Here is a 71,262-nt window from a genome sequence, read left to right on the forward strand (position 1 = left end):
CGTGACCGAACATTCATTTCGCTTTCTGTCGAAAGCGCTTAGAGTTGCATTGGTTTGCTTGCACTGCTTTCTTGCCTCGAATTCACCATGTTTCCATCGAGCTACAATGCTTTGACGTCTCTGTTTTTTCTTTTGTTGACGATGACATTTTACTTGTCTTCGCATACTGAATGTAGATGATACTGTGGGTAGAACCGATCGACTGTTAGGATCTCGATCGAAACTACTAGCAAAGTCCACATCATCACTTGCATGCTAACGTATGAAATTATGGAAACATCTGTACACAAACAAGTTTGAAAGTGCACAATGAGATAACATACATACAACATAATGAATTGGTTCCAAATGATCCTTGAATTAAGTAAATGTGGGTTGCATCAATATGTTGACACCGGATTTTGGTCAGTAAATCCAATATAATCTGAATTGCGAAGTAATGTATGGAATGTTGGTCTGTATCAGCAGGGATCATGATCCACATGCATGCAAGTATGTGAAGTCACGTGGGAAGAAAAAAAGAATAGCATTTGGATTATTTTATTTGATAATGAAGACGAGCCAAATGGAAAATGGAGTCTGAACGAGTATGTATCCATTGACTTGTGTTGCAGATGGCGAGGAGTTATTTGGCTTAGTTTCTCGATCCGTGATCAAAGATGTCTCCTACCTTAATCACAATGCTTTCTGGGAGGCCTTCTCCGACAGGTCGAGTTTGTTTTAATGTTGGATTAGTATTTCTTTTTTTAATAATTTTCTATCTTCTTTCGAATGAAGGAAACAAATAGCTATATAGCAGGCACCACATGTCAACTAGCGTATCATGTGACAGCAACTCTCGACTAACGGGAGAGGATCGGATCTAAAACAAGAATGATCGTATGGGAACAGAATATGCAAAAATGACCAAATCTCTCTCTCTGGACTCCAACCCCCCCTCCTCTCCCTAAGGATGGAATCGGATTAGATTCGCATATAACCGAATTCAGATAGCATCATTTATCACATTTTAAATCGAATACGAATACGGAATTGGATATTGTCGAATACGAATGCTAAATGGATACCTCGGATTCGGATATGTACTCGATATATAAGATAACGTTTAGCTATTTTCTTTATTGGTAATTTTAGAATACACGTTATACATATACAAACTAAAGTATAACAACATTTTGAAGATAGCTAGTCAAAAATAGATTATTCATCAACAAATATTTTATAAATAAATACATAAAAAATAAGACTAGAAATAAAAATGTGTACCAACCTTTTGAAGGTTAGGAAAAAGAGCATCAACGACCGAACTGAGGGGAGACGCCGGCAACTATCACTGGTGACAGTCAGAAAAAAAGTCATTGGAACAGAAGCCAAATGATTGGTGAGATGGCCCAAAAGTAACACAGAGCCTGCAATGTGTTTGTAACCCGTGACAGGCCACAGCGTAGCCTCATATGTGGTCCTGAATCCTGATAGGCCGCACAGATAATTTAATCATATTACAGATCCGGGTGCAATCGCGGCCAGCTCCACACAATTTTTTTAATAATAAAAGGAGTACTCGGCCTTGACCTCAAAAAAGGCTACAACCGTTTATTACAAAGCTTGCAAATCTTCCTTTCTGCGATCACCATGACAAAAAAATAAGCAAAAGGTAACAAAGGCATCCCAAAAGTTCGATGAAGATGCTTATTAAGGATTATTCCTATTACTAAACCTCCATCCATAGTTGGCAAATAGCTGCATGACCAAGACATCTAGCGTTTGACATGCCTTCTATAACGCCTCTTTATCTTCGTCACGCCTTTGTAGCTGTGCCCAGAATCCGAGCCAATGAGTTCCCCGATATAGTACCTGTAAATAGTGGCGGAGCCAGCCGTGAGACCTAGGAGGGGCCGGGCAAGCTACTAAGTGCCTAGATTTTTTTTCTCTGAACATCACCGTCGCCAGCCATGAAAATGTTCAAAACTAACCAATGCAGCAAAGTGTGCAAAATAAAAAAGGAGAGAGTTAAACCATGGTTTTTATAGATATTTAGGCTGTAATTGAGCTTCACAATCGACAGGGATTAACTAGCCTAGCAGAAACACATTCCATGGATCTTAATTTGGACTGTATTTCTTCCCCAAGATGATGCATTGTTGCCTGTGATTGTGTCTGCAGCCTACGACCTGAATGCTTTGCACAGAGGAAGGGGGGGGGGGCGTGGCCCATGTTGGCCTACATGTAGCTCCGCCTATGCCTGTAAATAAGTTTTAGTTGGAGATTTGTCAAAAACCACATCGTTCCTACTAAGCCAAATGGCACAATACAAAGCAGATGCTCCTACTAACAGTTATCTTTTTAATTTGGTTCCAACCCCTCTAAGCCAATTACCAAACAGATGAGTAATGCTACGAGGCTCCACACAAATATGTACCAAGCTTTTAGTTGTGACATGTTTCTTCGAGTTCAGAAAGGGCAAATATTTGTTCCCAATTCCCAAACAGACAAGAAATGAAAACGGGTGAGGTGCAGCGAACCGCATGCATGCAGTTGCTCTCAATCCGACTGTGATGATAGCACATTAAGGTTTGCAAGTGAACTCCCTTGCAAAAAGAAAGGGTTTGCAAGTGAACTATTATTATTCGTAGTCATTCACAGAATCTCAGAGCATGGACGCTGTGCAAGATTAGCTGATGAAGTGGGGTCTGTTACGACGTTCTCCTTCTGATTGTATTTACTTAGGTTCTGTTTGGATTTCAAATGCCAATAGATAGAGTGCTAAATTTTAAAACTAGTGTATACAAACAGGAGTGCTAATAGAGTAGGCTAAAGTTAGCTAAAATTCAAAAACTTTAGCAAAAATACGAGTGCTAATATGTGCTAAAGTTTAGCACTCAACTTTAGCACCTCCCAACAGACCCTTAAGCTTATATTCAGTGGATCAGACTGTAAAATTAGATCAATGGAGCAGCTCATCGACCCCAATCCTGTTCTGCTCTAGTGTCATCTTGTTGGGACGATCCGTATACTTATTGTGAGAATTTTGCCACAATCTTTTTGAGTGATAACTTACATATAACTCGGTTGATAGAAATAAAGATGAACAGACTAGACAAGTACATCATGAGGTGTGGTATGGTTAGAAATCTGGAAACAGATATCAGAAGATGCACATCAGCAGCCTGTAATCGGACCGACCAGGCAACCAAGAGAGTAGAACCAAAAACACACGGATCAGAGTGACATTGCTCGGCGTTGTGGCCGCTGCCTGATAAGCTACCCGCTATCTTATTGGCGGTGCGTGTGATGGCGCCCCTTGTGGTAGTTTTTTTTTATCAACCTACAAAACTACAAAAGCATTCTCCTATACTCCTACGAAGGCAAATATATTGTTTTTTTTTTCAGTGGAGGCAGTGTGTTTAGTTGGTGAAAAAAAATATTTCGTTGTTATTTGACAAATAATATTTAATTATGGACTAATTAGGCTTAAAAGATTCATCTCGTGCTAATCAGTTAGACTATGTAATTAGTTATTTTTTTCAACTGCATTTAATACTCCATACATATGTCTGAAGATTCGTGACGGATACTGTGCAAACTTTTTTTTAAAAACTAAACAGGGCCAGCCAGGTGCATTTCGTTACTGGACTGCCAGGTGAACTTTATTAGTAAGTGTGGGCCTTATCCTTAATTAATACTGCTGCATAACGAAGGAAGAGCCCAAACACTGCCCAAGTAAATTTGCACGCAGCAGGCCCAATCAGGCCCAGCATCTCTTCTCTTCCATTTCCTGTCGCCTCCGTCGTCTCGTCCGTCGGATGCAGGATCCGCAGCCGTAGCCGTCCGATCCAGCCACGCGCCGAAACCCTAGCCGGAGCAAAACCCTCGGCCTCCCATAAGTAGCCTCCTCCTGCCGCCCCGCCGCCACTTTCTCCCCTCCCCTCCCCTCCCACCCCCCGGCGGCGGCCTCCCCCTCCTCCATCCCAGGCGCACGCAGGTCAGCGAGGTAAGCACGCGCGTCCCGCCCGCCCCCCTCTCTCGAGCCCCCCCGCTCGCGCTGGATCTGAGGCCGGTGGCTCCCCGCGCAGATGTCGGCGGCGGAGGCGAAGGCGGCGCCGGTGCCGGAGTCGGTGCTGCGGAAGAGCAAGCGCGAGGAGAAGTGGGCGGCGGACAAGAAGGAGAAGGCGCTCGCCGACAGGAAGAAGGCGCTCGAGAGCCGCAAGATCATCTTCGCCCGCGCCAAGCAGTACGCGCAGGAGTACGACGCCCAGGTCTGTGACCCCAGCGGTTCCCCGTCTCCATCTGCCTGGATGTTTATGTACCTTGGTTTTTAGGATAGCTGTCTAGCGTCTGCCCGCGATCTTGTGTAAAAGCCGTTTGCACATCTAGGACTGTGCTCGTTGGAGTTTCTTGTGCGCATAACAGCTATTACATGTTCGTAGATTTTCTTTAATTTTTATGAGTTGGCGATTGTCTATTTGTGCTAGCTAGGACCTCACTAGTTTGAATGGTAAATGCTTCTTCGTCCTACATGTAATTCAGGGTAGTACGATTAAATGCTGATTCTTGATCGGTTCAGTTTTAGCATTGGGATAAGATAGCTGTTTGTTGCAATGGTTCTTGTGCTCATAATGGATTGATAACTGAAAACATGCTACTTTAGGTATATTACGTGTCTTTCTGCGTGGATTTTGGTACATAGGTAATCTGTTCTAATTGAATTTGTGCTTTGTGCAGGAGAAGGAGCTTGTGCAGCTCAAGCGTGAGGCCCGGTTGAAGGGCGGGTTCTATGTCAGCCCTGAGGCCAAGCTTCTGTTTGTTGTCCGCATCCGTGGGTAGGGCACTGTCTCGTTCTGCTTGCTGATTCTTTTTGGCATGCTGAAATGTTAATTGGTGTCAAATTTGTTGTGCAGTATCAACGCCATGCACCCCAAGACCCGCAAGATCTTGCAGCTTCTGCGTCTGAGGCAGATCTTCAATGGTGTTTTCCTCAAGGTTAACAAGGCCACCATTAACATGCTGCGCAGGGTCGAGCCATATGTTGCATATGGGTAAGCTTGCATTTGTTTAGCTATCATGTGTACATTTTGAATAAAATCCCACTTAGGAATGTGCTTAAGGCTGATGAAGCCCAATTATGTTGCTACCCTCACATACCAGAATTAATTCAGGGTCTTCTGCTAGATTGTCTGTGACTGCTGCACCCTGTTCGGCTAGGCGCTAGGCGGAATCTAGGCGGTGACCCACAGCCTAGAGCCTAGTCGGGAGTAAGCGGAGCCTAGGCGCTCCTAGGCGCTTCCCTAGGCGTTTTAAATCCATTCATATTTTACAGTAAAAGTGTATAAGAAAAAGAAAAACAGGACACATGTAGGCCAATAGTTGTATAGAAAGGCCCATAAACAGCCCAAGCCCATATCCTAACCTCATCCCCTCTCCTCATCCCCTGCTCACGCGCTCCAGCCGCCCGCCTCTCCTCCACCCGCTGCTCCCGCGCCGCCCGCCTCAACTCGCCCCCTGCTTCCGCGCCGCCCGACGCCCGCCACTCCTCGCCCTGCTCCCGTGTCGCCCGCCGCCCGCCTCTCCTCGCCCCCTGCTCACGCGCCGTCCGCCGCACGCCGCCATCTCTTTCTCTAGCCCGCCTGCTGCCGCCTGCTCCTCCCTCGCCGGTGACCCAGCCCGCCTAGGGTTCCGCCTACCCCCATAGGCGAGGCGGGGACCCTCCGCCTCGCGCTTAAGCGCGCCTAGGCGCCGCCTGGGCGCCGCCTAGCGGAACAGGGCTGCTGCATTGTATATGTGATGTATTATAAATTCTGGTTTGCTATAATTTCTATTGATTTTATCATTTCACACATTGTGTATTGGTTTCATAAGTATGCCTGTAGAAATGTTTTAGGTTTATTAAATAAATTCTGGAGGAAAAGTTTAAATATTTGTCATATCTTATTGTTGTGCTTATTTATTCAGTTGTTTCTAGATTCAAAGAATGGAACATATCATAGGTCAATTCTGTTTCTGTCTGTAACCTGCATATTTATGTGATCAACCCAATTGGACTCACATCTAATCCCAATTTGGTGTTCTTAATTTCTGAAGGCGGACATAATGCTTGAGTCCTATTATTGTGATGTTCTGAAGTCTGAAACATCTATTCTTTCTTCAGATACCCGAACCTGAAGAGTGTTAGGGAATTGATCTACAAGAGAGGTTATGGGAAGCTGAACAAGCAGAGGATTCCTCTGAGCAACAACAGTGTCATTGAGGAGGTTTGCCATCTACAACTATTGTGCTAATTCTGATTACAACACATTTCAATTTGAGTCTAGTTGCTGTCTACTTGCTGTTCATTAGGGCCTTGGGAAGCACAACATCATCTGCATTGAGGATCTTGTCCATGAGATCATGACTGTTGGCCCACACTTCAAGGAGGCCAACAACTTCCTCTGGCCATTCAAGCTGAAGGCACCGCTTGGTGGCCTGAAGAAGAAGAGGAACCACTATGTTGAGGGTGGTGATGCCGGGAACCGCGAGAACTACATCAACGAGCTCATCAAGAGGATGAACTAGGTTCTTGTATCCTGTGAGAATGATTTCAATGTCTGAGAAGTTATACTCTAGGGAGTTGATGCTGGATCGCGATGGATGTGCAATTTTGGCATTCCAAACAGAATGTAGACTTGTTCTTTCAGTTAAGACTTCCAATAGGATTTTGCTGTTCCAATCAGAATGTAGACTTGTACCAGTTTATGTTTCTGTTCTCTTTGTTGAGATGGTTGTGCATGCTGTCTTTTCTTCATGTTTCTTAGCTCAGCCCGTTGCAGTTTGTCGTACAGATCTGGCACATGTTTCGTTCACTGGGTGGTCGCAAATGTTGTTTTGCGTTGGACTGAGTTGTGACTAATTTTGGTACACCATCAATAATTTGACAGTCAAGAGTCCATTTTTTGGTACACGTCGTTTTTCGACTTGCTGAATTGCTTGCAACAAAGAAGTCAAAATATTCGGCAATTTCATCTCTGTATTTACTCTACGCCCCTATAATTCAGAATAATATCGCACTGGTTCCTGCTGTAGTGTATCAAATAAGATGGTGTTTGGGAGAGTCCTGCTCCACAAAATTTGGGTCCACCCCATGAAAAAAATACTCAAATACCTCAGCCAGCTCCATTCCACTCCACTAAGGGCCTGTTTGGCATGGCTCTAACTCTGCCTGGAGCAGCTCCACTCCAAAACTCCAGCTGGAGCTAGCTCTGGGTGGAGTTGGAGCTTGCTGGTTGGTGTGTTTGGCATGGAGGGTGCCCTCAGCTCCAGAAAAGAGGGTTGTGAAGGTGGATTGTCGTTTTTGCCCCTGGTTTGAGATTGTACCAATAATGAGATAAATTCTTAATAGCTACAATGTCCATACTATAACACCAATACGCTACAGAAGTCTACCAAATATTCCATAAATAATATAAATATATAGATCCAATGTCCACACTTAAATATTTCTTAATGACAGGTTCATAATAATAAAAACTATTACACTAGTTCCATGCAAGTGCAATAGATGTAGCCATACTATCACGGAATACGTCCATAGTCACAAAGCTTGGTTCATCTGTTGAGTCATCAGAGGCATGCGGGGACACAGCATATTTGTTGTATCTTTCTGGGATAGTAGGCACAAAGTTAGGATCTCGATCGAAATTAGCAAAATCCTCATCATCACTTGCATGCTCACGTATGAAATTATGAAGAACCATGGTAGCAGCGACAATCTTCTTCTGTGTTAGCATTGAGAAGCTAGGCATCTTATATAGCAGTTGCCATTTCATCTTCAATAGTCCAAATGAGCGCTCAATAACATTACGAACAGATGAATGTATCCGGTTGAACTTTTCTTTTGGAGAATTTGGTTCAATACCTCGATGCCACTCAGGTAAGTGATACCTCTCACCCTTGTATGGACAAAGGTAACCCGGACGATTAGGATAGCCCGCATCGACAACATAATATTTTCCTGCATATAGGTACACCGTCATAAGAATTGGATATAACAATACAAGCATCCATATGATTTTAGAAAGAATATACCTTGAGGAGGATGTGGGAAGACCTCTGCATCAGCTTCCAATGCATGATACAAGACGCTCGTGTCATGCAAAGCACCCGGTTGACCCGCAGCCACATAAGTGAATCGCATATCAAAATCACAAACTGCAAGCACATTTTGAGTCGCAATTCCTGTCATACCAATATACCTCACTTGTTCTTCAGGTGAAAGACTGACACGGATATGAGTTCCATCAAGTGCACCTATGCAATCCTTGAAGTGTGGATATGCTCTTTTATCATTTCGAATCCGCTTGTGCACTTTGCGAAAGTTAGGATCTGTTGGTCTCAAGACATGTTCAGCCATTGCAACTACACATTCTAGAACTTCATGAAATTTTCTACTAATAGTTTCACCGGAGTGTTTGAAATGTTCAGCCATTGCAACTACACATTCTCTTCTTCTTGATTTTCAGCAAGAAATGCATCATCTTGTGTCCCAAAAATCCCTGCCTCCTCTTGTGTTTCACCATCAATTGGAGGTGCTGCGCCATTACCTCCATGAGGAGACCAATGGTCAATACCAATATTAGTGATGCCCACAAAACACCTTGCCAATTCTTCTTCATTTGGAAGGGGTTGCTTCCTGAACTTTCCACATCCAGGAATATCCTGAAATTGCCAAAGACAACCACATATTAGTTCAAAGAAGAACAAAATCAGGTAAAAACAGTAGCAAAATAATAGGAAAACTGAAAACAAAACACACTTACAGCTCTAGCTTTCTTCCACCATTCATCATCCATATCAAATGTCCTCTTTACAGGATCCCAACCGGTTCCAGTTTCCCTCATCTGGAGTTTCTTCCATGCCCTGAAATCTTCTTTTAACTTGTCCCACTTGTTTTTCAGTTGACCCTTGCTGATCTCAAGCCCTGTCCTATCTTTGAACCCTTTCTCAACCTCAGCATAACCAAGTGCATTCAGGTAAGTGCTTGGTCGATTTCCTTTCTCAACTTGTTCGGCAAACAATTTACACACAATCCGGGTGTTCTCAGCGTTCCAATCAATTTCCGGCATCTATACCACCTCACAAATTAAGTTTTAGAAGGCATTACAGTGCTGCACAACCACATCCTAACAACAATAGTAGCATCTCACAGAACCGCAAAGACATTAAACCAATTTTTAAAGTGTATAGAGCCTCAAATTAAACTAATTTTACTACTGCATTACCACATCCTAACAAATGCAAGGAGAGAAAGAGAAAGCATGGTTGGACCTTGTCTGGTTCCTTGCTTCGCTTGACAGGTGCAGCGGCGTGGGGGGCTTCAGTTCCTGCACCAAGGGGGGGGACGACCTCAGGATCTGCAAGAGCCGGCATGGGATGAAATGAAGGAGGAGAAACAGAGGGCGCCATGGGCACCATCACTGCCGAATCTAGGGTCGAGCCCCCGAGCAACTCACCTGCAGATGGGTGGGGGGTGTGGCTCCAGCGCCCGGATCTGGCAGGAGGAAGGCGGAGTTGAAGGAGGACGGCGGCTTCGGCCTGCAGGCGGCGGTCCTCCCCGAGCTAGCAGGCGGCGGCGGCGTTGCAGGTGGCGACGACCCTAAGCGAGCAGCCGGCGGCGAGGTAGCCCAGCAGGCGGCGGCGGCGGCCTGGGAGAGGCGGAGGCGGCCGGCAGGGTCGGCGGGCAGCCACGGGCGGCGGGAGGTGGCCGAGAGCAGGCGGCGGCGGCGGCTAGGGTAGCGAGCGCGTGGGGGTCGCGAGGGGTGCTGGGATAAGGTTGCATTGGTGTGGGGGCGGGGGAGAATAGAAGAAAAATAATGATTCGGGGTTTGGGGTGTGTAATCGATGGCAAACGTGGGTAATTTTGGCCGAACTCCAAGTTGATGTCCATACGAGATGGTTTTGGAGTTGGAAAAGAGGTGCTCCATCGGCTCCATGAAACATGACCTACGAGCTCCACCCGCTCCAGGAGTTGGTCAGCTCTAGAGCTGGGGTGTTTGGCTCCCCTTTGCAAGCTCCAGCATGGAGCTGAGCTCTGGAGCCTTGCCAAACACCCCCCCTAAATATTGGCTCTACTCCACCATTTTTTGGGAGCTCCTCAAGAGGTGATCCAAAAAAAACTGGAGCGGGTGGAGTTGTAAATTATTACCCATCTGGCACTGTTTACACAGTTCCCATACCGGTTCGCACCCGAAAAAAAAGAAAAGTCTACAGCCTTCCTCTCCCACGCCGCTCCTTTCCCACCGAGAACTCGCCGCAGCCGAACTCCGGGCCCCCGCCGCCGCCGAGCTCCAGCCTCCCTGCCGCCGACCGGTCCTCCGCGAGATTCTATCTCCGCCTCCACGAGATCCCATCCTGCCAGCCCCTGCCCCCTTGCGCCACCATGGTGCTGCCATGGCCGCCGTCCGCTGGCCGCCATGGAGCCTCCGTTGGCCCAGCTAAGCCCCAAAATCGAATCCCCACACTCACACGTGCTCCCCCAGCGTTTCTTTTTTTTTTTGATAAAAGTATGCTAAACGCATATGAACCTGTATTATACCATGCCAAAGACGTACACAAGACTGTACAAATATAGGTACAAACCATACGTATACAGAGTGGATGACTGTGCACACCATTTTGCACAAAGAACCCTATGAGAAAAGCAAAATACATAGAAGATGCAGAGGGCATTTGTGCAGTACACCGCCGTCTTCAACCTCCTAACTCCTCTATGGATGACGGGGAAGCCTTCATCGAGGAAGAAGGAAGCCATCGAAGATGCCCAAGCCCAAGGGAGCCCCATCGCAGCAAGGCTTTTAAACGAGCCGCAAAAGAAAGGTCCAGTGAAAGTTCATCGGCCGGGGACGCACCCCGAACTCCCCTGAGCGTGAATCTGTGCAAGTCGCCGCCGGCGAACAACAAGGGAGAAGCACAGATCCACCCACCACGCAGCCACAACCCCAACAGCCATCACCCTGCAGCGCTTCACAGATGCTTGGAACATACCTCGCCAAAACATCAGGAAGCCGACTCCTACCTCAGAGTCTCCAAGAACCGGAAGAATCCTCACAACGGCGAGGTACCCAGCTCCATCGGACCCCGCCCTCACTGGCCCCTCGCCGACGCCGGAGAAAACGCCGCCGAGACGATGAAGGAGCCGGAGGGACTTATTCCACCGACGCGCCGCCGCCGTCACCGCCTCGCCGGCGCCGCAAGGGAACCTAAACCTAGATGACCTAGGACCTATTCTACACCGCCGGGCAAGGATCCACGGATCCCCAACGCATCCGAGGCCTATACGGCCGCCGGAGGCTGAGGGGACCGGCGGTCCCGCCGGCGGGAGCACGGGATCGCCCCCTTTCGCCGCTCTCAACTGTAGCGCTCGGGAGAGTTCGAGAGAGGACTCGGGGATGTGTCAACTAGTGCTCCCCCAGCGTTTCAATTGCATGCCAAATCGGCCCTTGGGAAAACCCCCAAATTGGCTTCTCTCTTTAACCAACTCCGGCCGCGAGGAGTCCTCGAGCTAGCCCCTATACGTAGCTCGCGGCCGGCGGCGGCCGCGCGCGTCACGGAGGTCGCCCCGCGCTTGGTGCTGGTTCAGCAAGAGGGAGGGGTGGTGCAGGGGCCTCCTTCCTGGCAGCTTCTTCTCTGGGGCGGTGAAGGGGCCTCCTTCCGCTCCCCTCTGTCAGTCCAAAACCAGGAGAGTTGGCCCAACCGGGCACACACCCGGGGGAAATCCTGCTACACCCCAAAAGCTAGCCCAAGAGGTGAGAGACCCCCCACTTTTATGTTGGTTCAACTCTCCCCCACAACCAACGTGGGACTAATCCCAACAATCTCCCCCGTCACATATTAGTGCCCCTTAGCACTGACCGGGCCCACACCACAGTCCACCAGAGACCGGCTCCACACACGAGCACATATGGGCCTCACACCCGCGGTTCACCACTGACCGGCTCGACACACGAGCACACACGGGCCTCACACCCACGGGTCCACTGGGCTTCGGGGCCTACACCACCCGAGTGTGCACGGGAACATGAGATTGCGGACCCAGCTTTGATACCAATTGTCAGCCCAAAACCAGGAGAGTTGGCCCAACCGGGCACACACCCGGGGGAAATCCTGCTACACCCCAAAAGCTAGCCCAAGAGGTGAGAGACTCCCCCCACTTTTATGTTGGTTCAACTCTCCCCCCACAACCAATGTGGGACTAATCCCAACACCCTCGCTGGCGGCTAGATGGCCGAGCAAGGCGCTGCGGCGGGAGGCCGTGGGGCAGAGCGAGCCACGTACGCCTGCGCCGGTCCCGGCGCTGGCGACGGAGGCTGTAGCCGCGACGTCATTTCTGGCGAAGATGTGTTTTGGGGGAGCAGGTTGCAGCACGCACACAGGAAGAGAACGAGGTCTCGGTGTCTATGACAATTTGGACCCACAAGAATTGCTAGAGTGGAGTGCAGCCAAACATGATGGGAAAAAAATGTTAGAGTAGAGCTGAAAGGTGGAGTGGAGTTTGTGGAGTGGAATTGGTTTTTCGGGAGTGGAGCTCTTTAATCGAAACTTAATCAACTTTTTTTAGATTAAGGAAAAGTTCCGGCCTTGAACATTCAGGATAAATGTTACGGCATAGGTCTTACAAAACCAGTATTTAAGCCGTCAACACACACTTAACAGCGGCAAGAGCGCCAACACTAAACGAGGCTGCCATAAGGTTCATTTTTTGCACCAGATAAGACCGACACAAGGAAAGAAAAGGAATGGAAAACTAAAGCACACTAGGAACTTCAATCCTGCTCCTGAAGTTCCAGCCGTGCTTGCTGTAAAACGCCATGATAGGGCTCTCAAAACTGCAGGCCCTCTTTTTTAATGACAGCTTCTCTTCCTCTTTAGACAGTTGTGACCAACACCTCGCCCAATATGTCCCTCTCAAAATTACCTACAAATAAGATCTAGGAATGGTCTTTTGGAATACCACAGCATTTCTACTCAACCAAACCAACATAGTTCCAACGCCCCCACAAGAATCTATTTTTGAATCTTTCTGGAAAAAATTTCAAGCCAAGAACCGAACAAAGATGACATACTTGTGGGTGGTTGAATATCAAACACGACCAAACCACATTCCAAACGAACCTAGCCACATGACAATCAAAAAAATAAATGCTGTATAGTCTCATTAGAGCTACAAAAGCAACATTTAGTGTCACCCTTCCAATTTCGCTTTGCAAGATTGTCTTTTGTTAGAATGACCCCCTTTTTTAAATACCACAAATAGTTCATGTAAAACATGCTGGATACATCCTATGATGTGAGATATCCTGGCCATGATTGTGCAAGAGGAGTCTTGATCGTAGTTGGAAAAGTATTTGTGAACTTCCTTCTTCAATTGGTATGCTACCATTTTTACAATTTCTAAACGTGAGGAAGACGCAGATCACAAGCCTTCCTAGCGAGATCACTTCACTTGAGACGCTGCAGATCTTTAGTGCTAGTAGAATGTAGAAAAATAAAAGATTCTTGTCACTACAGAAACAAACAATGCTCATATAATTCATAAGGTGCAACTATGCCTAAAGGTATCAATAGCATAGAAGAGTTAGAGGTTCTTTATGTTAAGGGCAGCACTCACTCAAAGATCAAAGATTTGGGGAAGTTATCTCGACTGAAGTACCTGGGATTGACTGGTCTTACCAAGAAAAACAGAAAAAAAAGTCTCTCATACCTGCAAAAGCTTTACCCTTCTTTGATTTATTAGGAGCATGTTGGAAGAATGGCCCACTCTGCTTCCTTCCCATTGACAGGATCGATCCAGTTCCCACACCTCGGGACCATAAAACTGGATGGTCACGTTGTAACAATGTCAGAATGGATTTCTCATTCATTGACACTGTCCGTGTAAAACTTTACAGGACTAATCCCCAGCAGAATAATATAAGGCCCCTGGAGGAATACACAGCCTGATCTCTCTTGTTATGTCAAAGAGAAGTTGGTTTTTTATTCTGGAACATTTGCAAGGCTCTAGTGGCTGGATCTTATATGATTACCCACGCATCTTGCAGGTTGTGAAATTTCGGGATAAAGCAGTACGCCGAGTTCAAGATGTAATAATTAATTAAGTCCTGCAAATTGAGTTTATTCAGAAAAGATAACCCAAAGAGACTGGAATCTATATATCTTATATAAGTGCAATCCACTAAAAATCATTAATAGCTATTTCTCTCACTTGTGGTGAAGCCACATCATCATTTTATTTCAACCATTGGATCTGAGTGAAAGCTCATATCTTGGCCTTCCACAACCCACTAAGATTTCTTACTTTTTTACTTGGTTTTATATTGCCATATGAACAATTTTTATGACAGAATTAGCAACAAAATGTTAAAAAAAATAATGTAAGTGCTAACATCCCTCATTTATTTTTGTCACATCCATTCCTAACATCCTATTATACTACAGTAATACAGATCACGATGGTGGAGAATCCATAACCAATTCAAAATATCTACATTGGTCCAATGAAACATAGGTACTAATAAAACTTCTAAACATCCTATATTCTTTCCGATTATCAACATTTCACACAATTGCGTTGCTCACACTTAATTTTTTTAAAAGAATTTGCAGAAACTTCACTTATCCAAGAGAGTCAATACAAAGTCCAATCTCTTGCTTCACAAAATGATGCGGATATTTCCATTTCCTCCCGAAATAAAATTTACGCATCCTTATCATAACTATTATGGTTCCTCTTTTTATAAGTTTATGCAACTAGAACTTCTTATATGTATATCGACTTCTGTATTTAAGCATTTCTTATATACAAACATGTCATATATCTACAATGCTAAAATTGGCTGCAACTTCATAACTCTATCTTTTCAACACACTTAACTTCAACATTTTTGCCTTGAAATCCCGCAGCAACGCGCGGAGTATTCAACTACTGTTCAGTTTGATAGTGGTGTCACAGCAGTGGTGGACTGAAAAGGGAACATTATCACTTCCTACTGGACTGAAAAGCATGCAAGTGATGAGACCTGAGACGAATGCTTGGAGTGGGATCAAGATATTCTGAAAATTAATAGTTTACCAGACGACGGAAAAATGAAGTCATCAAGTGAATTAATTTGCAACAAATCCACTGCAGTTTTTGGGTCCAGTAATTTTAACATGCCACATTGTTATAACACTTTAATACTGTTATAGTATATTAGGGATATCTCTGTATTAGGTAGATTAGAATTGTATCTGTATCCAATCATATCTGTAGGAGAGGCTCCTTGCTCTCCAAGTCATGTACCCATAAATGTTCAGCCCTAAGGCTCAAGCTAATACAATCATCCGTTACACCAATTCTATTATTCTACATGGTATCACGAGATTAGAATTTGGGATCCTAGGCTAAACCTTCCGCCGCCGCCACCCGCGCCCCTACCTTCCTCGCATCGCCGATTGTCCTCCACGGCACGCCTCTTGCGCGCCCCCTCGACGGCCACCTAGCGCGCCTCCGGGGATGTCGCCCATGACCTCCGCCGGGGGCAGCACCCTCCCTATCCATGCGGTCAATCGAATCGATCCGCCGCCGTTGTAGAAGGTCGTCCAGCAGCAATAGATCGTGGAGAACTCACCCGGTGTCGTCGTTGTTGACGCAAAAATTTACACACTGGAATCCGAGGGCAAGTGTTCGCCAAGCTCCGGAAAGTCAACCAAGCGGTGCCAGTCAATTTGACCTACAATTGACACGGGATAGACAAAAGTTAAATTCGAGAGCGTATCGACTATGATTCCGAATATCTCTCACACCATCGTATCGGCAGACTCTACTGATAGACCAAGCGGTGCCAGTCAATTTGACCTACAATTGACACGGGATAGACAAAAGTTAAATTCGAGAGCGTATCGACTATGATTCCGAATATCTCTCGCACCATCGTATCGGCAGACTCTACTGATAGTGAAAACAACAAAAGGATATTAAATATAAATGCAGAATAAACGAGCGTGTCGGCAGATTCAGCCAATGCGGAAAAAGACAGGATCAGCTTAGAACAGCCGATTGCACGTGTGTAACAAAATCTAAGCTACGAATGTGTAACTCAGATGATGTCGCTCGAAACAGATCTAAACCAACCTTTGTGATAACAAGATATTGTTGCGAATTCTATATCCGATCTAATATGTTTCTAAGTAGATAAGTGTGATAATGGCAAAAAAATATAGCAAAAACCTACAAATCAAGCCGATATCAATAAATTGTGAATAAATCTAGATGAGAAAACAGCGATACGCCCGAGATCAAAGCCTAGATGAACTTGATAACTTTTGAATAGATTTGAATGAAGCTACAGTGATACGCCCGGTAGCTGAAGCTCAAACTTACTCAGTAAAACGAAAACTCGCCAGCAAATCAAGTCGCTCGAATGTGAGACGTCCTTAATCGACTTGAAAGAACTCGCCGAAAAGAAAATAGCGAAGTCGCCGACAGAAAAGTAAATTGCAAGGAAATTATAAAGAGTTGTTGTATTGGATGTGTATCAACTTTTTCAGGTCCCGTACAACTTATATATATAGCCTACGCTAACAAGTCCTAGCCGATTACGGCAAACACATTACTTGATAAAAAAGAAAATACTTTCTAAAATAAACTATACTAAAAATTACAACCGAATCATCAGAATCCCCGTAAAGTTCGGACTCTTCCTTCCCTTTCTGACTCGTCGTCAACTCCCATCGGCCGATTACCAAACCGCACGGATTAGCATCTTTATGGCATATTCTTCTAGCCCATCTGCCACAACTCCATCGGCCGCCCCTGACCCTGTTCATGTTTTGATTTCTTTCAAATCGACAACCTTTCCTTCACAGCATCACCTTCCTTGCCACGTGTCAAAAAATGGTGTCAACAGTCGTACGCTGGCCCCTCTCTTGCTGTTCCTCCCCTGGCAGGATACACTGCTGGCTGTCTAGCTCCACCGCACCTGCTTCCTCCGGTGAATCTGCGCCAGCCTCTTCTGGTCGCTCGTGGACCATCGCGCCGGCCTCTGCCCCCGACCATCGGCGCAGCTCCGCCCACTGGGCCTTGGCCCGTCGGTGGCCGTGGCAGTGGCTGGCCACGCCTTCCTGTCTACCGCTTCCTCCCCTGGCGGGATCCACCAATGGGCTCCAATCTACTGGTCTTCCCCGCCGCCTAGCGCCAGGATGACCCGGCTGAGCCGCCGCCGCCTAGCGCTAGGATGCCCCGTCCCGCCTTCCACACCGCCAGCAGCCGCCCGACCCCCCCCCCCCCCTCTGGCACTTCCTTTTTCTCTCACACCATGGCTGGCAGATGCCTGTTGACCGTGGTGGGCGACAAGCAGAAAAGAGATAAGGGGGTTGGGGGTCTCTGTTTTGTGCACCTGGAGATTCTACACGAGAAGCTATTGCTGGTTTATTTTTGGTTATTTTCTCTGATTTTTTACTCGATCACTGATCGAGATTGAATCGCCCACAGCCTGTCGACCTCGCGCCTCTACTTCGACGTCGGCATCGACTTCACTGGCTTCTTCCTCGACTACAACTGTGTGGCATGGCAAGATGGACGACGCCCTAGGGACACCCGTCTACACCGCCCACCTCGCCGCTTTGTCCGCGCATTGTCCTCCGCCGGCTCGTCGTCGTCTCCATCGATCGGGACACCTCCGCCAGCTTCGCCCATCGTCATCTCGCCTCGCGCATACTTGTCCTGATCAACCGACGTGCGTGATCCACCTGGTTCCCGTGACATCCATCCTCGTACGGCGCGCCTCTTCCCCGAGTATGGAGGGCTGCCACTGCTTCGCCTCTTCGAGAAGTTGCAGCGCCACCCATGGTCTCCTTCGCCGTTGCATCGTCACCGCCGCCGACCACGTCCACGACCTCGTCGTTGACTACATGTCACTTGCGTCCTGTGCATGGCCTTCGTCAAGCTGCTCGAGTTCTTTGCCGACTTCTACAACCACCGCTGCCGCGACCACTACGCCAAAGTAGCTAGCCTTTGGGATAGTGCTCGGCTAGCACGACCTCGTCGCCACCACCATCGTCTCTACTTCTGCTACTATGTCTACTCCGACACCCGCGAGCTAATTTGGCTTCTTCTCCCTTGCCGTTCTGCACCGCAATTGTCGTCGAGACCTAAAAGGACATTAAGATGTCTAGAGGGGGGGTGAATAGGCAATCTGCAACTCAAAGACACTTAAAAACTGTCAGATGCAGACTCAGCCCGGATACTCCGGGTATAAGCCCGGATACTCCGGGTTTTGTTGTCCGGAGTATCCGGAGCTATAATCAGAGTCTCCGGGTATGAACAAACTGAAAAGAAACTGCAGGAATCTATGTATGAAAAGTAGATCGAGCTAAAGTACGAGTACCAGGGGTTGCTTAAGGTTGATATCCAACAAACAAAACTCAGTAGAAACTCGTGAGTGAGTAGATCGAGCTCAAACCCTAGAAAAGAAGTCTCACAAGCAAATAGCAATGAAATCAAGTAAATTAACACGAAGAAGACAAGGATTTGTTTCCCGAAGTTCACACCCGAAGGTGCTACATCTCCGTTGAGGAAGGATTCGAGAGACGGTGCTTAAGAACCCCTATGCTCCTCTCCCAAGGGCGAGATCACCTCTCAAGCCCAAGGTCACTTACTATGGATTACTCGGCGAGGAATGGAGCTTATAAACTTCTTGTGCAGATCACAACCTTGATTGAGCAGTCACAAGCACGCCTAGCCATCTAGGAGCACAAGGCTCCAAGAGTAACAAACTTGAATCCGCGGGTTTGACCAAAACCAAGTGCTTAAGAGGTGGGAATGAGGCTCACTAGCACAAATCCTTGCTCTTGCTTGCTTCTCACTCAAATCCCTCAAAGGAATCACTCAAGAATGAAGAGAGGGGAGTGAGAGAGCTCTCTTTTGGCTTTAGGAGGAGTTCAGCTCGAAAGAATGACAAGAGAGAGTGAACTGAAGGAGGGGAGGGAGTATTTATACCCCTTGACCCAAAAATAGCCGTTGGGCGAACAGTTACCCGGAGACTCTGGGCAACCCTAATTTTTCAACCCGAGAACAGCACCCGGACACTCCGGGCAAAGGGGTCCGGAGTATCCGGCCCTATACCCGGAGTATCCGGGTTAGGCTGGATGAAGGCTCATGTTTTGCTCTTTTGAGTGTATTTTGTGGCTCATAGGTGTTTGTCTAGGTTCTCTTGAGCACAAGATTTTAATCGAAACCCTTGAATCAAGTCCCTCTGGATAGTACGGCATCCATATACTCAAATTTCAAATATAAAATATAATATCATGAGTACACTTAAACACCGCCTTTTCATTTCCTTTTTGGGGGGCCATACGTCATCATTTGATTCACCTATACATATTCATCACCTGCACACATGCTCAATTACACAATTAAATATACATGTGTTTTGTCATTATTCACCAAAACCTACTTAGGGGCCTAGATCACTTTCAATCTCCCCCTTTTTGGTGATTGATGACAACCTACATGTAGCTCATTTGATTAACATAAAACAATACACATCTAGCATATAAGAGCTCCCCCTTAATGTATGCCATGAACTTTGAATTTCAATTTTGACTTAACATGTCAACAATTGTCATATATCAAGAGAACCACAAAAACTCTTATATGTTTAACAGTGGGGTGAACAGGTGCGTGCAAAAACATGAGTGATGCATATGACATGTTATCCACTCAATAAAAAGTGTGTCTGCCAGCGAGACCCGGAGACTCCGGTCAGGGAATCCGGAGAATCCAGCCTGTAGCCCGGAGTATCTGGCCCTTCTGAACCAGAACACAGAAAAACAGTCACCAAGTCAGAGAAAGAATTCTCACACTAGTACAAACTCCTTAGAACAGAGACAAATACGACAGCTAAGCACAGAGTAGCACACATTACAAATGTTCTCACTCCACATAGTCCTTACAAAGATCAAAGAGTTCGAAACGAAATGGAAACATAAGTTCGATACAAGTCGATACAAGCCCAAATGAGTACATAAATGACACCTTCACTCCCCCTTTGTCATCAAGTGCCAAAAAGGGAATGAAAAGGAGCATGAAGTCCATCTACTCATCATCTTCATCTTGGGCGACGTCCTCGGAGGTGTCCTCATCTTCAGCTGAATCGGGGTGCTCGCGGTAGTCGAGGGGCGCGTCTTCCTCGGTCTCCTCTTCCTCGTCAAAGATCTCTTGGCCACTTGGAGGAGCACGGTGAGAGGAAATAGAAGCACGGCGACGAGGAGAACGGGCTTGGCGACGAGCACGAGGAAGTGGAGCATGAGCAGCAGAACAAGCAGCCTCATCGGCGGCATCCCACTCAGCAAATGGATCATCGAAGGCCGGGTGCTCGTGGTGCGAATCCAAAGGAAGCCCCATGTGACCCCGAATCTCATTGATCGACCTTGCGTTCTCATGAACATCTTGTGCAATGTTCCTGCACATTCCGAACAAGCTGTGGAGGGCCCTCTTCACAAAAGAGTCATGGTGACGGTAACGAGACGATGAAGAGGCACCCAAAGAAGATGGAGCAGGATCATATCTTGGGTTTCTTATTGCACCGGCATGAGATGGAGGAAGAGGTGGTGCATCACCAGAGCGGGCACGCAGGTGAAGAGGTTCATGCTTGATCGTCTTTGGAAATGTGACCTTTGTCACCCTCTCAATCATGTACATGATATATGGTGCAGCAGGAAGTGACTTCTTGGCCTCAATCATAGTCCTTCTTAGCTCATTCCAAATGAAGTCCATGATGCAAAAAGGTTTTCCACTGGGCAAAGCACGAGCTAGAAGGTTTACTGCATAGTATCTAAGTGCCACGGAATCACCATCCTTTGCATCAATGATGGCTCTAAAGAATTGATTCATTGCATAGTATACCGGTAGGAGATAGTTTGCCTTTTCTTCCTGAGCGCAAATAGGATTGAAGAACAATGTAGGTACTTGATATGGCTTGAGTTGTTCCTCAATATGAATAGGATCTCTTTTCTCATCCTTAGTGCCAAGTCTAAGTATCCTAGAGAAGGTCATATAATCTACTCCATATTTGACTCCCTCGGTGGTCCAATAAAAAGCAATCTCCTTTTCATCATAGTACAAGGAAGAGTGAAATTGACCTAGGATCTCCTCATTCCAATCATAGCGAAAGCCCATGATGTCATAAAGACCCATCTCCTTACACTTATCCATAGCCTCATTAAAGAATGGATCCTTCATATCTTCATAATATTTCCAATCCACGTACTTGCATGGGACAATGGGAGTATGAGACTTGCGCATCACCACTGAGGAATAGAAGTCTTCATGGAGTTTACACCAAAAACGCCTCTCAAGACCTTCACTCTTGTCATATTTGTAGACTTTCTCCTCGCGTGCCTCCCTAAGTGCCACATCTTGCTTGTAGTAATTTCTTTCCATCTCAACCGCAAAGCCAGGAACAATTCTAGGTCGATGAAGCCTTGGAATGCTTGGATAGTTGCGCTGCTCAGAAGAGTATTCAACTTGCAAGCGAGGAGAGGTTTTAGGACAAATGTCATGAGCAATACCATTGCTTGTTGGAGTCGGACGGGATGGAGGAGCCGTGGGTTAGCTTTGCATAATGTAAGGAGATTTCCTTGGCTCCTTTCTTGAACTGCTGCCTGCAGGTTCCTTGCCTGCGCGATGTCATGGATGCAGCTCCCTTGTAGGGTTTGGATGGGGATTCTTCCTTTGAGCGCGAGGATCATGACGCCGCTTTTGCCTTCTTTGTTCCGCATCCTCCAAAGACTCACTAGCACGTGGCCTCACCATGCCTAAAGAATAGATAAGTAAGATCAAGACCAAGCTGGATAGGATTTGGAGGAAGAGGATGTGCGTGTGGTGATCCAGTCCGGAGACTCCGAGTATATCCCCAGAAACTCCGGTCCAGAGGGTCTGGAGTATCCGGGTGTATATCTGGAGTATCCGGACTTGAGCACCTAAAACCCTATGTTACAAAAATCTAAGGATTTTGCCATGGGATTTGCGTGAAACTTGAGCCAAAGGTTCCTACACATGCTAGGAAGAGATGCCCCAAAGATCTTTCAAAGAAACCTACGGCATTGGGAGATCGGGCGATCCGAAGTTCAAAATACCTTTGAGACCGTTGAGAGCGCGGGAACTTCAAATCCAAAGCCTCCCTGGAGTTTCAAGAGGGGAGGAGAGCCTTCCTTCTAGGATTGACGAGTTCTTGATGGTTGGAAGGTTGAAATCGCCACTAGGGCGTGAGATGAGGTGAGGGGAAGAGAGGAGGCGGCGACGGCGGTGAAAAAGACTTGAGGACGGTTTGACCCCGACCCCCTCGTAGTATATATAGGAAAAATTAATTATCCGGAGTATCCGGCCTTTGGGCCGGAGAATCCGGACCGTCTGGAGACTCCGGGTCTCAGGCCGGAGACTCCGGCTCCCCCTCAAACTGAGCAGAAAAAGGCTCAAAAAAACTTGATCTAGATGGATTTGGTATAGATAGATTTTGAAGATCTAAAGGTGTGAGAGAAATTACTCGACTCAAGATTAGCCAACAATCAATCAAGGAGAACAATGATCTCAAGTGAGTAAAGTGAAGAACCAAACTTTTCATAAAACAAAAGTCACACATTCTTGAAAGTTTTCAAGATCTTTTCATTTTGAGAACCACTTAATCTATAATCACTCAAGTGTATGCAGTAATTCAAGTTAGGTTACGAGAATCCAAGATGTTTAGTTCATTTCTCAAAGCACAAAACCTTGACTCATCTAGAAGCATAGTAAAGATATCGGCAAGTTGCCCGTCGGTGCTTACATGTTGTAAAGCAATATCTCCCTTAGCCTCATGATCCCTTAAGAAGTGATGACGAATATCTATGTGCTTTGTTCAGGAGTGTTGTACCGAGTTGTTTGCTAACTTGATTGCACTCTCATTGTCACAAAATAGAGGAATTGCGTCAAAATGACAACCAAAGTCACTCAATGTTTGTCTCATCCACAAGAGTTGTGCACAACACGCACCGGCGGCGACATACTCGGCCTCCGCCGTGGACAAGGCAACTGAATTTTGCTTCTTAGAGCTCCAAGCTACTAAGGACCGGCCAAGGAATTGACAAGTCCCCGTAGTGCTCTTTCGATCCACTTTGCAACCGGCATAATCCGAATCGGAATAGCCAAGTAAGTCGAAAGATGAGCCCTTGGGATACCATAAACCAAGGTTAGGAGTGAAGATCAAATATCTTAGGATTCTCTTAACCACCATCAAATGACATTCTTTCGGATTAGCTTGAAATCTTGCACACATGCACACAGTAAGCATAATATCGGGCCTAGATGCACAAAGGTAAAGAAGGGATCCAATCATGGAGCGATATACCTTTTGATCCATGGCCTTGCTGTCTTCATTGAGATCGAGATGCCCATTGGTTGGCATGGGAGTTTTGATGGGCTTGGCATTTTCCATGTCAAACTTCTTGAGCATATCCTTGATGTAGTTGGTTTGACTAATGAAAGTGCCATCCTTGAGTTGCTTGATTTGAAATCCGAGGAAAAAGGTCAACTCACCCATCATAGACATCTCAAATCTCTTTGTCATAATCCTACTAAAGTCATCGCACCAAGTTTTGTTAGTAGAGCTAAATATAATGTCATCGACATATATTTGGCACACAAAGATTTCTCTATCAACTTTGCGAGTGAAAAGAGTAGGATCGGCTTTGCCTATTTCAAAGCCTTTCCTTAAGAGAAAGTCCTTAAGACATTCATACCATGCTCTAGGGCTGCTTGAGCCCATAGAGCTCCTTATGGAGCAAATAGACATGGTTTGGGAATTTGGGATCTTCAAAACCCGGTGGTTGCTCAACATATACTAACTCGGAGATTGGTCCATTAAGGAAAGCACTCTTCACGTCCATTTGATATAGCTTGAAATCATGGTGAGTAGCAAATGCAAGCAAGGTACGAATTGACTCAAGCCTAGCTACGGGAGCATAAGTCTCACCAAAATCCAAACCTTTGATTTGTGTGTAGCCTTGAACAACCAACCTAGCTTTGTTTCTTGTTACCACGCCATGTTCATCTTGTTTGTTTCGAAAGACCCACTTGGTTCCAATGATATTTTGCTTGGGCCTTTCTACTAAGGACCAGACTTCATTCCGAGTGAAGTTGTTCAATTCTTCTTGCATAGCCATCACCTAATCCGGATCATCCAATGCTTCATCTATCTTAAGAGGTTCCAAAGAAGAAACAAACAAGTAATGTTCACAAAACGTAGCCAAACGAGATCGAGTGGTTACCCCTTTTCTTATGCTTCCAAGGATATTATCCACAGGATGATCCTTTTGGATTATGTGATGAACTCTTGGATGTGGAATGGAGAATTGATGTTGGATTGGTTCAGCTTCTCTATCATCTTGAGATTTATCTTGTTGTTGAGTTGTTGTTTCATCTTGAGTGAACCGGATACTCCGGTCTGGAGTCCGGATACTCCGGTCATTATGTCCGGAGTCTCCGGCTTCATATCCAGAGTTTCCGGATTTTGCAGTGAATATAGAGGTAGATGGCCCTTGAAACATCAACTCATCATCATTATCATTGTCCACTTGTTCTTGAGGCTTTATCTCACCAATCGCCGACTTCTTGATGGCTTGACTTGATGATTCTTCCATTCCTACAACATTATCAACTTGCTCCCCTTGAGAGCCATTAGATTCATCAAATGTCACGTCACACGCTATTTCAACACAACCGGAGGTTTTGTTGAAAACACGATAGCCATGAGCATTTGAGGCATAATCAAGAATAAATCATTCATCAACTTTAGGTGCAAACTTAGAGTTCTTGGGCTTCTTGTTTAGAATGAAGCACTTACTTCCAAAGACTCTAAAGTAAGACACGTTAGGCTTTTTACCAAGTAGAAGCTCGTATGCCGTCTTGTTCAAGATCTTGTGAAGATATAGGCGGTTGATTGCATGACATGCCGTGTTGATTGCTTCTGCCCAAAATTGATCCGTGATCTTGTACTCATCAAGCATTGTTCTTGCGGCCTCAATGAAAGTTCTATTTTTCCTCTCAACAATTCCATTTTGTTGAGGGGTGTATGGAACCGAGAACTCATGACCAATGCCCTCTTCATCTAGAAATTCTTCTACGTTAGTATTCTTGAATTCGGTACCGTTGTCACTTCTCACTTTCTTGATCTTAGTCTCAAATTCATTTTGAGCTCTTTTTGCAAACTTCTTGAAGGTCTCTTGCACTACACTTTTGTCATGCAAAAAGAATACCCAAGTGAAACGAGAATAATCATCAATAATAACAAGACCATATTTGTTACCACCAATGCTAATGTACGCCACCGGGCCAAAGAGATCCATATGTAGAAGTTCAAATGGCTTGATGGTGGTGACGATGCTCTTTGATGGATGTGGAACACCAACTTGCTTCCCGGCTTGGCATGCACTACAAATACGATCTTTCTCAAAAGAAACATTTGTTAGTCCTAGGATGTGATCCCCCTTTAGAAGCTTGTTGAGATTTCTCATCCCAACGTGAGCTAGTCGGCGATGCCATAACCAACCCAAGTTAGACTTTGCTATCAAGCAAGAGTCAAGTTGAGCCTTCTCTTGAGAGAAGTCCACAAGATAGAGCTTTCCCTTGAGCACCCCTTTGAAAGCAACGGAGTCATCGCTTCTTCTAATGACGGTCACACCCTCGTTAGTGAACAAACAATTGAAGCCCAAATCACAAAGTTGTGAGATGGACAATAAATTGTAACCAAGTGACTCAACTAAAAGAACTTTTGAGAGAGTGAACTTTGAGTTTAGATTAATGTTACCGGTACCAAGCACTCTTCCCTTTTGATTTCCCGCAAAGATAATGAAATGATCTCCACTTGATGTGATTATTGTTTCGAACATACTCCTTTCTCCGGTCATATGATTTGTGCATCCACTATCAATCACCCAAGTTGATCCACCGGAGGAGTATCCCTACAAAACAAAGTTACTCTTTTCTTTTAGGTACCCAACAATACTTGGGTCCTTTAATGTTAGTCACAAGAACTTTGGGCACCCATACATAGCTTTTCACTTTTGTGTTCCATGTACGGTGTCCTACAAACTTGGAAACCACTTTACCACGGTGGTTCTTTGTCAATACATAATCGGCATAAAAGGATACATGAGATGATTCTTGCGCCTTGATCTTGGTTGGGTTAGAGGCCTTGAACTTATCTTCTTTGAATGAGGATGCAACAATCTTAGCACCCTCATCACATGTTGTGCCTCTCTTGATGAATTTGACATGACCACTTTCTTGAACCACATCATTTGTCTTGTGAATGGGAGTGGTTATGTTCACTAGACCTCCTTGAGCACCCAAGGCGGTCTTGTTCTTGATAAATGGAATGGCATGTGGAGTACCTTGTCCATTCCTACCAAGTCCCTTACCTTTTTCAAACCCAAACTTGCTCATGTATCTTGATCCAAATCCCTTGGCGTGTTTCTCAAACTCACCTACCCTTGTTGAGGGATTTTTCTTTGGGACTTGAGTATGTGATGGAGCCTCTTCTTGCAACAAATGAGTGAGTCTAGAGATTTCTTTCTTCATTGCATTCATCTCAACATGGTTAGTAGAACAAGTTTGAATATCGATGTTATAGCACCGTGCACAACCATTACTTGTCGAAGGACTAGATAAATTAGATATCTCTCTAGTCTTAGAAGTACTTTCCCAAAGAGTATTAAATTTAACTTCAAGTGCCGTGTGATTAGCTTGTAAGCTTGTCATGCTCTCTTGAAGTTTCTTATTATCCTTCCTTAGGAAAGTGTTAGTGTCATTGACAAAGGAAAATTTTCTAGTCAAATCATCCACTTTTTCTTTTTCACTAGAGAGTGACTCTTTCAACTCAAGAAGAGTGCCATCCTTGACTTTGATTGAGTTCACAAGCATCTTGTTTTCCTCCCTTTCATTGGCGAGGTCCTTTTCAAGAGCCTTGAATTTTTCTCTCTCAAGTCTAAGCAAGAGTCTCATCCGCTTCATCTAGTTTCATAACTAATTTCATCATTTTAGTAGCGACCCCTTTACCATATTTCTTGACTAGTTCAACAACTTCTACTTCATTATCCATTTCATTGTACGATGAGTTTAGAGACGTTACCTTGGAGTTTTTAGCCATGAAGCACATGATAGGATCTTCATCCTCATCATCGGTGAGATCTTCAAACAAGCTTGTAGTATGTTGAGATGATACCTTAAAAGCCATGGTTGCAACATCTTCTTTATCGGACTCACTTTCTTGTTGTGAATCCCATTCTTAACCAAGATGAGCTTCTCCGGCTTGCTTCTTGTATCTTGATCTATCTCTCTTGGATGTGCTTTCTTTGGTGTCTTTGTTCTTCTTCTTCTCTTCCGGGTAATCGGCAATGAAATGCCCAACTTTGTTACACCCAAAACACGGCCTATTAGATCTTCTTCTTGGCTCATACTTCTTGTTCTTCCCAAAGTTTCTAAAGTTGCTTTTCTTCAATACTCTTGTGAAGTTTTTGATAAAGAAGGTCATTTGCTCATCATCAAGCTCTTTATCATCATCACTACTAGTGCCTTCATTTTTTGAGGATTGGTTTGCTTTTTCTTTGCTTTTTGACTTAGCTTGAAGTGCCAACCCACTATTCTTGGCTGCTTGTTCTTGAAGCTCAGCTAGATCTTGGTTAATCTTGACTCTCTTCAATTGATCATGGTGAGTCTCAATTCTTCCAAGGACATTCTCGGCAGTGAAGTGCTTGAATCCTCTTTCGGCTCTAATCAATCTAGGTAGAGTAACATCCCTAGCCATATACACGGTCAAGAGCTTGTCCACGATCTCACGGTCACCCCACTTGTCACCACCAAGAGATTTGATTTGATTTGTGATCTTTTTCATGCGGTTATACATCTCTTTCACACCTTCATCCTTCTTCATGGAGAATAAGCTCAATTCATCTTCCAAAGTTTTGATTCTTGATTCACGTACTTTTCTTGACCCTTGATGGTTCACTAGGAGAGTGTCCCAAGCCTCCTTGGCGGTTTGTGCATCTTCTATCTTATTAAATTCTTCAGGGCTCACAAATGTATGAAGCATGTTCAATGCTTGAAAATTTTGTTGGAGCACATATGATTGAATGGGTGTTGGAGTTTCATCTTCTTCTGGTAGTTCACACCCAACCTCTACAACCTTCCACACATCCTTGTGGATTGCATTCATGTAGTCGTACATCTTTGTCTTCCATTGATTGTATCTGGTCCCATCAAAGAAAGGTGGCTTGCCCATGTGGATTGATGCATTGAGCTCACTAGGTAGTGAAAAAGTGTAGTCATGAGCAACTCTTCGATAATCACCTTTGCCTTTTGACCTTGATGAGCTGCCCTTGTTTGAAGAGCATGAGGCTCTTCTCTTGGAATCGGTGTCGGAGTCATCACTAGAATTAATAATAACTCAGGAGCTATACTTTTTCTTCCTTTGCTCCTTCTTCTTTTTCCTCCATGCCTTCCACTTCTCATGAGACATCTCATCATCGAATGTCTCTTCTTCACTTTCTTCTCCAACATTCTTATTATTTTCTTTCTTGTTGTTGTTGGATGGCTCTGCATTCTTGTCTTCGTTTCTTTTATCACCGGAATCATCTTTTTCACCTTCATCAACCGGATTCTCTGGATTCTTTTCATCATCCGACATCTTGACCTCTCCAGACGGTTAAGCCATTTGAATGGAGAATCTGGCTCTGATACTAATTGAAAGGACCTTAAGATGCCTAGAGGGGGGTAAATAGGCAATCTGCAACTCAAAGACACTTAAAAACTGTCAGACGCAGACTCAGCCCGGATACTCCAGGTTTTGTGGTCCAGAGTATCCGGAGCTATAACCAGAGTCTCCGGGTATGAACAAACTGAAAAGAAACTGCAGGAATCTATGTATGAAAAGTAGATCGAGCTAAAGTACGAGTACCAGGGGTTCCTTAAGGTTGATATCCAACAAACAAAACTCACTAGAAACTCGTGAGTGAGTAGATCGAGCTCAAAACCTAGAAAAAAGTCTCACAAGCAAATAGCAATGAAATCAAGTAAATTAACACGAAGGAGACAAGGATTTGTTTCCCGAAGTTCACACCCGAAGGTGCTACGTCTCCGTTGAGGAAGGATTCGAGAGACGGTGCTCAAGAACCCCTATGCTCCTCTCCCAAGGTCACTTACTATGGATTCCTCGGTGAGGAATGGAGCTTACAAACTTCTTGTGCAGCTCACAACCTTGATTGAGCAGTCACAAGCACGCCTAGCCATCTAGGAGCACAAGGCTCCAAGAGTAACAAATTTGAATCCGCTGGATTGACCAAAACCAAGTGCTCAAGAGGTGGGAATGAGGCTCACTAGCACGAGTCCTTGCTCTTTCTTGCTTCTCACTCAAATCCCTCAAAGGAATCACTCAAGACTGAAGAGAGGGGAGTGAGAGAGCTCTCTTTTGGCTTTAGGAGGAGTTCAGCTCGAAAGAATGACAAAAGAGAGTGAACTGAAGGAGGGGAGGGAGTATTTATACCCCTTGACCCAAAAATAGCCGTTGGGCGAACAGTTACCCGGAGACTCCGGGCAACCCTAATTTTTCAGCCCGAGAACAGCACCCGGACACTCCGGGCAAAAGGGACCAAAGTATCCGGCCCTATACCCGGAGTATCCGGGTTAGGCAGTATGAAAGCTCATGTTTTGCTCTTTTAAGTGTATTTTGTGGCTCACAGGTGTTTGTCTAGGTTCTCTTGAGCACAAGATTTAAATTGAAACCCTTGAATCAAGTCCCTCTTGATAGTACGACGTCCCTATACTCAAATTTCAAATATAAAATCTAATATCATGAGTACACTTAAACACCGCCTTTTCATTTCCTTTTTGGGGGGCCATACGTCATCATTTGATTTACCTATACATATTCATCACCTGCACACATGCTCAATTACACAATTAAATATACATGTGTTTTGTCATTATTCACCAAAACCCACTTAGGGGCCTAGATCACTTTCAAGACCTCCTCTGCTGGTCTCCTACATTCTGTGACTTGGTTGTGCGCTCCCCCTTGTACGCCCGGTATTGGCAACACCGGCGCGTGCCTTTGTCCCCGACGCGCTACTAAGTCTGGCAAACCCGGTACTCGCCTCGGCTTTGGTGGTTTGACGACGTCATCTTTGCTTCGTCCTCGACGCATCACCTTCGTCTACGGTGCCTCTACGCCACCACTATTTGGTGCCCCCTTGTGCACCAGCGGCTTCATGTGCGGCTACCTCTGCATCGGCTACCTCGACAGCTACGTCGACCACGGCTACCCTACGCACAGCATCCTCGACCATGGCTATTCTCCATCCAGCTCGGCTACCTCGACATCGGCACAAAGGGTTACCATCTGCTTGAGCAACCCTTGTGGGTTTCCACTCCAGCCATAGCATCTGCGGCGCACTGACCGTTGTGACTACGGGGGGATGTCAGCTCGTCGACTTTTCTCCAGTCTCACCATCTGCGATGCTCCCGCTGTAACTACACGGGGATGTTAGAGTATATTAGGGATATCTATATATTAGGTAAATTAGGATTGTATACGTATCCTACTATATCTATAGGAGAGGCTCCTTGCCCTCCAAGTCATATACCCCTATATATTCAGCCCTAAGGCTCAAGCTAATACAATCATCCATTACACCAATTCTATTATTCTACAAATACTTCCTCATCAGAGTCTACGGATTGATAGTCATTAGAGTGCTTGTTTTCTTCCTTTTTAAGGTTGTGTGTCTTTTAGGCAGAGGTCGGGATTTTTTCATTTAGCTATACTTGAATTTAAAAAAAAATCCTCCTTTCAGAATTTTTTTTTCTTCATTGTACTAATGAGTTTGTTGTTGCAGCTGTCGAACTAGATTTGAAAATCATGATCAATTCGTCAAACTTTATGCGGAACGATTCGGAATATGGCTCACTCAAGTCAATGAGGATGGGATTCACATGATCGATGGTCTTCACTGTATGAGTAGCAATGTTTTCACCAATGATGGGATTGACTAATTAACAAGGTTCTCTTATCTGCAGTAATCAGCTGGCCATGGAGGACCCGATCAGATATGTACGGCGAATGGGTTGCTCAATGCATGCTCTGGTAGAATTAACCTGACCCTATTTAATTTTCCACAGGGCTGTACTGTAACCACAACATTCTCACCAGCAGCCTTTTTTTTTCTTTTGAGAGTCTCACCAGCAGCTTTTTGTTTCTTTTTTCTTTTTGAGAATCTCACCAGCAGCTTCAGAAGTGTAAAACCGGCATGGAGCCTGACTTTGTTTGCACTTCCCCAGGTCCAGGTGTGCAGGCACTGAGGATGTCCATAAAAGATCAGGGATTTCACATATGTCAAAGATATCTAACTTTTTGTAATGTTTTAGCAACATCTAATTGTTATCAAATGCCTGAAAGGAAAAATTCCCGTTCGGCTTTGGTGCAGTACATTCTTGCATGATGGAGCAAGCAGGAATGGGAGCAACTGCATGGTTGTTGCACCATGCGCCACTCTCCAGTTCCAGATCGCGCTATCTCCGGTGGCTGCTGTGCTGGCCGTGGTACAAACAACAAAGGAATCTTTGTAACTAGCAATGTAACTTTTGTATGTAGGAAATACATGTTCAGTTTCTCATCCAACGCAAGAGGAAGTTGGATGAACACACGTCCCTGAAGAAGCCGCTGACTGCTGAACGTGTCGTTAGTTGGAGAGATGAACACACACGACGAAGAAGGTTACACCTACTGTTATCATTACGCAGAGCCGGTTGTTACAGGCCCAAGCATGGATGGTATGGTAGTGACCAAAATATATAGCTAGACTTTGAGACAATTGGTTACCTTGTTGTTGACCATACTAATTACTAGTAAGAAACTAACTGAGCAATCATGTGGCATTGTGGCGACTCGTTCATGTTGGAAATAAATATTTCAGTTAAGATATTGTGATCTTCACTATTAAGGAAGCGTTTAAACCATCTAAACGCGATTAAGGAAACCTAATGATATAACCCTAATGGGCTGTGATCAGCAGGCCCATTAGGCCCGTTTCCAGAGGCTGGCCCCCAGCCCCACAGTGCCTATAAATATAAGGTCGTGGTTAGCACCTTAATCACCCATTCATCTCAATCTAAAACCCTAGCCACCGCTAGTCTGATCGCTAAAGGCACTGGAGGGGTTTGGAAGGCCAAGCACTCCCGTTTGGCGCCCGGAGGACGCCGATTCGCCGCTGCGTTTTCTACACCGACAAGAACGCCTACTTCCTCTACGGATCAGGCGTAAATGGCTGCTGCAACTGCTAACGCTGGTATAATGTTTACCAATTTATTCCGCATTAGATTGATTTGTCATGAACTAGGTTATGTTAAGATCTTGGGTTATTAGCCTCTAATGTTTAAGCCTGGCTAATTCTAACAGTTCAATGGTCAGAACGGGCAGTGGATCGGCGTGCGTTGCAGCATCCCGTTCGTTTAGATGCTTCATCGATCATGAGCTAGCAGCTAGCACCGCAGCACGTAACTTCCACCGCAGACGGAGGGGGCATTATGGTTCTCAAGTGCAATATCAGCTTTGAAGCCTAAAGAAAAGCTATATCTGTCGAAACTCACCTTTCAGACTTCAGAGCTCTCTCTCTCTCTCTGCCGCGCAGGCGGAGATGACGGAGATTGGCATTGCCGTGAGCTTGGTGACGCGTTTGATCCAAGTGATCTCTGAGCTAGCGGAGAAGGAGAAGACCTTGCTGCGGAGTGTGCCGGAGAACGTCAGGTATCTCTCTCTCTCTCTCTCTCTCTCTCTCTCTCTCTCTCTCTCTCTCTCTCTCTCTCTCTCTCTCTCTCTCTCTCTCTCTCTCTCTCTCTGTCTGTGTCTGTCTGTCTGTCTCTGGACGACCATGTTAATGCTTCAACAAAATGGGGAAACGTTGATCTCCACATTATATATCTTCAATCAGCACCAAAGATTATTCCAGTTGTACTTAAATGATCCAACAAGATCCAAATTCACATAAAAACCGCTACTTGCTATTGTGGACTAACAATCCCTCATCCCTGGTCCGTTTTATGAATATAAGAAAACTCTTTATGAATATAAGAAAACTCATGTGTCTCTTTATTTCCCTTTATTTTCTTATTCCTATGAACTAATAGGTTGATCAATTAGCACTCAATTACCCGCTGGCCTTTATCTATTTCAAAATAACGCAAAACCGGCAATATCTGCGCCATATGTAAGGCATGGTTAAAAATAGCTGGCTAACCTTCGCTATCTATCGCTGATTGAGAAGAGTGCCGCTGTTTGCTTCTATGTTCAATTTAGCCAGCTATTAGCTGTGAATGAAAAGCCAAATAGCTAGCCCGCTATTTTGTACCTTGATATAAGGTCATGTGACAGATGTTTTAAGATGATGATGATGATCGAGTAATTTGAAGAATAGGCGGCTCACATGGCAACACGTACACGTAATCACAGTTGTTAGAATAACAGTGCGAAAGCGATAACCTAAGAATGCAAAATCAAATCACAAGACCACACAAACGAGAACGACACCGAGGCACGATGTTTTTGAACAAGGTTCGGCGATGTGCCTACTTCATCGGGCATGACTACGGGCGCTCCTCCCCATGAACATCAGCTACACCGACATCGGCACCACCGTGGCCACGCCAATCGCCTAAGTCGTCTCACAGTTACACGGTAGTGTCCTCATATTTATGGACCCTAGGGATACAAAGTACGACACAAACTCTATCTCTAACCTACCAAATTACAACTCAAGTCCAATTTAACCAAACTGTACACACGACACATATCCAACAATAATAACTATTCTAATATCAAGCACTGGATATGTGATTTGGCCAATGGGCTGTATAATAATGCACGGATCAAGATCAGCAGCTTTCAAAAAAATAAAAAAAGATCAGGACTCAGCAGCTCAACCAGGTTCTCAGAAACAAGTTAATTTAATAAAACTACGAATATTCATGACTTCCACTTCCATTATATTTGAAGTTGTGATTCTTAATTACTAAAGGACTACAACGGCCACTAGAGGGGTTGAATGGAAGCCCTTTGTTTTTGCAAGAATCAAGGTTTATAATCCAAAACCAGTAGACCACAGCCTTTCCAGTCGCCAAGGTTACAAATGTCAGTTTAGTGTAAGGGAGTGGTGATGAAGGTTCTAAGGAATTGCCAATGGAATTGGCGTAACTTTCTGAAAAAGCTAGTGAGACCCAAAAAAAATTGCTGCCCTAAGGTCTTAAGTGGGGACGGAGTGACTTAAGACAATTTAAGTCTATACCAAAAACTTGCTCAGGATAAACCTAAACATATCAATCTACAAGTGCAACTAATGTTCAACTACCATGTTTGCACCAAGCCTATCAAGAGCTACTCTACCAAAGTAAAAGCCACACAAGTCGCAAGTATATATGAATGTCACATCTAGTCTAAGAAAAAAGAACCCGATGTATCCCGTATGTGCGTCAGGATCAAGTTTACACACATATGAAGGACATCATAAGCGAATATATCAAAAATAATGTTCAAAACATAAACAAAAGATAGTACATAATATTAATACACTCCGAATAAAATAGACACGAAGGTCTTAATCGTTCCACCGATAACGTAAACAAAATCTGCAATAAAGCTTCATCCATATACACTTGACTAGTGAACGCGCCTAGAACTCTTCAACTGTAGATCTCCACTTCCACATTTTTTTCTGAGTAACAATTAGGAAAGAGTGAGTACTCTTATGGTTGGTAATCAACAAATAGGGGAAGATGCAAGGCCATCAAGAAAAGCCTGAGGTTTATTGCAGTTAGCATTTTTAATTAGTTGGTCAAATTTTATTAGCAAGCACCTATTACAAGGTTTAAGTTTATACCAACTCACTTAAGAATAAAGGATACAACATCATATCAAAATCAAGTAAACCACAAATTAATTATTTTTAAAGTTCAATTATCGTGTAAGGGTCCAAGGCACTCATGACCGTGAGCACAACTGATATATCAGTTTTACCATCTGTATAGGTTGTACACTTTCACCATAAATCGTGTTCCCCTATGTCGCCTGGGTTTGCAAGGCCCTTAAATAGTTCCTTTGGTGAGTGGTGAGGGGTCCACTACGAAGCCTTTTACAAAGACACGCAGAGAACTAAATAGCCCGCTAGAGTTTCAGTAGCGGTGCAGACCATAACCCTCCCTAATGTCAATACCTTAGCAAAGGCTACTACCCCAAGAGGACCCGGCTATACCCCATCACCAACCCCCTCCTTGCTCTTTCGGTAAGGCTATCAGTCAACTACACGGCTAATTAATCAGCTAAGGTTAGAGCCATGTGACAATTGTGGCTGTACAATTTTTTTGGATGATTCTCCATGGTCCATTTAAACAAAGTGATCTTATTCATTAACCAAAACAACAGTAAATAAAGTCATGTTTAATATCCCAAAGATTATAACAAAATCATCCCACGATAAAGCATCTAAGCATTTCTACCCAACAAAAGATTAAACCCGGTGTTCCAAGGCTTGGGTAAAAAGACTAGGAAAATCCTTAATAGGTATCCCATCAAATTTATGCAATACAACAATAAAGTAAGTATTTCATCATACTATTATTGGGACAAAAAAAAGAGCATGTATGGGGAGAAGTCCACTTGCCTTCCTCGTCAAATTGATGATTCTCTTCCTCGTATAATTGCTCCTGTTCTCCCTCGAACGGCATGTCATCTACACGATCACACAAGCAAAATATACGCAAAATTAAAAATAGTATATAAAACAGTGCAAACGGAACTGAATAATCAGAAAAAGATGTTGAGCATGACACAAGGATCACGTGAGCTCGAGAATCGTAGAAAATGGAGTTAAAATGAGAAACATATGGATAAACAAGGTTCTAGGGGCTTATTTGTTAGAGAAAAGAACTTATAGAGGCTAGATCTGACAAAATCAGGGGCTAAAACCTAATTAAACATATAAATAGAGGGGTTAGCATGCAAAAGAGGGGTCCTAGACTATAGGTTAAAAAAACCAAAAAGGTCAGGGGCCTAAACAGAAGAAACAGAGACTAAACTCTATTGCTTTTGAACTACTCAAGATGGCGGGTTGATTTTGATAAAGCCAAGAGGCCTTTTTGCAAAAGAGCCTAGGGTTGATCGGTATGGGGTTGGTTTGACTCTGGTTGGACTTGATCTAATCCGTTGGATTTTGATCCAATAGCGCTGGACGTCTCTGGGTGGCTTGGCTCGCACAGGCGCAGGGGGCGGCAAAGAGCGTCGATGGCGAGCAGATGCGGTGGGGCGGGGGGGAGGGGGTTGCCAAACTTGGCCAAAATGGCCGTCCGAGGTTGGTTGGGACCGGGGAAACACCATAGAGCTTGTTCGCGCAATGGAGAAGATGACAGCGACATCAGTGAGAGCGTGCGACGCCGAGAAGGTGGAGAGCTCGCCAGGGATGGTCGAACTTAGCTGTCCGGCACTCGGCTTCATGCGCGGGGAAACCGAGGAGGAAGAGGAGGCGACAACAAAAATGAAGGCGAGGTTGGGATAGCGGTGCGGCGGTCGAACGGAGCTCCACGGTGGCGAGGCGCGGCTCCCGATCTCCGGCGAGCAATCGTCGAGGAGAGAAGGTGTGGAAGTTTCTCGCGGCCGACAAGGTTCCCCACCTCAGTGTAGAGCTTCAGCAGTGGCTTTTTGTCGAGCAAGCGCGGCAGTGAAGAAGATCAATGGCGGCTCCGAGCTCGGCAGGCACGGTGGTGGTGGCGCAGCAGGGCAGCAGAGCAGGAAGGGGAAAAAGGAAGGGCGGCGAGGCTTGCTGCGCTTCTTATCGGCCAAAGAGGGGGAAACGGAGCAGCAGAAAAGGAGGAGGCAGTGAGCTTGGTGTGGTCGGCAATAATGGCCACGATGGCGGCAATTTCTGGTGGGAGAAAAGGAGACACGATGGGGAGTTATGGCGGACTCATCACAATCCTTGAAGGCGTGGAGTAAAGGAAGGGGGAGTGAAGGATGAGGGCGTGTGATGCGGCAGGGTAATGGGCGAGCGGGGCGCGCACCATAAAAGGGAGGCGGCTGGAGGTAGGAGATGGCGCTGACAGGTGGGGGTCGCCTAGCGGGGAGAGAGAGAGAGAGAGGTGGGATGGGCCGGCACAGGCAAGTGGGCCGAACGGGTTGGGCTGCACAGGGATAAGAAAGGAAGGAAGAGGGGGGAGGAGGGAAGGGAAACAAGGTGGGCTCAGCCGGTTGGGGTGAAAATGAAAAAGAGAAAAAAAAAAGAGTTGGGCCGGTCTGGTACATGAAAAAGGGAGAGGAAAAAACCCTTTTCCAAAGTCTTTTTTAAATAATTTCAAACTCAAACACAATTTTATTTATGTGTTACAATGAAATACAGAGATATAATGGAGAGAGATATAATGTAAGGATGTAACTTGGTACAAAGATTTATCTGGTGGTATCGATGCTACACAAAGCCCACCCTAGCCCTCAACTCCATGTTGGAGCATCGACAAAGGATATTTCTCTGGTTTGGCAAATTCAGCAAAGTTACAACCTCTTCTTCAACTAAGAATGAGCTTAAGCCATAAAGGCAAGGGCCTCCAAGTCCTTGTATACAGGCCTTTGCTTGCTGCGGATCCATACTGCCAATTACTCGTCTCACAAGATATATGAAGTCCCTTATTAACTTGGTCTCTCAAATAGTAGGGGCCAAGCTTGTGGTTCCTAGCTTATTACTGAAGACCAACGTGACAGATGGAATCAGTGGAGGTACCAACTCAATTTGGAATAAGCGCCTCCATATTTGGCATCCTCATGGGATCCTACACGGATCTAAAGCCGATTGTTTGCATTTAATGTCCGTAGATGAAATATTATGTGAGTTAAAATATTATTAGTTGCATTAGGACAAGTACATTGCTACACGTCAACTGTTCGTCATCTTGTCTTATGTAAATTCACATAAAATTTTTAGTTAGGTGGCGGAGAGAGAATAAAATGGTTGTTTCACATTAAGTTGTAGGCGGGGCAGGTTTTTATACTAGCCCCAAAAAAAACATTGATTGCGACCCAAACGGCCCAGCTGTAAAGTATTTGCGGCCTACTACTTTTCGCATCGAGCCCGTTGGGTAAAGCCGCCGCAAAAGAAAACCCGCAAAAAAATCTTGCGGACCCTATCGCCAGTTCCGCCGCCGTCGAACTGCTCAGCCCGCCGCCGTCGAACTCTTCCACGCGCCTTCGTCTGTCTTCCCAGGAGCGCACGCCCAGCCTGGCGCACAACCTCCCGCCATTCTCGTCGGCCTCGCGGCTACGGCCTCCGCCGCCCAATCGCCGAGGCATCCGTCTGCTTCCGCTACTGCTGTCCCCGAGGCCGTTCATGGCGATGGCGCTACCTCAGGTGGGGCTCCTGGACTGCTCCTCCGAGGGCCCGTCGTCGGCCATGAGCCCCACCTCCATTCTCGAGATTAAGCAGTTCTACTGCTCCGCGCTTACTCCCGTTCCTGTCGGAGCTAAGTCTCAGGCGGTGCTGTCGAACCGGGACGCTCAGCTGGCGGTGCTGTTGCCCGCCAGGAGGTTCCTGCCGTAGGTGGTCAGCTCGCCGTCCACTTCCTCCAAGGTGCGTGCTGGATCTTGTCATACAGAGATCTCCACGAATCCGATTGGTCCATGGTTAAACTCCTCAGATATTATTGTAATCTATCCCAGTTTGTTAGTTTAATTCATTCAAATAGAACCATATGAAGATCAGAATGTTAATGCCTTTCTAAACCAGTTGCATTCTAGATTTTTATTTACATTGTTTAGCAATAATACTGAACGGCTTGGAACCAAATGAATAAGGGTTAATTGGATCCATGTCATTACAATTTTTCGAGTTCGCTGATCTGCCATTACAATTCGTCATATTGGAACCATGTCATTGCAATTTCACAAATCTCCGTAACACGCCACTACATACCCCTCACCATGTTTTTTAAAATTTATGGACCAAATTACCCTCGGCCTTTTTCTTCCTCCTCTCATCATCCCCTGTCTGTTCCTCTATCTCCGTGGCCAAATCCCCTCTGTCCGCGTCGCCGCAAGGCCCCAACGCTTGCGCCACCGCTTCCCACTCCTCACGGCCGGCGGTGCCTCCGCTCGCTGCACCCGCTCGGCGCCCTCTGCCTCTTCCCACGGCTCTGCCGCATCCTCGTCAGCCGCGTCAAGAAGATATTCTGAAGCATGGCTGTGGAGCACGTCATGCAGCTAGGCGTGGAGCACTACGAGTGCCTGGTGGACATGTTGGGCCTGCCGCCGGCTGAGGGAGCAAGGCAGGTGGGTGCACGCCTTGGTCGCCGCCCATTCTTGTGGTTCGGGAGGAGCGGGACGGAGGAGCGGGCAGGAGCAGCGCCTGCGGAGGCGTGACGACGGCAAGGGCAGCAGCTCGTGGGGAGGAGACAGATTAAAGATGACCACCAGAACAAGAAATCTCCCGCTTGGCCAAATCCCCTTCGCCGCCGGCGCCCGGCCGCCGTGGGCTCGTGCCCCTCCGCCCCCCACCGCCGCAAAGCCCCGCCCCGTCTCCCCAGCCCATGCGCCACCAGACCGCGCGCTGCTGCCGGTGGTCCTCAGCCCGCGCCAGCTCGCCGCTGGGGAACGACCCGCACGCCGTCGGCCTGCTCCGTCACCTATGGAACCGAGCCGATGTGCGGCGGTGGAGGGGATCTGGCCATGGAGATAGGAACAGAGAGGTGATGAGAGGAGAAAGAAGAAGAGTGAGGGTATTTTGGTCCCATAAAATTTAAAAAACACGGCGAAGGGGTACACAGTGGCATGTTTCGATGATTTGTGAAATTGCAATAGTATGGTTCCAATATGACGAATTGTATTGGCAGATCAGTGAACTCGAAAAATTATAATGGCATGAATCCAATTAACCCAATGAATAAAGCCAGCCAACCATGCTATACATGCGGGTCTGTGCATTGTGCCACCGAGCCCGTTGAATACATATCAGCGGCATGATTAAATCAGTGGACGGCCGCAAACCCACAAAACTAATTTGGTGGCAAGCATCGTGGGTTTGCGGTCAGCTGCAACCCGCCCTGTTTGCAACGTGAGTTTCGTGAGACAACCATCTCATAGGCTAAAATTTAGGATTGTTGCTGTGAGATCACTTTCTCACCGTTGTACAAGTTGTTGTTGACATGCAACTCACAATATTTCTTTTTTTCAATGCACAAATAATGGAATTATGTAATACTATGAGACAGCTTATAAGACAACCCATTGTATGTATTATCTTTTACATCGTCTCAAAATGCATGAGACCACCTATTAGACTAGACCAATGCACTTACCCTTATTTTAGATTTAGTACTACCGTTAGAGTTTGGAGTCCTTATGTGCTCCCTGATGAGTGACCTTTGGCCTACAGTTCAACATACCATTGTTTGCTCATTGACGCAAAAGGCAATTCCATCTTCCATTGGCAGGTACATAAAGGATGAGCTGGAAACAATTGGAGCATTCCTTGGTGACGGATTAATTGAAGATTTTCCGGAGAAAGACTCAAAATATAGAATGGTGAAACCTTGGGCAGGGCAAGTGAAAGATTTAGCTTATGACATTGAGGACTGTCTTGAGGAACGTATCATTGTCCTCACCCAAACATCAAGTTTGTCGCAGAAGATACTCAATCATAAAGCTCTCCATCAATTTGCGGCTAAGTTAGGTGATCTCAAGTCAAGGATTGTTGAGGTGAGCCAGAGAAATAGGCGCTATCATCTTGACCCTCCCTATGAATCCACCTCAAGTAATATGACTATTACAATGGTGTTGGGCCATAAATCTCGCTTCTTGAAGGGTGCTACTCAAAATGACAAAGGTGACCCGAGGAAAGCTTCCCGAGCATCCGCATCATTACCCAGAGAAATCCAAAAAAGAGCTCCCAAGGTGACTGCGATAACAGGCATGTGTGGATCAGGCAAGACTACTTATGCTCGCTCGATATATGATGAGATATGCAATGAGAACAACAGCCATTTTGATTGCCATGCATGGATTGAAATACAGCAGGATGTGGATTACACAAAAGTGTTTAGGGATATGATCATGCAGCTCTTTCCTGTTCCTTCAAGTCAAACTGGATATGTTGGGGAAGAAGAGGTGCTAGCCCGTCGTATTCAAGATAAGCTAAAAGACAACCGGTTCCTGATTGTATTTGATGGTTTATGGACAATGCGTGCATGGGTTCGCATAAAAAGGTCACTGCCTCGTATTAGCATAAGTGGAAGTCTGATCATTGTGACAACAGAGATCCTTCATGTTGCAGAGGGATGCACAGAGACAGCTGGTGATGTTTATTACCTCTCACTATTACAAGAACGGAAATCATTCGAGTTTCTGAAGGATGTGGTTCTTAAGTCAGAAAACGGGAAGATGAGTCAGGAAGACAGAGAAGACTTTCAAGATCTGGACCTAGAAAGCCTTCCACGCGATGAACCACCATTCGACGCAATTGCAAAAGCAGTGACAAAATGCGGGGGCCTCAAATTAGCCCTATCAACTTTTGCACAGTTACTTGCCATAAATCCACCACATCAATGGGGAAAACTATGTGAACATCTTCCGTCATTGCTCTACAATGGTCAAAGGCTCTACAGAATAAAGGAAGTGTTGATTCGGAGCTACAAAAGTCTGCCACCTTATCTTAAGCCATGCTTCTTATATCTCAGTATTTTCCCAGCGGATGTGAACATCAATGTAGAAACCATTATGGGGCGATGGGTGGCTCAAGGCCTTGTGAGGGAAATAACTGGGATGAGTGCCAGATCTGTCGCAAAACTGTATTTGTCTGAGCTCGTCGATCGGAACTTGATCAAGCCTTCTAAATTAAGAAGGAACAGATCATACAAGACATTCTGGATGCATCCAATGATGAGAGATATCCTGGTCATGATTGCACAAGAAGAGAAATTCTCAATTACAGTTGATAAAAACAAAAATTCTGTTGTGCCAGTAAAGAAGTTCCGCCACCTAGCTCTGAACGGTCAGAGTGACAAGAAGATAGTTAAATGGGTGGATCTTTCAGGTATCAGGTCGCTTACAGTGTTCGAGAAACCATCTGAATCCATTGCTTCACTTATTTGCTCCGCCCAAATGAAGACACTGAGAGTTTTAGATTTCTCAAAAGCCAGCCCCCCAATCACCCAGCCGGACATAAGGCACATTGGTGAACTGTTCCATTTAAGGTACTTGAATCTTTACAAATCAAGCATTCGTGAGCTTCCTTCTTGGATTGGTATGTTGCCATTCCTCCAATTTCTTAACTTGAAGAAGACGCAGATCACAAGCCTTCCTAGCGAGATCACTCGACTTGAGAGGCTGCAGATTCTTCGTGCTAGCAGCTGCTCATGTAATCCATCAGAAGGTGTACTGATACCAAAGGGTATGGAGAACCTAGCAGACATAGAATGGTTGGATATAGTGGACGTTAAGGGAAGCACCTACTCAGCAACCAAAGCTCTGTGGAAGCTAACTCGGTTGAAGCACCTTGGACTGACAGGCCTTACAAAGAGGAACAGCCAAGAAGTTTCTGAAATCCTGACAAAGCTTTCCCCTTCACTGATGTACCTGTATCTTGGAGCACATCGAAGGAATGGGACACTCGAGTATCTTCCCACGAAGATAGCATCACTGCAGCTCCCACGCCTGGAAACCATAAAACTGGACGGTCATATCGGAAAGATGCCTGAATGGATTTCTCATTCGCTGACACTTTCCGTGGTAAAACTGTACAGGACCAATCTGCAGCAAGATGATGTAGATGGCCTGGACAGAATACGCAGCCTGACTGCCCTGTCTCTCCTGGACAGTGCTTACATCGGCCAGCAGTTGTTTTTCTACGCAGGAAGCTTTGCAGCGCTCAAAAGGCTGGATCTTGTAGGATTACCCAATCTGCAGGTAGCGAAGTTCAGGGGGACAGCAGTACGCCGGATTCGGGAACTGACCATCAAGTCATGCACCTTGAGTTTATTCATCAGAAAGGACCTACGGAAAAGACTCTGGGTTTTGGACACTGATGATAGTAGTGTCAAAGTGGAAGAGACTGAGTAAAAGATTTGGTCCGTCACAATGAAGGTCCTGAACACCTCTCGCCAGGAGCCATTTCACGACGAAGCAAACTATTGTGCAAGGTAAGGAGGGTATGCTTCCATAACGGACGATTAATTAATCAAATGCAATTTTGTTACCTTAGCTTAATACTTCTGCTGACTTATTATATTTATATTTGTTATTGTCTTCCATCATTTTGTAATGCCATTATATATTGGTCATGACTTATAAATCTCTTCATAATGATCAGATGAAAACTTACAACATCTGGAGAGCGTTGGAGCGTGACGGCCGGCAAAGCTGCATGCCTATAATCTACAACTACGCACAAAGCCCATCCCCTAATCCTCCATCGGAGACTTCCCTGTGACAATTTTCGCTGCTGCATTAAACATTTTCTCACCATTGATCTCACTGTGAAAAATAAAAAAATAAATTAATCTCGGTTTCTATCATCCCACCTTTTCTGTACTGGTCCAACAATTTTGGTACATTTTTTAGCTACCTCTTTATGTATTAACCATTGATTTTAACATGATGAAGGACCTTTATTTGTTCCAATAATCATAGTAAACTTTCTCATAACATCGAACATCTAGAAGCAACGGAGCGTAGTTTCATGCCCATTCCCCTACCTAGCTAGCTTCCGTCGTCAGACGGTCAGCGGATAGTAGCCATTTTCGCTGCTGCCATCAATGAGCAGCGTACCCACTGCGCGGCCGGCAGCTGTCGCCGTCGACCGTCGTCGTCCTCAACGGCCAACTACCCCGGCCCCTGCGCATAGCCTCCGCCGCCATTACTGCCGGCTGCCAAGGCCGGCCGCTGGCCTTCCAGTCTCCCACAATGCCCTGCCCTGCTGGGTCTCGTCGTCGTCGTCTCCATTCATTCAAGTCCCGCGGCAGGCCCAGATGATGGATCCATCCACCATCTCCGCCGCTGAAAGCTGAAACAACTTTACTCCTGTTCAGTTGGGAGCTGGCACTGGCGGCCAGGCAGCTGCACGCGTACGTCACGTCAAGTTGACCACCGCAGCTCTGCAGCAGCCTCCCTGCCCTGGTTTCTGCCCCTCCCATCACTAACGACGACGAATCAATGGGTGATGCCGTGAGGTTGTCTAAGGTCTTATTTAGATGTAAAATTCAAAATTCTAAAATTATCTTGCGGCATATGTACAAAGTATTAAATCTAGCGAAATAAAAAATAATAATTGTATAGTTTGTTTGTAAATTACGAGACGAATCTAATGAGTAATTAGATCATGATTAGACAATAAATTACTACAGTAAATATGTGCTAATGACGGATTAATTCGTTTTAATAAATTCATCTCGTAGTTTACAGACGAGTTCTGTAATTAGTTTTGTGATTAGTTTATATTTAATACTTCAAATGTGCAAAGATTTTCTTTCAAAAACTTTATAAGAGCCATCTAAACAAGGCCTAAGACTCTAACGATATAAGCGAATTAGATTCATATGGATACAGATTTGGATATCTCGAATATCCATCTTTCTATTTTCTTCCCGCTTTCATCCTCTAGGAGGGAAGCGGATCGAATTCGTACCGATTCGGATATCTCGGATCCATCGGCAAAAGCCTCCAAAACATCTGGAAGGAAGGACTGGTGGTCGTCACTCGTCAGGCAGTGAGCGGAGCTGAGGTTGCCCGCCGCCCGCCTGCTAGGCCGGGTAGACTGCTTCTCGAGTGTTTGGCGTGCCAAAACTTAATGGTTGCCCTCGTGCCAACACGTTAGCAGCTAGCTGTTTGAAATTGTGGCCGACGATTAAGGTTGACTTTTTAGATGATGGATTGGTCCTCATTTTATATGCGTGTCGGGAGACGAGTGAACGGAGCTGAAACACTTGTACGCGCCTTGCTTGTCTAAAGCATGCATTCTCGTCCACCGGCGGACTTTTGTAAACTGTTGACCGAGGGCACCGGCCTTCAATTCACCAGTCATGCGTTTGGCCCGCACGTGTGATGGCGCGACCGTTTAATTTAATTTAAGTTGCTAGCAGTCAGTCAGTCAGATTTCAAGTGAAAGAAAATCAGAAAACCTGTTTGGCTGGTGGAAAGGTTGGTTGGTTTCGACGGGCCTCATTTGGTTTTTTTAAGTAGTTGTCACATCGAAATTTAGATATCAATTCGAATGTTACGGATGCCAACTAAATATAAAATTAATTGCATAAATTGCAATTAGAGTTCATGAAGTAATTAGACTTAATAAATTCGCCTCGTGATTAAGTCACGACTTATGAAATTAATTTTGTAATAAGTCTATATTTAGTTCTCCTAATTGATATTCAATCATGCATGTGACGAGATATGACTTAAACTGAAGAAAAAAAAGCAAACAAGGCCTTAATAGTGTTATGTGAGAGAGAATCCGTAGGGAAAAGTTGGCTGAAGGGCCGTTTAGTTCCCAAAATTTTTTGTCTTCCTTTTGAACACATGCATGAAATATTAAATGTAGTTAAATAACAAAACTAATTGCACAGTTTGGATGTACATGATGAGACGAATGTTTTGAGTCTAATTAGTACGTGATTAGCCATAAGTGCTACAGTAACCCCACATGTGCTAATGATGCGGTCAAAGGCCTCAAGAGATTCGTCTCGCGATTTCCAAGCGAGTTCTGAAATTAATTTTTTAATTAGTGTCCGAAAAGCCCTCCCGACATCTTGTCAAACAATTGATGTGACCTTGGAACCAAAAAAATTCACTAACTAAAGCTGATTCAACCAGCAGAATAGAGTGTGCAGACGGAGTTCCTTCTCGGCTTCTTTCTTTGGTGCCGGAGCCAAAAGTCAAAGTCTGATGCACTCTGGCACCATGCATGATAGATAAGGCCAGTCTCAGTGGACATTTCATAGGGATTTCATGACATTAATTAGATGGACACCTCAGCAAAAAAGGTGACATGGCAAGCAAATTAATAGGAGAGAGGAGAGAATCGTTTCTTCACCACGAAACGGGTCCGGCGTCGTTTCCAAGTCAATGAAACGGAGGTGAAACGCGCACTGAGAGCTCCATCATTTCATGGCGGGATCCCGTGCGGTGGGAGGCCGCTCGCTCCGGCTTCCCGCGCTCCGCTCGGACGGTCGGACCTCTGCGCGCCAAATCCTCCCCGCACGCGCCAAAGCCACCTCTTCTTCCCTTCCTCCAAGATCCGCCGCCGCCTTTGCGGCTCTCAGACCGCCGCCGCCCTTCCCCTTCCCTCCAGATCCGCCGGCGCCCCTGCCCGCCGCCGCTCCTACCCTTCACCTCCAGATCCGCTACCGCCCCTGCCCTTCCTCCCACTGCCTGCGACACCATGTCCCGGCGGGGGAAAGAAGTCCCCCAGCTCAGCAGTAGCGGCAGCCCGTCCAAACGAAGCAGCGGCGGTACGAGAACTCCGGCGACTGCAGCTCCGTAGGCGACTGCTCCTCCCGCGTCTGGTGCAGCTCCTCCCGCATCGGCTGCACCTCCGCCGGCAGCAGCTTTTTGCTCCTGTACAAAATTGGTGAGTGCCACACAGTTGATCCAGAGTTGGTGAATGGTTCTCTGTATGCTCTGCTGGCCACACAGTTGATTCATTATTTTTCTTCTCCCAGGTACTAGAAGATGCTGTTACTCCAATGTTTTACTTGCATTACTGTTTCTGCCACTAAAGATTATTCTCTGTATGGTTCTCTGTATGCTTTGGTGGTTTAGATTTTGGTCGGCTATGTTTTGATATCTGAAAAAGGAACATGTAATGTGCGAATTACTTCAACGGTTTATCAGAGCTTGTCAAAATGATAATTTCAAACATGGCTTGTTTAGATATTTTGCCCAGATTGCCTTCTCTGATTCTGTGATATTTTGACAATGGCTATAGAGTTCTCATGGTACATTTGATCACAACACAATCCACATATTAAATACTGCATCCTGTTTATGAAACTGTGCAACGAAACTGTGCACTGATAGTGACAGTTTCATGGCAGTTTCATCTCACAGAAAAGCTGACGTGGCAGTCTAGGTAACAGTGCTACGAAATGTCCACTGAGACTGGCCTAATAGACCAGGAGAAGCTTCTTACTAACCGGGAAGCATGCATGCAGGGAAGAGTCGACCCACCAAAAAGTCCACCAGTGCTCCACCAGTAGATCCTTTGCTTGCAGTTGGAGTATGGAAGCCGCGCGCCTTGGTGTTGAAAGCAAAAAGTCAGCGCCCCACCACCTCCGTGACAGCATAATGTATATAACTGGATCCACTCGCGATTAGTATCGCCGCGATTTGATTAAAAAAAGAAGAAGAAGAAACCAAAGAACACACTACTGGTTTGAGTTGTGGATCCAAATAAACCTGTCATGTGCATGGAATTTTCCTCTCTATATATACTAGTATATCATGTTTGCTGATGAAACCCCTACAGCGGGTTGCACGCGGATGAGGCTTGGATCGCATCTATCCGCATAATAAGTTAATAACATAGTACAAAAAAATATGGAACCTGTCCAACTTTTTTCTCCACCATGACAACGAAAACAAAAAAAAAAAGAAAGAAAAGCGGTGCAAAAGTGCGTTCAGCTTCACATGAAAGCGGCATGCATCATGATAATTCGTAATAGCAGGCGCTTTGCCTTGTCATTCATGCATTTCCAACAAGTGGCGATTAATCAAGTAGCCCCATCTCTCTCCAGAGCACAATAATAAATAATAATCCAAGCAAGCACGCATTGAACAAACATAGGTAGTAACAACAACATATCCGGTGTGGATTCGCCTACTCTTCCGTTGAGCTTCATTTTTATGTTCGATGAAATTAAACATTTTACTTAGGTCTTGGGTTCTATATATAAAACATATGTAGCGAGCCTCTCTCTTCCCCGTTTCTCTTCCACCAATAAGCGACGAAAAACCGGTAAGAGATTTGATGCCATGTATTAACAGGAAAAAACTCTTTGTTTGAAATATGAATTTCTTGAGAACCTATACCCATCTCTTTCTTCTAGTATCTGCAGAGGAGACTACGCTGACAACAATTTCGAGAGCCAAAAACCAACACCACTCGTACCGTTGTTAATACCTGCCTCCTATAGGGCCTAAAAGTCAACGGGTGGGAAAATTAAGGTTATGTTTAGTTCCAGCGCAAAAAAAAAATTTGTGTTGGAATCTTATTAATTTGAAGTACTAAATGAAGTCTATTTATTAATTTTTTTGCACAGATGAGTTGTAAATCGTGAGACGAATCTAATAATGCTAATTAATCTATGATTAAGCAATAATTAGCAGATGGTTACTGTAGTATCACTGTTGCAAATCATGGATTCAGTAGGCTCATTAGATTCGTCTCGCGATTTACAGCCCAACCATGCAAAAATTTTTGTAAATAGACTTCATTTAGTACTTCAAATTAGTAAGATTCCTTTTCACTTTAATGCGTTTATGGCTTTTTTGCGTTTACGGGGTGAGAACTAAACAGGGCCTTTGTTCGGTTCCTCCTCCCCCCACCCACCCAAAATTCTCACCCCATAAATCTTGTAAATACAAAAAAATCATCAAATCGAATGTTTCGACACATGCATATGCATAGAGTACTAAGGCTCTGTTTAGTTTCTACTCCATAAACCCCGTAAACGCAAAATAAATGTCACATTGAATGTTTCGACACGTAAATCGCGAGACGAATCTAATGAGCCTACTTAATCCATGATTTGCAACAGTGATACTACTACAGTAATCATCCGCTAATTATTGCTTAATTATGGATTAATTAGTGTCATTAGATTCGTCTCGCGATTTACAATCCATCTGTGAAAATTTTTTTGTAAATAAACTTTATTTAGGACTTCAAATTGAGAAGATTCTTTCGTAAAATTTTTTTGCGTTTACACGTCCCTGAACTAAACACGGCCAAAGGCTCCGGTGCGGCCCCCGCGTCGCCCACGCTCCCCGAAGCAGCGGCCAGCAGGGGTGGGTGGGCGGTGCGGTCAACTCTTGGGCACGAGCCCCTGTTGAATGCGAGCCGTACGATCCGGCGGCGACCCCATCGAAAGCGACCCCCTCATCGCCCGCTCGCTTGCTTTTGACCGGCTCTGCTTGTGGGCCCGATACCAACCTAGTTAAAGCGCGTATTGATGCGCCCCATCCACGTCTTTGACTCGCGCGAAAGGACTGGGCGAACCTACCTATGCTTTGGGCGAACCCAACCTGACTCGCTCAATCCTTTGATTCCCTGCAAATTTTATTTGCAGGCGTGCGATTTGCTGCTAATCTGTAGGAGTCGATGCAAATGGATGGACAGTGGGACTTGAAGAAATTCCGGCAAAAAAAACCCAACTTTGGGATTGTCATGGAAAATTGCCGATTGGGGATGCAGTTGGAGAGGCTCTCTCTTTGATTTGATTGATGGTTTTCTTTACAAGAAGAAGAAGAAGCACGAGCGCGACCGTCGTCTACCGCTAACCCAACCAAAGAACAAATCAAACAAGCATACTAGAGCTGCTACTGCTAGAACGAGCTAACGATCCTCGCTCACGGCGCGCGGGCGGCGCCGGCGGCGGCGTCGTGGCGGTGGTCGCCCTCGTAGGTGACGACGAGCGTGGCGGGGTCGTCGGCGGCGCGCTCCACGTGCTTCCGGGCGGGGCACCCCTTGGCGCTGCTGCACCGGTAGTAGCCGCGCGGGTAGGGGGACCCCTTGATGGGCTTCTGCCCGTACTTGCGCCACGAGTAGTCGTCGCCGGGGATGTCGGAGGACGCCGGCGCGTGGGACGAAGCCGCCTGGGCCCCCGCGGCGGCCACGCGGACCGTGCGCCGGGACAGCCCCTGCCGGCTCCGCTTCGGCTTCCTCGCGCAGTGGCACCGCGCGGCGGCGCCGGGCTCCGCCTCCGCCTGGTGATGGTGCTGGTGCGCGGCGGCGGCGGCGGCGGAGGCGGCGGCGGGGTGCTTGCGCTTCGGCAGGGGTGGCTTGCCGGAGGACACGGCTGCCTGCAGGCTGCACCCCTTGGACACGCTGCCCTCGCCGCCCGCCGTCACGGACGACAGGAACGACGTCGACGTCGCGGACGCCGCCGGCGCGGGGGCGGGCGCCTTGGCCGCCACCGCCGGGGGCGGCTTGGTGAAGTCCAGCGTCAGGCTCTTCGTCGTCGGGGCGGCCGCCGCCGGGGGCTGCGGGACGGGCGCCGGGCGAGGAGACTCGGGAGGCGTCGCGGGCGGCGCGGCGGGAGCGCGGCGGAAGCGGGCGTGGCCCGTGCGGTCGAGCAGGTTGATGACGCGGCGGAAGCGGGACACCGCCTGGTCGGCGATCTGGCCGAGCGGCGGGGACCCGGCGCGCGGGGAGAGCGAGGACGCCAGCAGCTCCAGGCTGCGGAGCCCCGCCGCGGCGGCCTCCTGGAACGCCAGGTGCTCGTAGGCGCCGCCGCCGCCGCAGGACATGAGGTCCACCGCCATGGCCTTGGCTGTTCCGCTGCCTCCCTGGCGGCGCTGAATCGGAGAGAGATGAACGGAGCGACGGGAGCGAAGCCTGGCTCGTTGCTTGCCGGCGCCGGTGATGGTGGTGGTGGATTCTTGGCTTCGCGAGATGGGAACAGAGGTGGGGTGTGGGGTGGGTTTTATAGGTAGAAATGGGTGGGGAGAGGGAAGGCGCAAAGTCAATGCCTTGGTTCCCTCTGTTCTCTCTCTCTGTAGCACTAGACAATTCTGAGGTGCTGAGTCAGAGATCAGCCTTGGCCTTTTCTCATGTACCACCTTGGCATTCTCATTTATTCTAGCATGCATTTGATTATCACTCATTTCCACAGGTACGGTGTGCCTGTGAACTTTTTTTTTCTACTAGACAAATTCGATTATTTAGCGGGACTGAATAACAAATGGCTGTACAAGGGAATTACCACAGAACTTGTTACATAAAAGAGTGCGAAACTCTTCCACTCCAGCTGAAATCAAATTTGATATAGGCCCTATTTAGTTCTTTACATATGTAAACGCAAAAAAATCATAAATGCATTAAAGTGAAAAAGAATCTTGTTAATTTGAAGTACTAAATGAAGTGTATTTACAAATTTTTTGTATGGATGGGCTGTAAATCGCGAGACGATTCTAATGAGTCTACTTAATTCATGATTTGCAACAGTGATGATACAGTAACCATCAGCTAATTATTAATTAATCATGGATTAATTAGCATCATTAGATTCGTCTCGCGATTTACAACCCATCTATGCAAAAAGTTTTACAAATAGACTTCATTTAGTACTTCAAATGACCAAGATTCCTTTGCAAAATTATTTTGCAAAATGAACTAAACATGCCCATAATTTGATTTCAGCAAACAAGTTCAGTGCAGCTTCGCTCTTTTCGTCTATTCGCCCAGTAATTTCTGTATCGCGGCACAAGCCTTTTTCTCACACAATTTTCGCACGTTGACTCTTGCGGGAAGTATGTGTGCATGGCACACATTTTGCGCCACGCATCTGATTTTCAAGTTTGAAAGGGCTGTTTGTGCACCGTCAACATTTCCAGATTTGACTCCAGAAATTTATGTTCTCGAAACTTTATTTTCATTTTCTCTTATGCTGTGTTCACTTTCCCAAACTCCTCCAAACTTTCCATCACATCGAAACATTAAATATAACAAATTACCCATGCATAGAGTACTAAATGTAGATAAATAAAAAAAACTAATTGCATAGTTTTGATGTACGTTGCGAGACAAATCTTTTGAGTCTAGTTAGTCTATAATAAGATAATATTTGCCACAAACAAACGAAAAGTGCTACAGTATGCTACAGTGTCCGATATGACTTTTCTACCAGATTTTCGCAGATCTAAACACAGCCTTAGCTCCTTGCTGTTGGTTCTTCGTTGTGGAGTAGTTGGGGCGCACTGTGCTCCAGCGGCGCAACAAAAAATTTTATGTGGGCCCCTTTTCCAGATTTGGTAGAGGGAGACTTTTGAACGCGGGAGCTAGGATCGAAAGTCAACCCTCGGAAAAATGGTGGCGACGTTCCTTGAAAATCGCGGTAGGCAGCAAGGGGGTCAGAGGTTTTTGGGTTCTTCTTCCTCTTGTTTCCACACGCCATTGTCATCCTCTTTTGTTTAGCCCGTTGACATATTTTTCACATGGCTCATCGTACCTGATGCGGCCATGCGGGTGTGCTGATAGATCCGGCTCCTACGTTTACCAGAGAGAGGGTGAAGGAGGGAGAAAGTCAACCGGGCTAAATTTTTTAAAGAGTATCAATTGTTGCTTAGAGCTCGTTTGGTGCAGCTCCAACTCCGGCAGTTCCTACAAGAGCCATACCAACCGCACAACTCTGTCAACAGCTCCTGCGGGACGTTTTATGAGAGCTAGAACCATATTTGCAGGGGGACAGGCAAAGCTGATGGAGCCAAAAAAAAATGTAACTTCGCTTGCTACAGCTCCGGCTTTGGTCTCGCAAGCAGCGCTCCCAAACATCCCCTTAATCTGGGGAGAGAGAGAGAGAGCTTTTCAGGTTTGAAGGAGTAAAAAGGTTGGCTTGAAGCCTGAAGGCCCTGAACTGAAAGGGCGTTTTAGACTCAGCTTCAGTCTTTGGCCGGCCGCTCCCGTTTGACGGTTTGAGCGGTCCATGACCATCAGTGGATGCGTACAAAAAATGTTGCTGCTGCATGTACAGTGGAGGCGTAACGTACAAGGCTCCAATTCTGAAGCGGTCAGCTTTGTTTGTTCCTCCGCGCTCTCCGGCCACTCGGTCGCTGGTGCTGGTCGTCGTCAGCAGCAGCTCGCCGGCCAGACAGTCCAGGGCAGCTATGGCCAAAGTGTCTGAGCTCGATCGGTGTCTTGTTCTGTTGAAGGAGAATCTCAACGATGTTGTCAATTCAAGCGTCCTCTCCGAATCCAGTCTGCGGGTTACATTGCAGGGCACGCCCATCTGGTTCGATCAGTTTTAGCTTATGGGCGTTGCCTAAGTGTAATTAGCCAAACACATCTGAAGGGGTCATCAACTTAAGGCCAGTTTCAGTGGGAATTTTATGGACACAGATATCTAGATTAGGAACCGTGCTAGATGAGTTTTATGGTGATGAAACTCTCCTCACATTCCATAAAACTACATCGTTCTCTCTCCTTGCCGCGTCAGCAAAATTGATGATATTTAATGTCATGAACCTCTACATAAAACCCCTCATAAGACTAGCTTAAGACTAGTCAAGAGCTTATTACTACTACAGTTAACCAACAGGTATTGTCCAAATGGCAAATCAGCACCTTGGAACTGAACCAATCAACACAATCCACAAACAATGTCTGATTGATCAACAGCAAAGATTCTTGAATTCAATAGTAGTAGGCTTCAGGTGTAGTCTTTGTCAAACCAGCCTGCCGGCTGGTTACAAAACCTGTTGCGGACTGACCAGGATAGCAGAGTCAAGTCGTCAACTGAAGATGATCTTTTCAAGATTAAAATAGTAACAAAGCTCCTGAACTAAAGCTGAAGCTTCTTCGAGAACGGTAAGATAAAGGTAATAGAGTTTTAAAAAAAGTAATAGAGTTGGACCAGTATGCAATGGGGCCAACGAACTCATCTGACAAAAATAACATAACATCTCTCTTATTTTAGATTTTTTTAATCTTCGGAGCTTTCGATGCGCAAGTAATTCGCATGGACCACAAATACATACACTTTGAACGTCTTGGTCAAACCTTTAAAAGCTTTGACTACAAATATCTCCTTAAAAATTTATATGGGGAACATGAAAATAATATGAATGAAATAGTCGCGGCCAAAAGGCCAAAAAAAAACTTTGTTGAAGACAATGCATTTTTCCAGAGAGAGAGAGAGAGAGAGAGAGAGAAGGGGCCGGCAGGCTTTGTAACGTGGAACAAACTTGGCTTTGAAGTCAACCCATTGGAAGAGGTCGATGGAGGTTCCTAGAACTTGTGGCGAGCATGATTAGAAAGGACCTGTTAAAGCTTGAGCACCGTGATTATTTTAGTCTAGCTTCCTCTCCAGCTAATTTGATTAGTCTGTAGCATGGATCCCCAGCTAGATGTTGAAGTTAGCTCAGCTGCTAGCTCTCTTTCCAGCTGCCACTGCACACGCAGTTGCTCCCCGGTTCAGTTTGGCACGTTGACGATCTGTCACGAGATCTGTAGACGTATCCAAGCTGTAATGTCCGGCCTGATTAGGAATCAATTCACTAATTCTCAGGAGGCTTTGATGTTGAGGAAGCGCAGGTCAACGGGCCCAAAAGGGAATAGTAGCTTCCAGCGTTGTCTTGTCTCTTTGGCCTTTTGCATCCAACGGTCTCAGCTCGTGCACAGTGCGTCTGAAGGCTAGCTGCGTGTCGTTACCTTTGCTAAAGTCATGGGGGATTGGGGGTGAATTTTTTTCCTCTCCTGAAAACAAACCTCCACTAGGTTCTCTCGCTTTGTTCTTTTTGCGTGTGAACTGCCCATGGAAAAAGGAAAATGGATGCAGGCTCACATCAGTATCACATACTCCTTGAAGTACAGCTGAACCGGTCAACCAATCGATTTCACTTTCCTCCACACACAATGGCTTAACCAACAGGTATCCCCGTTTTTTATTTTCTTAGCTACTCCAAATGGCAAATCAGCACCTCCAGCAAATTAGATTAAAAGTTTCCTTCCTATTTTGCGTTAGTAGGGTCGTGCTTCGTCTACTGCTACTCCATTTCCACTAGTAGCAGCAACTCATTATTAAATCAGCGAAAGGAGAAAGTCAGCTCTAATCTTGCAGCCCAACTTGCTATATTTGTTTAGAAAACCATGTGGTATCCGAGTCAGGAACAGACAGCAGCCACGATATGATTCAATTAGTCAGCCTCTGTTTCTCTTCGGTCTTCTTTCGCCTTTCCCTTCCTCTTGCTCTTATAATATGCTAATTAAAGGGGGGGGGGGGGGGGGGGGGGGGGGGGGGAAGCAGAGACGAAGCACATCAGCCTGAAGGTTACCTTCAGCTTCAGTTACAAAAAAACTGAGGCTAGGAAGTGTTCCTGCACCTGCAGCCTGCGACACGCGCGTAGAGACGTAGACCTCCCTGTTAGGTCGTCACGCGCTGTGCGCTGTTGACCTAGTTCAGAAGCGGTCCACCTGAGAATTAGTGAATTGATTCCTCCTGCATGCCAGTGTTTGGCACCACTATTTGCATTGGCTACTGCTGTTCTGCTCTCCCGAGTTGCAGACAGTGCAGGGCAGTCAGCCAAAACATCTGATGAACTAGTTTTTTTTTTTTTTTGCAGGGAATCTGATGGACTAGGTCGTCTTTTGTTTCTGAATGGAATTAGAACTAGATGCTCAACTTGAGCTTCGTTGTCGACGTCAGCATTGTTCTACGTCAAATTAACCTGTTGTCCACGTCAGCATTGTTTTTTTTTTGCGGGCACACGTCAGCGTTGTTGCTAGCTCTCTTTCCAGCTGCCACTGCACACGCCATTGCTCTCCGGTTCAGTTTAGCACGTTGACAATCTGTCACGTGATTTGTAGACGTATCCGAACTGTAATATAACGTCTGGCCTGATGAAGAATCAATTCACTAATTCTCAGGACTCAGGAGGCCTTGATGTTGATGAAGCGCGAGTCAACGGTGCCAAAAAGGAACAGTAGCTTCCAGCCTTTGTCTTGTGTCTTTGGCTTGTGTCTTTGGCTTTCTGCATCCAACGGTCTCAGGGCGCGCGTGCATAGAAAATGCCAAAATGGTAGTGCTAGCTTCTTTCTTCTGAAGGCTAGCTGCATATCGTTACCTTTGCTGAACCGGTCAATATATAGTTGTACTCATGGGGGTGAAAAAATATTTTTATTCTTCTTTTTTTTTCTCTCCTGAAAACAAACCTCAGCTCCACTAGGTTCTCAATTGTTCCTGTATGAACTGTCCATTGAAAATGGATGCTCACGTCAGATACTACTACTCCAGTACTCCTTGAAGAACAACTGAACCGGTCAACCACTCGATTGCACTTTCCTCCACAGCCAATGGCTTAACCAACAGGTAGTGCCCGGTTGTTAATCTCTGAGCTACTCCAAACGGAAAATCAGCACCTCCAGGCTCCAGCCTGATGAACCATATCGACACCGTCGTCGACTCTGAATCAACGCTAACAAGATTATTTTCATCAGTGCAGTCAGGCTTGTCAGCTTCTTGAAATGGAAACCAGTTCAGAGACTGTGTAAAAAACTACACAAACTGTAAAAACTATGTATCTAGAAAAGGTTAAACGACCTAATAGAGGGAGTAACAATGAACGTTATTTAAGATTTATACAAAACAAAATCCTGCAAGTAATGCTTAAACGGAGGTCCCTAGAACAGTGCACTAGACGTAGTAGAGTTGGGCCTGTATATATTTACACAATGGGGCCTACCTTTGGGGAGAAAATATGCGATGATGAACAAGCAAATAAAGCAAACAGAGGATAAGTTGGCATCGTCTGACCTGAGCAGTTTAAAATTAGATCAAATTCTTCCCTCCATTCTGCTTTTGTGTGGGGGGTCTCGCTTCGTCGACCGCTACTCCATTATTTCCGCTAGTAGTAGCAACTTATTTGTTCAAAAAAAAAGAGAGAAGGTCAGCTCTAATCTTGAGCCCAACTTGCTATTTGTTTAGAAAACCATGTGCGATCAAAGTCAGGACAAACATAGCAGCCACGATATGATTCAATTAATCAGCCTCTGTGTAATGGGTCCTGCACCTGCAACCTGCGTGTACAGTACACGCGCATGAGACGTAGACCAACCTGTTAGGTTACGCGCTGTGCGCTGTTGACCTAGTTCTGAAGCGGTCAATCGTTGTCTGCTCCTACTGCAGGCCAAGGTTGTTCTGCTCTCCAGAGTAGCGGACTGTGCAGGGCAGTCAGCCATAGCATCTGCTCCCCATATTCTACCTGGACTGTGTAACTGGCTCAACTTGTTGAAAGGCCGTGTTTAGTTCCAAAATTTCTCTCTTCAAATTTCATTATTTATCTATCACATCAAATCTTTTACCTCATGTATGAAGCATTAAATGTAGGTAAATAAAAAAACTAATTATATAGTTTTGATGTACATGACGAGACGAATCTTTTGAGCCTAGTTAGGCCATGGTACGACAACAATTACCACAAACAAACGAAAAATGCTACAGTGTGCTACAGTATCCGATGTGGTCCTTTTTACCACTATTTTATGGATCTAAACACAGCCAAAGTCAGAAACTATGGTCCAACATCTGAAACAAATTAATTTAACGACTTTTATTTTTTTATTTTTGAAATTTGACGACTGGGATTCTGGATTAGATGTACCAAAGACATATACTATATTTCTACTATTTCTAAAGCAAACAATGATTCAACGGCCCGTCAATCGGAATCCTAATCGGAGCCCAAATAAATCCATCAGAGTCTCAATCGAAACCCGGACAATCAATACCTCGCGCAGTTATGACACAGGTTGTACACGGAGTGTAAAGGCACAAAATTAGTGGTCTCATGCATATGAGGATAAAATTTTTATTACCCGTAGCAACTTATGAGCACAATGCTAGTAAGATTCAAAGTTTGTAGTATTATATTTTTCCTAACTGATGGTCCATAAAAAATACAAAATGCTGGCACAGATAACACCTGAACCGGTCCGCCACTGAGATCAACTGTTCTACTTCCAGCAAAAATAGCTTGCAATTAACAGGTATTGTCCCTTAGTAAATTTCCTAGCTCCTCCAAATGGGAAGATTATTGAATTCAGCTAGTGGGCTTCAGAGGGAGGTAAATTTCCTAGCTCCTCCAAATGGGAAGATTATTGAATTCAGCTAGTGGGCTTCAGAGGGAGTCTTGTCAAAGCAGCCTGCCTGCATCTTACTATAAAACCACTTGCAGGCCGACTAGGATACCAATGGCCGGCAGGTCAGGTCGTCAACTAAAGCTAAAGGTCATCTTTGAAAATATAAAGCTAAAGGTAGAGTTGGACCTATATACAATGGGGTCTGACCCTTAACACCAGCAACAAAAATTAATCGTTACTATTTTGTCTACATATAATTTAGGGCCTCTGAAAGTCGGGCCAGCAGAGAGATGTGCGTTGAACAGACAAAAATTAATGTAGGATAAGATGCCATCGATAGTTGACTCGATCAATTATTGAATTTTTTGGTTTTGATTTTGCTTTTGCACGTGGTTATGCTTCCTCTAATGCGCCACCATACTCCACTACCTGTACTTAATTTAATCAACAAGATACGAAGTCAGATCTAATCTTGCAGGTCTGAAGATTGCCTTTGTTTACAAAATTAAACCATGTGCCATAACCCATAAGAGAAACGCAACCATGAATCCATAACTTAAATAGTCTACCACGGCCACGGTAAACTATCTTTGGGTTGATTAATGATTATTAGTCCGCCCTACAACATCAGCATGACAATTACTATCGAGTTGTTTAAATGCATAGTTTTACTCCACAAAATGTTAAGGTCATGCGCGCGGGGGTTGCGAGCAGACACGTAGCAGAAGAGCGCGCATGGTCTTTCTTCCGAGCTCACCGTCGGAGTTCAGGGAGGGCGTGGAGGCTATACATCACTCAGGGAGAGCGTGGAGGTTATAGAATTTATACAAGGTGTGGACATATCATGTAGACTTTCTTATAATTTATTTTTTTTACACTAACTTGTTTAGCATGTGTATATATGCTTATAAGAGTATTTTTAGCGAGATAGATGTATTTATTTTTCAAATATATATATGACCCGTCTATTTAGCACACCGGGTGTTGAATATTATTCAACACTCCGACGGAGTGCCGCCCCTACTCCGGCGAGAGGTATTTACGGTAGTAAAATCTGGCTGGCTAGGCATTTTATTGCAGACTTCATTATCGTGCGGGTAGTAAAAGCTAGTGTGTAAAGGTTTGACATCATACCTTAATGCTCGCTTGACCAGACACCTACCAGTCTATCCTGATTTAACGCTTACTAGTAAAAGCTATCTCTATCTCTATGAATGTTTTGGCGTGCTTAAAGGGATTTGAGTTGATCGGTTGTAGCATGCGACGGAGTGGTCGCGGTAACTCTGACAAGTTAAATTTTACTACGTTAGTGTATGTGGGAGTAAAATGTGATATCATCATGTGTCCTGGAAGTAAAAGGCATCAAATTTCAGCGCGTGAGGTAGCACATTCACCAGACCTCCAACAGCGATCTAAAAATTAAACCGTTGAGGTAGCACATTCACCAGACCTCCAAAACAACGATCTAAAAATTACACCGTTGAGGTAGCGCCGGAGTAAAAATTGATTCTTCCCATATTCCATGTGTTTGACCTGGGTTAGTGCCTAGTTGACCATTGTATTAAACGGGGAGCGGTGAATTTTGTCAATCCCCATACATCAATTTCATAGAGATTTACCACTAGTTTTTTTTGACAAAATGTGGTGTCAAATTGTCTAGCGATGTTACTCCGATGGGCCTAAAAATAATCATGGCTCCTCCCAGCACGCGTGGCCCCCGCCCCCCGGTTTACAACATCTGTAATATTCTTAACTTGTAGTAAATTTGTACTGCTATAGCAGGTTCTGCCATTAAAATGTTGACACGAGAGGACTCATATTACTCTTGCGAAAACACAGGTACGATTACACAAGTACTTTTAGGTACATTTACACAACAATACAAGCATGATTTTGCCGGTTGATGATGCAGCTCTAACACAAGTGAACTTGCAGAAATACAACTGCAAATGAAAAGAATATGCTATTCCACAAGCTCATTGTCCGAAATGTTCCAATGTTGCACTGCTTTCAGGAGCGCCTCTGCGTCAGCCCTATGCCTCTTCTAACTGCCTGCATTACCAATAAATATTTATTGCAGTGTCTAAAATATCGAATATGAAAATTGTAAAAGATACTACTCTATCTAACCCGTGAAGCACGTACTACTCTAAATTTTGATATTACTATCTGAATACGAACAAAAATACTACTTTAAATTATGAAAAAGATACTACATAATTTTTTTTAAACTAAGAGGAGTAATATTCGAAGAAGTAATTACCAAATTTTTTAAAATTAGGAGGATCAATATTCAAAGAAGTAATCACCCCGTGCATGCATCTGCCCCCCCCAATCCTTCTAGCTTGCGACTTATCTAACTTATCTAACAGAAGCACATACTACTCTCAATTGTAAAATTACTACCCGAATATGAATAAAAAATACTACTCCAAATATGAAAAATACTGCATAAAATTCTTTAAAATTAAGAGGAGTAATATTCAAAGAAGTAATTAATCATCCCATGCATGCAACTGCTTCTCAATCCTTATATCTTGTAGCTTATCTAACAAAAGCACATACTGGTCTAAATTGTGAAATTGTACTGCTTGGATATGAACAAAATACTACTCTAAATTAAAAAAACACTACATAATTTTTATAATTAAGAGGAGTAATATTCAAAGAATTATTTACCAAAAATGTTGAAGATTTCTAGGAGTAATTTTCCAAAATCAGAGAAGTAAAAAATCATGATATTGGCCGTGTTGTTGACTATTGACTTGCAAGAATTATTTTCACTATCTAAATTGGCCGTGCTGTTGTGTGGCAGCATAATGTAATGGTCACATGATTCACGAGTTATGAACTACTATAACACACAAAAAATACTACTCAAAATTATCAAAGTGCTTCTTTAAATTCTGGAAAATACTACTTCAGTAAGAAAAAAAATACTACTCTAATTTGTACAACAATACTACTCAAAAAGTTTGAAAAATACTACTATGGCTTATAAAAAATACTACTCTAGCAAACTTTGCAACATGGAAACACAATGATAATTTTTTATGCTGTGAAAATACTTGTGACAGCCTAGATTTTTAAAATATTAAGCAGGAGAAATTAGACCAAAATTTAGTTGAAGTCTAAGTGAGAAAGTAAAATTTTGTACATGAAATGACGAGTTCTTCAAATTACAGTTTCGAAATGTTTAAATTATCATTCAAATTGTAACAAATAGGTTTTCAAAATAAATTTTAAACCGTTACTTAAATGGACTTTTGCCCAAAATCAATGTTGTATGTTTTGGAATGACGAACAACTTTTGTGTTCAAAGTTTTTCGAGTTGCCACACAAAAATGGGAGAAAAATTTGAATTTCGAAGTGTAGAGGACATTTTCAAATGCACTCAAGTTTCAAATTTTATCTTTCAAATGAAGCTTCAAATGAAAAAGTGCCTAAAATGAAAGTCGTAGATCTTGAAATTTTAAGCAAGTTTGATACTCAAAAGTTTTTCATTTGACCTTTGGAATAGGGATAAAAATTGAGTTTACAATCTGGAGTTTTGAACTTCGTTTTATTTACGAAACTGCCCTCACTCCATTTCCCTTCTCTGTTTCTCGCCGTGACGGCGTTCGCCACCGGCGTCGGCCACGTGCCGCGCCCTCGCCGCGCCCCCGGCCAAACCACCTCGTGCGTCCTCGGTTTCGCTCGAAACCGCTCCCCCTGGCGCCCCTCGAGCGCGATCCCCTGTCTGCCACGCCGCACGAGGATGGCCGTCGCCGTGCCTCCGTGTCGAGCCATCTCGCTGCCACTTAAGCCGTCTCCTGTCCACTCACGAGCAAAATAAAAATTGGCCTCTCCACTCTCGCTCGTCAGAGCCAGAGCCCGAGCTCCCCTCTTCGTTGCTCAGAGCGCCGCCGGTGCCATAGCCGCTAGCTCATCGCCGGACGCCCTTCTGTGGCCTCCGTGCGCCCGAACCGGGCAACCCACAAGCTCGCACACCCTCCACCGCAGCTCGCCAGCCCATCCCTCGTCGCCCAGGCCCACCGGAACACCTCCCGCCGCCGCCATGGGCGCTACCGCCCCTACCTCACCGTGGAGCCTCTAGCTCCGGCCTTCCCCAAGCCAAATCAACCCCGCAGCGAGCTTCCTCTGGCCGTGGCGCAGCTCACCGACCCCTCCGCGCCCCTGTTCCCTCTATAGGAATGTTGGGTAGCAAAAATAAAAATTTCTACCATATAAACCAGGAATACTGCAGTTATAGATCACGGGATTACCACTAGATGCGCGGTTTCTGAACTTCTGTAGCGCGTCGGTGTAGTGCAGATGGAAGCCGGCAGTGCAGTTGCGTGAACCTCCTCACGTGCGGCTCATCCTTGTGCAGTAGATGCGGCACCTTCAAGGTATCCACACGTACGGGAAGAAGCGTCGCGATCCGGATTGCTAGATCCGTGATGGCGACCTAGGGCTTGGGCGCGAAGGGGGGGTACTGTAGCGGTGCGTGAACAGTAACCGGGTACTGTAGCGGCGCGTGAATAGCAAAACCTGGGATCCCTCCCTTGGCCTCCCTCTTTGCTTATATAGCCCCGGGGCGCCCCCTTTAATGGGCTTGCCCTAGGGTGGCCCCCTAATGGGCTAACCCTATAGCGCCCCCTAATGGGCTTCTCCATTTAGGCCTATTAGTGCAACTAAGTCCAGTCTAATTTGGATCTCATCCTCATTAGGCTTCTTTCCCTTAAGTGTGTGACCCTATGGGCTCACACGCGAATAGACAGGGCCTGAGTACTCTTACTCGGCCCAATAGCAGACAGCGGCCTCTAGCAAGACATGTCAACTCCTATACACACGCAAAGATCATATCAGACGAGCCATCACAATGTCATATACATGTTGTTCCCTTTGCCTCACGATATTTGGTCTAGCTTGAAGCCGACCACTCTTTCTCGATCCAGTGATTCGGAATCCTTAGTTAACTCTTAACCCTAGCATGGCCATGCATTTCTTGATCCGAATCACTCGAGTGGCCCAGAGATATCTCTCTCTTGTAGAGAGGGGCAAATCCCATCTTGATCGACCATTTCTCACAGCATGCTTCTTGACAGACCCGAAAGCCACCTTTATAACTACCCAGTTACGGTGCAGCGTTTGATGGCTCCTAAGTAAGTCGGTTCATATCTTGAGTACATACGACGATCTCAGGTCTTAGGACATAGCGTACATATTGTGTAATGAGAAGTCATCATCTCGTGTTGGTTCAGTTCAATCTCATGTCTCACATGAGCCCACATTATTAGTTTGACATCCCCATGTCCATGACTTGTGAAACGTAGTCAATCAACTAATACATGTGCTAGTCTAATATTCATGTGTGTCCTCACATGAACTCCGACTAGGAACACTTTAGAATGTCCATACAAGTAAAGAGTTTCACAAATACTTCACATAAGCATTAATCAATACAAGTTGTCATCCATTGATATTCAAGGAACACTTTATTAATCATGAATATAAGGAAATATGATTGCCTCTAGGGCATATTTCCAACAGCCTCCCACTTGCACTAGAGTCAATCTAGAATGTATCTAATACCCATTGCTCTTGTGTGCCTCTCATGCTTGGGCTGTGGAAGGGGTTTTGTCAATGGATCTGAAATGTTCAAGTCTGTGTGTATTTTGCATATCTTGATCTCACCCCGATCGATGAACTCTCGAATGAGATGAAATCGCCGCATAACGTGTTTACTTTTCTGCTGATTCCTTGGCTCCTTGGCTTGCGCAATGGCTCCACTGTTGTCACAGTAGAGATCCAGCGGGCTAGAGGCATTAGGGAACACACCAAGCTCAATAAGGAACTTTCTTATCCAAACACCTTCCTTCGCAGCTTCCGAAGCTGCGATGTACTCGGCTTCTGTTGTAGAATCAGACACCGTCTCCTGCTTGGAACTCTTCCAGCTAACAGGACCACCATTTATTGTGAACACGTAACCTGATTGGGGCTTTGAATCATCTTTGTCAGTTTGGAAGCTAGCGACGGTGTAACCCATTACAACGAGCTCTTCCTTACCTCCATAGACAAAAAACACATTCTTAGTTCTTCTTAAGTACTTAAGAATATTCTTCACAGTTGTCCAGTGACTCTCACCCAGATCAGATTGGTATCTGCTCGTAACACTTAGAGCATAAGAAACATCTGGGCGTGTACTTATCATTGCATACATGATAGATCCTATTGCTGAGGCATATGGAACTTTGCTCATGCGCTCTCACTCATCAGTCGTCGTAGGACACTGAGTCTTGCTAAGATGTATGCCATGTGACATAGGCAAGAACCCTTTCTTTTCCTCTTCCATGTTGAACCGCTTCAACACTTTGTCGATGTAAGTATCTTGGCTTAATTCTATAAGCCTATTTGATCTATCTCTATAGATCTTGATGCCCAGTATGTATGCTGCTTCTCCTAAATCCTTCATCGAAAAACTATTTTTCAGTGAAGTCTTTATGGACTCAAGCATATGAATATTATTTCCAATCAGCAGTATGTCATCTACATACAATATTAGAAATGCAACAGAGCTCCCACTTTCCTTCTTGTAAACACAAGCTTCTTCTTCGTTTTTAATGAAGCCAAACCCTTTGACTACTTCATCAAAATAAATATTCCAACTCCGAGATGCTTGCTTTAATCCATAAATAGATTTTTGAAGCTTACATATCTTTCCAGCATTGGTCGGATCGACAAAACCCTCGAGCTGCATCATATACACGTCCTCGGTCAGATTTTCATTAAGGAAAGCTGTTTTGTCATACATTTGCCATATTTCATAATCGAAATATGCAGCAATAGCTAGAATAATCCGAACAGATTTAAGCATCGCCACGGGCGAGAAAGTCTCGTCGTAGTCAACTCCTTGAACTTGTTGAAAACCTTTTGCGACAAGTTGAGCTTTACAGATGTGAATATTTCCATCTATATCTTTCTTCTTCTTATAGATCCATTTGCACTCGATGGTTCTCACACCATCAGGCGGGTCTATCAAGTTCCAAACTTGATTTTCCTTCATGGATTCTATTTCGAATTTCATGGCATCTTGCCATTTTTCAGAGTCAGGGTCTGCCATTGCCTCTGCATATGTTGCTGGCTCATCATTGTCTAACAATAATAATTCCCACGCTGCGCGGAGCCTTGCTGACCTTCGTGGTTGCGGAGGTGCTTCTGTTGCCATAGGCATCTCAACTTGTGCAGCTACATTAGCGTCACTTGTAGAGTCTTGTCCTATTGGCTCATCTCGAACTTCTTCGAGTTGCACCGTTCTTCCACTTTTCTCTCCTTTGAGAAACTCTTTCTCTAGAAAAATTCCGTTCCGAGCGACAAACACTTTGCCCTCAGATCGATTGTAGAAGTAATACCCAAAGGTCTCCTTTGGGTATCCCACGAATATGCACTTATCCGATTTGGGTGCAAACTTGTCAGACTGGAGTCGTTTGACAAATGCTTCACAACCCCAAATCTTTAGAAAAGACAAACTGGGAGTCTTGCTAGTCCATATCTCATATGGTGTCTTATCTACGGATTTTGATGGCACCCTATTTAATGTGAAAGCTGCTGTTTCTAGAGCGTAACCCCAAAACGATAACGGTTGGTCCGACTGACTCATCATTGATCGAACCATGTCCAACAGAGTTCGATTACGTCGCTCAGACACATCGTTTCTCTGAGGTGTTCCAGGCGGCGTAAGTTGTGGAACAATTCCGCAACTCTTTAGATGATTGCTAAACTCGTGGTTCAGATATTTACCTCCACGATCAGATCGTAAAGCTTTAATTTTCTTGCCACACTGATTTTCAACTTCACTCTGAAATTCTTTGAACTTTTCAAAAGTTTTAGACTTATGCTTCATCAAGTAGACAACCATATCTACTCAAGTCATCAGTGAAAGTTATGAAGTATTGGAATCCACCTCTAGCAATCGAGCTCATTGGTCCTCATACATCAGTATGTATGAGTTCCAGTAAGTCCGATGCTCTCTCTGGAAAACCTGTGAATGGCGTCTTGGTCATCTTGCCTAGCAAACAAGCTTCGCATGTCTCGTATGACTAAAAATAAAACGAAGTTAGAAGTCCATCTGAATGGAGCTTCTTCATGCGTTTCTCGCTTATATGACCGAGACGACAATGCCACATGTAGGTAGGATTCAAATCAGCAAGTCGAGGCCTTTTAGCATTAATATTACAGATATGTGAATCATCAAGATTTAAAACAAATAGCCCATTCACAATGGATGCAAAAGCCACAAACATATTATTCTTAGAGATAGCACAACCATTGTTTTCACTCGTAAAAGAATAACCATCATTCATCAAACATGAAGGAGACAGAATGTTTCAACTCAAACTAGGAATAAAATAACAATTACTAAGCTCCAAGACAAATCCTGACGGTAGGTGAAGTTGCATCGTCCTGACGGCCACAGCAGCAACTCTTGCATTATTGCCGACGCGGAAGTCAACTTCTCCTCTTTCAATGCTTCTACTCTTTGTCATTCCCTGCATCGAATTGCATATATGAGCAACTGATCCGGTATCAAATACCCAAGAATTAACATAAGAGGCAGGGAGAAATATTTCTGTAATATGAACAACAAACGTACCCGAGGTGGAAGAACGATTCTTCTGTGTGGCTAGGTACAACTTGCAGTTCCTCTTCCAGTGTCCTGGCTGGTGACAATGAAAGCACTCCTTGTCTGCAGCTGGTCCAGGTTTAGCCTTAGGTGTAGGGTTTGGCTTGGGGTTCGCAACCTTAGCCTTGCCCTTCTTCTTCTTCTTCCTCCAAGAAGAACCTTTCTTCTTGAAACCAGGCTTATTCTGGACAGCCATCACATGGCCACCACTTGTGCTTTTCTTGATGTCACTCTCTGCCGTCTTGAGCATGCCGCACAGCTCATTCAAGCCCTTCTCAGCCCCGTGCATGTGGTAGTTCGAGATGAAGTTCCCATAGCTTGGCGGTAAAGAGGCGAGAATAAAATCAGTGGCCAACTCTTGGCCAAGTGGGAAGCCCAAGTTCTCCAACCTCTGTGTGTAACCAACCATCTTGATTACATGCGGACCCACTGTAGCACCTTTTGCCAGCTTGCTCTTGACAAAGGCCTTGGACACATTGAACCTTTTAGTCCTGGCCTGAGTTTGAAACACGTCCTGAAGCGCCACGATCACATCGTGTGCCTCATGGTTTGTCTCGAACTGCATCTCTATGTCAGGTTCCATGCAAATGAGCATAAGGCAGCTTACTTCAAGGTTGTTGTCACAAGCCTTTCTGTAAGCAGTCTTTTCTTCAGCAGGTGCATCATCAGTAGGCTCTTCTGGTAATGGGGTATCTAGAACATCTTCCTTTTTCTCTACCCTGAGAATAATTCTCAGGTTGTGGATCCAATCTGCATAGTTAGTCCCATTCAGTTTGTCCTTCTCAAGGACCGAACGCAATGAAAAGGATTGGGTGTTGTTGCGGACAACTGCACCGACGCCATTAACCGGTGCATCATCGGTTCATCCGATGTATGCATTTTCCTTGGTCTGCTTCTGCCTTTGCACCGACGTATTCAAACTTCCTATCGTCGGTTCATCCGGTGCCAAACCCTAGCCCGCAGGCCATCTCTGTCATTGCACCGATGAGTACATTTTGCCTTACGTCGGTTTAACCGGTGATACTAAAACTTCCAGACGTGCTCAAGTCAATGCACCGACGTGTGTAATTTGCTTGGCGTCGGTTCAACCGGTGACTTGATTTCTTTTAGGTCTTCGGGCCTAGCTTCGCCTCTCTTCTCTTTGTCATCACTTGAACCTAAAAGCCTGAGTATATCATCTAAGCAAACACATTAGTTCAAGTGTTGCGTGTGTCATCAATCGCCAAAACATTATATTGAAATATGGCATGAGAGGCCATTTTCGTTACAGCCACCTTTATAACTACCCAGTTACGGTGCAGCGTTTGATGGCTCCTAAGTAAGTCGGTTCACATCTTGAGTACATACGACGATCTCAGGTCTTAGGACACAACGTACATATTGTGTAATGAGAAGTCATCATCTCGTGTTGGGTCAGTTCAATCTCATGTCTCACATGAGCCCACATTATTAGTTTGACATCCCCATGTCCATGACTTGTGAAACGTAGTCAATCAACTAATACATGTGCTAGTCTAATATTCATGTGTGTCGTCACATGAACTCCGACTAGTAACACTTTAGAATATCCATACAAGTAAAGAGTTTCACAAATACTTCACATAAGCATTAATCAATACATGTTGTCATCCATGGATATTTAAGGAACACTTTATTAATCATGAATATAAGGAAATATGATTGCCTCTAGGGCATATTTCCAACACCCTCGCCGGAGCAACCCTGTCGCCGCGCAGCACCGCCGCCGACCGCCGGCGCCCGCGGCGAGCCTGCCTCCGGCCGTCCCGCGCTCAACCGAAGCCACCCCGAGGTAGCTCCCGACCTCCTCTAGCTCCTCCACCCCGGGCCCCTCGCCGATAGCGACCGGAGCCGCCGGAAATCGCCGGAATCCGGCCGCTCCCGCGCCTCCCCTGTTTTTTGTCTGGCCAAGGGCATATATGCGAGGCCCCAAATCTTTCCAGGGGTTTTTCTACAAATTCCAGGGACCTAAGTGTAAATGCTGAAAACTAAATCCAAGATTCAAACCTGCGAACTTGTAAATTCGAAATACAATCGTAGAAAAATCAGAAAAATACACACTCAATTGTTTTGGAATCCTTGCAACAAGATTTACAAGTTTAATTACATGAACTTTCTTATTTGAGCAATATTTTTTGTTCTAAAATTCATGCAAGTTTATTTGTCACTTAATTAGATCTCAAGTTCCATATACTGCATGGCCACCATTTTTGGCCAGTGATCTATATGCTAATAGAGTAGTCTTGTGTAAAAATTTCATGGCCAGCCCTCACTCCTAACTTAGGTTTTGAAATAGATCTTGATTTATGCCTAGGTTAAGTGGTTTTATTTCTCCAAGTTGTTCTACTATTTTCATGAGTTGAAATCTTTACAGTGCCTTTATTTTGGTTCCTAATTACTATAGAAAAAGTTTGAGAATTTTTAGTTAAGCTCAAGTTGACCAAATGATTTTTGGTAAGGAGAAATATATTAAATCATGAAAAATAGTTTTTGTAACTGGAAAAATCTGATATTTTTACTGGAGCTTTTATTTTTGTGCATCTTCATTCTGGTAAATTATGAGCTTCTGAAACATAATATAAGTAGCTGTAGATATTTATCTTTATACATGCCTTAGAAAGAAATCTTATTTTTCATGCTTTCTGGGTAGATCCTTTAATTCTGAAAAATTTACTACAAGCTCATCCTAAGGAGTACAATCTTCAGTTAAAAGATCATTACCAGCACTTATATTCCCTAGCCTGGAGAATTATTTTTGAGTAGAAATGCTTTTTCTGTACTTATATAAAAGAAAAGCAACACACCCAGCTTTTTTATGAGTTAGTATAGATAAAATTCCTACTCTATAAATGACTGCCCAACTTGATGAAAAAGAAAGTAGTAGCACCCTCCAACTTGAGTTTGGTTGATCTCCATCTATATCAAGAAATAAATGCTTTATATTCATTTCATACATATGCATTCATATAGAGCCGATGAACCTACCAGACGGAACGTACGAGCTGGTGCCTGAAGCCAAAGAAGGTCCCGGAGAAGCTCAAGTGAAATTCGCAGACTCCGTGGAGAACCCGAACCCGACTCCAGAAGCCTCTAACTAACAGTGACCTAGTGTTTATCCCAGGCAAGCCCCGGAGCATGTCCTTCTATTTTAAATTTATGCAACTTATTATTGTTTCTACCTACTTGCGCATTTAAGTTTACAGGAGTTACTTGGAACATTAGCTGCATGATCCTAGGTACCTATGCTTGAACACTAGTATGTGTAGGTCACTAGTTGGCTAGGCTAATGGTTCGGTAGAAGTCGAATGATTTCCTGTCACTCGCGAGAATTATAGGAATTGAATGTTTATTACATACAGCAACTATAAGGCTCACGGGCGGGGCTGTGGTACTTGTGATGCCCTGTCTGTTTAGTGAAAGATGATAAGGCCGCAGTGTGTGGTAGTGGTAGTTAAGCTTTTGAACATACTAACCACATGCCGAGAAATATGGTAATCGGTAAGCTTAAGTACCTGATTGGCCCGGCGAGTGGACTTTACTTTCACCCTCTTTGAATGTTGTTCTCATGCGGCCACATACGGGTGCAAGAAGGCGCATGCCAGGCGTGGATTCTTGTAGTCGAGGTGGGTGATCCTGATCCACAACCCGGAAAGAAAGGGGAAAAGTCATGTGGGTGACTCTGTTCCCATACGTGTGTGTTAGGTCTGTCTGGCCAGGTTAACAAATTCGATTCGAATCATCCACTTCTCACGGTTTGGGACTGCTTAACCCTTTTGCCACATAGAGTAAGAAGTGGTAGATGATGATGATGATGAATTTGGCTGGTTGGATGATAAAAGGTAATTGTTTCCACCATGTATGCTATTTGATAGATGCTCACTTAGAATGATTAATTGAACTAGAACCTGGAAGCTAAAATCCGAAATTAAGGATCTACTCTTTACTGCTTTTCGGCAAAATAAACCCCTCAAGCCAAAAGCCTTGCATGTATAGATAATGGGCTAAGTATACCCTTAGTCGGATAAGCCTTGCTGAGTATTAGTATACTCAGCCTTACTTGTGGCTTTGTTTTTCAGGTGGTACATTTGAAGATAGGGTGGATGACGTCATGTGCGGGCTTCATTATGACGTCTTGTTTCGTCGCTAGACTATCGTTCGTTTTTCGTTAATCTTGAACTCTGTTGTATGTTTATAAATTCAAACTCGGTTTGTAATAATATTTCAGTTTCATACTCTGTACTGTAAAATTTGCGGAATGTTGTATTCTCTGAACTGCTTTGTCGATCCCGTTTCAAGTGGTTTAATCAGGATTCTACCCGACAACACTGCCGGATTACTCCGTTTTAAGTGCGTGTTAACCCTGGTTGTCGTTTCGGTGATGGTTAGCGCACTTAAGCCAGATTAATTTAGGCGGGGCTGCCACAATACTACTACAGTATTGCTTGTGCTACTACTATTCTGGATATTGCACAAAGGGGCCAGCTTCTAGTTGTGAGGAATCAGATATGATGAATCAGAGAGTGCTTGCTCACTTGTGCTCTATGATTTTGATACGATGCGATACTCTATGATTCGATATGAAGTTGAGGTTTAAATGATAACTAGACGCACATCAGTAAATGTAAAAGATGACGTAAAATATTCTAATGGCAATGAACACAATTGTCTGTTCGAAAACATGG

At 45.0% G+C, this 71,262-nt stretch overlaps 4 protein-coding genes and 1 long non-coding RNA gene across 6 annotated transcripts; 3 read left to right on the forward strand and 2 right to left on the reverse strand.

Moving 5' to 3' along the window:
* Nucleotides 1–3,853: 3,853 nt before the first annotated feature.
* Nucleotides 3,854–6,809, forward strand: LOC120711848 (60S ribosomal protein L7-3-like). The gene is made up of 6 exons (XM_039997508.1): nt 3,854–3,991; nt 4,074–4,256; nt 4,723–4,820; nt 4,899–5,036; nt 6,146–6,248; nt 6,334–6,809. Exons 2-6 carry the CDS (start codon nt 4,074–4,076, stop codon nt 6,547–6,549), a joined length of 738 nt encoding a protein of 245 aa, XP_039853442.1. The 5' UTR covers nt 3,854–3,991; the 3' UTR covers nt 6,550–6,809.
* Nucleotides 6,810–8,463: 1,654 nt separating this feature from the next.
* LOC120713285 (L10-interacting MYB domain-containing protein-like) lies at nt 8,464–9,534 on the reverse strand. Its single transcript, XM_039999275.1, has 3 exons — nt 9,298–9,534; nt 8,790–9,095; nt 8,464–8,688 (listed from the first exon to the last, which is right to left on the reverse strand). Exons 1-3 carry the CDS (start codon nt 9,442–9,444, stop codon nt 8,464–8,466), a joined length of 678 nt encoding a protein of 225 aa, XP_039855209.1. The 5' UTR covers nt 9,445–9,534.
* A 28,669-nt stretch (nt 9,535–38,203) lies between these two features.
* On the forward strand, nt 38,204–43,733 carry LOC120711850 (disease resistance protein RPM1-like). Of its 2 annotated transcripts, XM_039997510.1 has the most exons (4): nt 38,204–38,472; nt 38,590–38,691; nt 40,550–43,252; nt 43,423–43,733. In XM_039997510.1, exon 3 carries the CDS (start codon nt 40,638–40,640, stop codon nt 43,170–43,172), a length of 2,535 nt encoding a protein of 844 aa, XP_039853444.1. In that variant the 5' UTR covers nt 38,204–38,472; nt 38,590–38,691; nt 40,550–40,637; the 3' UTR covers nt 43,173–43,252; nt 43,423–43,733. The 2 variants fall into 2 exon arrangements, with proteins under 2 accessions (XP_039853444.1, XP_039853443.1); XM_039997509.1 differs by having other exon boundaries at nt 38,204–38,691.
* A 2,511-nt stretch (nt 43,734–46,244) lies between these two features.
* LOC120711851 lies at nt 46,245–46,982 on the forward strand. The gene is made up of 2 exons (XR_005690506.1): nt 46,245–46,674; nt 46,766–46,982. It is a non-coding gene; the product is annotated as an uncharacterized LOC120711851 (long non-coding RNA).
* A 2,478-nt stretch (nt 46,983–49,460) lies between these two features.
* On the reverse strand, nt 49,461–50,782 carry LOC120711852 (WRKY transcription factor WRKY51-like). Its single transcript, XM_039997511.1, has one exon. It carries the CDS (start codon nt 50,586–50,588, stop codon nt 49,674–49,676), a length of 915 nt encoding a protein of 304 aa, XP_039853445.1. The 5' UTR covers nt 50,589–50,782; the 3' UTR covers nt 49,461–49,673.
* Nucleotides 50,783–71,262: the final 20,480 nt, after the last annotated feature.

The sequence above is a fragment of the Panicum virgatum genome, chromosome 6K (assembly GCF_016808335.1).
Source record: "Panicum virgatum strain AP13 chromosome 6K, P.virgatum_v5, whole genome shotgun sequence".
Taxonomy (NCBI): Eukaryota; Viridiplantae; Streptophyta; class Magnoliopsida; order Poales; family Poaceae; genus Panicum; species Panicum virgatum.

What these genes read in the sequence shown, in the direction of transcription:
- LOC120711848 (XM_039997508.1), top strand. Translation starts at nt 4,074, where the DNA reads ATGTCGGCGGCGGAGGCGAAGGCGGCGCCGGTGCCGGAGTCGGTGCTG. An exon ending in GAGCCATATGTTGCATATGG is followed by an intron (nt 5,037 to 6,145) that starts GTAAGCTTGCAT and finishes TTCTTTCTTCAG; the next exon opens with ATACCCGAACCTGAAGAGTG. An exon ending in ACAACAGTGTCATTGAGGAG is followed by an intron (nt 6,249 to 6,333) that starts GTTTGCCATCTA and finishes GCTGTTCATTAG; the next exon opens with GGCCTTGGGAAGCACAACAT.
- LOC120713285 (XM_039999275.1), bottom strand. Translation starts at nt 9,444, where the DNA reads ATGGTGCCCATGGCGCCCTCTGTTTCTCCTCCTTCATTTCATCCCATG. An exon ending in GAAGCAAGGAACCAGACAAG is followed by an intron (nt 9,096 to 9,297) that starts GTCCAACCATGC and finishes GAGGTGGTATAG; the next exon opens with ATGCCGGAAATTGATTGGAA. An exon ending in GGTGGAAGAAAGCTAGAGCT is followed by an intron (nt 8,689 to 8,789) that starts GTAAGTGTGTTT and finishes TGGCAATTTCAG; the next exon opens with GATATTCCTGGATGTGGAAA.
- LOC120711850 (XM_039997509.1), top strand. Translation starts at nt 40,638, where the DNA reads ATGGTGAAACCTTGGGCAGGGCAAGTGAAAGATTTAGCTTATGACATT.
- LOC120711852 (XM_039997511.1), bottom strand. Translation starts at nt 50,588, where the DNA reads ATGGCGGTGGACCTCATGTCCTGCGGCGGCGGCGGCGCCTACGAGCAC.